The 72,089-nt window shown below is 42.8% G+C and overlaps 1 protein-coding gene across 4 annotated transcripts; it reads right to left on the reverse strand.

Moving 5' to 3' along the window:
• Positions 1-1,962: 1,962 nt before the first annotated feature.
• NR2F1 (nuclear receptor subfamily 2 group F member 1) lies at positions 1,963-12,849 on the reverse strand. Of its 4 annotated transcripts, none has more exons than XM_079331453.1 (4): positions 11,936-12,770; positions 8,281-8,808; positions 2,964-3,151; positions 1,963-2,879 (listed from the first exon to the last, which is right to left on the reverse strand). In XM_079331453.1, exons 1-4 carry the CDS (start codon positions 12,384-12,386, stop codon positions 2,871-2,873), a joined length of 1,176 nt encoding a protein of 391 aa, XP_079187579.1. In that variant the 5' UTR covers positions 12,387-12,770; the 3' UTR covers positions 1,963-2,870. The 4 variants fall into 4 exon arrangements, with proteins under 4 accessions (XP_079187579.1, XP_079187580.1, XP_079187578.1 ...); XM_079331454.1 differs by adding an exon at positions 9,668-9,733 and having other exon boundaries at positions 1,963-3,151; positions 11,936-11,988; XM_079331452.1 differs by having other exon boundaries at positions 1,963-3,151; positions 11,936-12,849.
• Between the last annotated feature and the right edge of the window lie 59,240 nt (positions 12,850-72,089).

Below are 72,089 nucleotides of genomic sequence, written 5' to 3' on the forward strand. Positions count from 1 at the left end.
TTTTTTTGGGGGGGGAGGGTGGTTTTTTTTGTTTTGTTGGCTTGTTTCTATTGTTATTTTTGGGGGGGAGGGAGTTGTTTGTTTGTTTTGGTGGGTTTGGGGTTTTGGGGTTCGGGTTTTGTTGGTTTTTGTTTGTTTGTTTGTTTTATTTTGTTAGTTTGTTTGAGTTTTAAACTGCTGATTCATCTGGGTTCCAAATCACCCATCCCACCACAAATTAGTGGTGAAAATGCTGCTTTCAGCACCTCCCATGTCTTAGCATTCCCGCTCACTCCCTGTTGAGTGCCCGGAGGGGCTGCTGGACCCCCTCTCTCCAGGGGGAAGGGGCAGGAACAAAGCTCTCACTCATCCAGTGTCCAAGCGAGTGACAAAAGGGAGGATGTCTGTCTGTCTGTCTCTCTGCCTAACTCCCTAATTCCTGTTCTTGTGTGCTCAGGTCTGGAATTATCCAAGTATCCCCACTCCCAGCACCTTTGAATACAGGCCGTTTCTCCATCCCGAATGAGGTGATACCCCATAGAGGGTCTGCCCGTAACGTTGATTATTCAGCTATAACTGTCTACTGTATAGAGCTGCTCTCACCTCAGACCTGCTGCGCCTAGAATACTAAAAACCCCAAGCGAGTTGAATTGAAGAATCTTGTTAAAGAAAAAAAAAAATAAAAGGAGAAAAAGAAATAGAGAAAAAAAAAAAAAAAAAAAAAGATGGGAGATTGAGAGAGAGAGAGAGAGAGGAAGGGAAGGAGGGAAGGAAAGCAAGAGAGGAGAGTATGGAGAACAGCAAATTAAAAATAAAACACTGCCCATGTCTTCACAAACTGAAAAGTCTACCTCATCTAGGCTTGTTTGGAGGGCACAGGAGGTGTCTGTGTGAGTGGGACAATGTTATTTTTAAAGATCCAGCTTTATTAATACATTAAGAAAGAGCTCCCTTGGTAGTATGTGTTCTTACAGCTCCGTCTCAGATCCTATAAAACATTAATGCACTGAAAGCTGTTACAGAGATCTGCACCACCAGCTAGAAGCCTTTACCTTCAAAGCAGCTCCATTACAAAAACGATTTTTAATTTTCTGGGGGGAAAAAAAAGACAAGCTGAAATGAAAAGGGGTTTTTGGCACAGAGCTCAGGCCCTGGCAGTGGGTGGGCCATGGTGTGGGATGTCACAGCCTGTGTTTTTTTGCCTGGCCATGGCACATAAGCATACATGAAATGCACTAGCTCACCACCCAATGAGCGAGCATCCAGCTGGATTTCTATATTAATGGAGTGGGAATACCCTCCACACACAGCAACGAGAGTTGGGGAAAAAAGCAAGAGATCTGTTCTGGCTGACAGTAAGCACAAGGCATGCACACTGGAGCATTCATTGGGGTTTGTGAGCCCTTGGAGTGGAAAAGAAGGCAAAACCAAAAACCCCACAACCCCACACCTAGCCCCCAGAAGCCAAAAGCCAACATGCCTGGAATAAACAGGACCCATGGCTAGAGTATGCCTCCTGCTGCACGGGCAGAGATGATGGCATGTGGTGACTTCAACCCATGCCCACAGTGTCTGAGAGTAAAAAGCAATGTGTGAACTCAGAAGAAAATCCAGGTAATGGGAAAAGGTGTTTCAAAAAGGGATAGGTCAGCCTGATAGGCCATCAGCCTTGGTGGAGAGTCTGTGGTGCAGTCCCAGTGAGGTGAGGTCACCTAAGGCATCACACTGCAACTCCTGCTCCCTTTTTCTAGGCCTTGACAGCTCAGCCCTAAGCTTATATGTCAAGTCCATTTTGGAGTATCCCATAGTTTACACGACTTTGTTACCCCTCCCAAGTATTTTTTAAGTTCTCCTTTTTAGCACCAGTACAGGAGTTAAAAATGTGGGGAAATTTTTTTGTTGTTGTTTATGGTTTTTTCTTTTCTTTTTATCTTTTTCCCTTTTTTTTTTTTCCTTTTCTTTTTTTTTTTTTAAATTTTTTTCTGTGAATTGTTGGCATGTTTCAAGCAACAAGACTCATGGGTTGTGGGGTGATAAGTTGGGGGTTTTTTGCTAAATTCTTTTATTTTTTTTAAATTCTCACTTCAATTTTAATTCTTGAAGAACAGCTTTGACAACATATATCGCACTCATTATAAGAAGCAAAGGGTTATATCAAAAATTATTAGTATAGAATCACAGGAAACCTGGTTTGGAACCAGAAAAAAATACAAAACAGATATAGATACATAGACACAGGACAATTCTTTTATAATTATTTGGAAAATGTTATTTTCCCCTAATTCTCCTTTTTTTTTTTTTCCTTTATGCGCATATGATGTTTTAACTTTTACCAAAAATGAAAATAAAGACTAATATATTACAAAATGAGTAACAATGTTCATGGTAAGTGTTTGCGCATGGAAATTTTGTTGTTTGCTTGGTTTTGGGCGGGTTTTTTTTCATTCTACACAAGGTTCAGTTCAGTTTCAATGCTTTTTTGTTTTGTTGGTTTACTGTACAGCATATATCAACAACAGTCCACAATAAATCCTGGAAGATCCAGTATCCCCTTCAGGTTTGGTTAATATCCCCTCAATACTCATTTTTTTTTTGTCTCTTTTATTAATATTATTTATTTCTTTTTTCCTCCTCTCCGAAAGAAAAAAAAAAAAAAAAAAACCAAAACCAAAATAGGCCAAAAAAAAAAAAAAAAAAAGGCGAAACATCACAACCTCCACGGACGACAGGTCCGTCCTTCTCCCTTCCACGGCCCCAGTCTGCTCCCACTCGCCCTTTCTTTTGTTCAGTGTCCACCTCCCGGGACCCCCCCGCACCCCGACTGCCCCTCGGTGCGAGCGCTCCCCTCTCCGCCGCTCCGCCGCCTCTCCGCCGGGGATGCGGGATGGGCTCTAGGAGCACTGGATGGACATGTAAGGCCAGTTGAAGCTGCTCCCCGACAGTAGCATATCCCTGATGAGGGTTTCGATGGGGGTTTTACCTACCAAGCGGACGAAGAAGAGCTGCTCGATGACGGAGGAGGACACGGTGCGCAGGGAGGGCAGCCGCAGCAGCAGCTTCCCGAAGCGGCTGGGCTGGTTGGGGTACTGGCTCCGCACGTACTCCTCCAGCGCGCACTGCGATTTCTCCTGGAGGCTCTCGATGTGCGCAGCATCCGACAGGCCGCAGGCGTCTGCCCACCGCACCGCACCCGCGGAGGCAGCGCCGAGCGGCGGCGGGCGGGGGGAGAGTGCAGGGAGGAGGTGGAGGAGGAGGAGGAGGAGGAGGAGGAGGAGGAGGAGGAGGAGGAAGCGGGGGGGAGATGGTTAGTGGCTGGGAACCACACGGGGAAACGCCGCGAGGATGGGGGGCAGCGCAAAGGTGCTCCCCCATCCCATCCCGTCCTATCCACCCCACCCCATTCCAGCCCGCGCACCGCTGCCGGATAAATAAAAATAACGCGAACCTCGCCGCGCCTCGTCGCCGCTGTGGGTATCGTCACCCGGAATACGATGGGGTGCCAACACCCCGCTCGTCCCAGCCTCACACGCACACAAACCCCCCACACTTCCTTCCCACATCCCCCCCACCGACACTCCGCGCTGCCGAGCGTGGTTGCTGCTCCAGGGAGCCCCATCCACCGGGATGCTGGAAACCTGGACCAGCCCCCTTAAATAACGCCGAGAGGAAGAAAAATAAGGTATTGGGGAGAATAAATGAATGAATGAATGAATGAATAAATAAATAAATAAATAAAAACAACAATAATAATTATAGAAACAGCAATAATAATAATAAGGCAAGCAGAGCGGCACACAGGCAGAGTGAGACACAAGGAGTTTGTTGACATGGCTGCACATCACACAGAGGCAGCGACTGGGACCTGCAGCGACTGGCAGGCAGCCGGCTGGGGGATGCCGTGGGGCAGAGGAGTCTCCTCTGCTCCTGCCTCGCTGCCAGCGATCGCAAATTCGCCACGTCTTTGCGGGCTGTGTGATAAATCCGGTCGCAAACGGCTAGGTTAGTCCCAGCTTGCGCTCAGCAGGCGTCTCTAGCTCTCAGACACAAAGCTGGGGAGAGCTGCAGCGGCTAAGCCTTGCCTAAATGAAACCAGAGAGACTCCTTCCTTACAGGTCCTTCTGGCACCCAAACTGTCAGAAACATTCGCCTTGCACCTTGCAGAACTATGTGACCTGGGCAAGCTGTACTAATCCAAAAGCAGAAACCCTTCACATCCACGCATTTGGATCTATACACGTTATTCTGTGTATATAGATACAAGCAGAGAGGTATGGATGCATCTGTGCATTTGCACACATAGAAAGACACTTACAACACATATCCTATCTCTGAGAACACATAACCCAAACCAGAGGATAACTGTGCACCAGCTGCTTGTGGAAGGACTTGCCCAGGAAAGAACAGTCATGGAAAAGTGGTGGGTAAGCCCAGGTGGTTGAAACCATCCACATTGTTTCAAAGATTCAGAGTAGATGTTTAAAACCCCAAACCAAAATAATAACCAAAAATCCTAACAAAGTCCTCCAACCAACAAAACAAAAAAATCCTCCAGCCATAAAGATCAGTACAAGGTGGTCAGCTAGCAGTGCAGTTTAACAGATCAAAGAGCCAGACTTTGATAATATATAGATCCATATATGAACGAGTTAATGGCCCCCAAAAAGACATTATAAAAATGTGAATGAAGAATTGTGACCCTGGAAAGACACAACAAATTAAAAAAATTATTCAAAGCTAAATATAAAATAAAATAAAATAAAATAAAATAAAATAAAATAAAATAAAATAAAATAAAATAAAATAAAATAAAATAAAATAAAATAAAATAAAATAAAATAAAATAAAATAAAATAAAATAAAATAAAATAAAATCTATTGTACTGGCATTTTTGAAGCTAAAGTCTTTCCTTACCAAGAACTGACTTTACAAAGATTTCGGATCACCTTCGTCTACAATACTATGGCCTCAAGCAAAAATACAAATAAAACAAGCCATAATTTAGAACTTCAGAGAAGTAGAACCTCTGACCCGAGCTGCGGACTTGGCATCCCTCAGACACACAATTATCTGAGCCAGGCTGCTCTGCTAATCCATACTCTACCTTTAATGCAATGATATTTTGCAACATCTAAAGCACCAGGTTGCAACATATATATCTATCAAAAGCTGGGGCCTGTTCTTGTTTGCAATACATATCAAAACCACAGACCTGTTCATATGTTGATTGCCACAAATCAGATTCCATATTTACATATATCTTGCTATTTTACATGCATTATCTGCCCATTATGCATTAGGATCCTATTCAACTTCCAAACAATGCAATATGAAAGGGTCTTACTGACACCCTGGCAGGGCTTTTTTCTTTATGCCCCATATGTCATACCCTTAAGGTTAGTAAAATATTTATCAGACATTTACGATAAGTGCACCTATAAGTGTAGGTCACTGGACAATGTGGATGGGGAACTTGCTCTCTAAAAGGGCATCAGCCTGATTCATGTGCGTGTTCAAAAAATTGGCCACGGGTTTTGCCTTAGACCTCCAAAAACTCAGAATTTTCTCATGCCGATAGTATCTGTTGGGCTTCAGTTATTTTAAAAGGTCTGGCATATGCCTTCACTTGGGTTTTATTCCACAGCCTTAAGTGGGGGTAGGAAGTCTCAATTCTCTCTTCAGAATGAGATTAAAAATAATAATAATTAAGGGATCCACATCTCGAGTATATTATGCAGCCCAGAGAGGTGCAATCCATGGGAGAAATAATGCAATCCGTGTTTACTGAAGGTGAATTATTATTCCATCTCAGAAAGTGGGCTAATGTGAAAATCCTGTGTGTGCCTTGCTTTTTTATATGGCAGTGTGTCAATAAGGGAAAGCTCTATATTTTTTCTTGCAGTCTATGGAAAAGAAATTATGTAAATAAATAACCATTACTGTTCAACACACTCCAGCCTTCCCCTTTGTAGTGGCGGCAATGTATTTCATGTTACATGTTCAGAAGAGTTTAGTGTTCAGAAAATATAGACGTGATCAGCTGGCATCTAACTAGAAATCAAAAGTTCTGATTGCACTGCAAATAGATTTATTTGATTTACGTTATCTGTCTCTGTCTGTTCTTGGAAACATATATTTATGACGATGAAAAGGTAGATGTGGGAATTAATATTGCTAAGTTTGGCAGCGGGGAGAAGGAGATGAGGGCAAGGAGGAGGGTATGGGAGAGAAGGGGAGAGGAGGCAAGAAAGCAGCTGGTTTTGGGTTACTACACAGCTTTTGGATGATGTCCAGAATTTTACAGATTAAATACATGATCTCTGGAGCCCAAATGTAAAAACCACAACAGGAGAAATCCATGCCAGTTTTAGATATTAAGTCCTTAGTGAAGGACTTTGGACAATATGTCTAAAAATGTCTTTTCTGTCACTTAAAGTTTGTTTAAAGTTGGATGACTTTGAGAAAGGCTTCTCGTGAATTCCCCTCTGAATATGCAATGAAAACAATTTTAGTGAAAAGTGGAAATGTGTGGATGGGGTAAGAGGTAGTAGATTACTCCTGACAGCAATATTTCCATTTTCTGAGATGCCCCATGTGATCCTGCCCTGAAATAATATTATTGTTCCCTTCCTTCGTTCTCCACTTCACTGTGGGAAGGGGCTTCTCCCCTCACAAATGTTAAGTTACTATATTTGTTTTTATTATATGTAAATGAAAGGCTTCTCTAAAGCCACTTGCCCTTTTTCTAGCCAAGGTCAATTGTTTTGGAAGAAAACGGGGAAGACTTGTGGGAACAGGGAGAGAAGAGAAAGAATTATAATTAAAATATTCCCTTAACCATGTCCCCATCAGGGGCAACTTCCTTCACAGGGCCTTTGGCATGTGGAAGGGCTGAGGGACAGGCCAGACATATCCCCAGATCTGCTTGGGAAGAATCTCTCCAAGTTGGGTCTGGGTTAAAAAGGGTTCTCCTCAACTGTCCCTGTGTATTGATGAGCTCCCTGAAATGAATGGGAAAGTCTGGCAGTCTGCAAGCAGGCTGTGGAGTTAAATCACCCTGATAAATGCAGGCAGGTCTCTTTGTCACTCTTGAAAAACATGTTTCCATCAAGAAGACTTATTATGATAAAATACATTAAAATGTCGAGTTGGCTATTCAGTAAATCTTCCATTTGTTTTAAGATTTGCACATTATCCTTTGCAAAGAAATATTCCCTCCAACACTGCGAGACTGCATTTGCACTGGAAATAAAAGGGGGCAGTCACAGTACATGTCTCCGACCACCCTGCATACAAATTAGATATCCTGTCTAAATAAATTATCTGATGTTCAAATCGATATTAATACTACATTTGCTGCATTACAATATAGTGCAAATTTAGGAGTCATTTTAATACAATGTAAATACTATCTTTCCTGCTTGAAAGGCAACAAATATTGATGGATTATAAACTGCTCAGTGTTAAACAAGGCCTTTGAACGATTTGCCATCTTTGTTCAGGAATGCTTTTAATTTTGCCTTGGCCTGGTTTTAAGTCACATTTATCAGAACTGTTTAGTTATTGCTAATCGGGAAAAGAGGGGAGAGGCTTGTACAAGAGAGGAGCTAGGGGACGGGGAGAGGGTGTACAAAAAGGAAAAAATGAAAAAGAAAAAAGAAAAAGAAAAACAAGTAGGAAAGGTGGCAATTAGCCACATCGTGATGATAATTAGAATAATAATTTTAAAATTACGCTGCCCAGACTCTTATCTTGCCTTGTTTCCATTTCCTATATTTCCTTCACATAACTCCCCTTTGATGTTTATAAATTCTCCCTTGCAGGTTACAATAATAGTATACGTATTATATTCTTATAGGCTATGACCAGAGCACTTCAAAGGCAATGCTAATGCAACTTTCCTGCTAGTTAATTCAAACCATCTATCACAGGGAAAAATTGTTAACATGCATGTTTCCACCGCCTACACTTAATTTGATTTTTTTTTTTTGTTTTTTTTTTTTTTTTGTGTTTTTTTTTTTTTTTTTGGTTTTTTTTTTTTTTTTTTTTTTTTTTTTTTGGAGGGCCTGTGTGTTAAAGAGCCACTATCTGTGGTGATGAGGGAGAGGATGATCCCTGGACGGGAGTGTACCCCCATCAGGTGCTATGTTTCCTCGGCCTCCAGTCCCTTTCCTTTAAAAAGAATTCTATTTAATTTTCCCCCCTTATTTTCCCGCAGGGGTTGGTTGGGTTTTTCTGCCTTTTTTTTTTTTTTTTTCTTTTCTTTTCTCCAGACTTCTCACATCCCCAACCCGTCCCCTCACCTGAGGTGAAGAGGACGATGGCTTTCAGACAGCTGTACTCAGCCGAATCGACGTGCAGCGCCTTCAGCTTCTCCACCTGTTCCTGGAAGATGCGGATGTGGTCCATGAAGGCGACAACGCGGTCGGCCGACATGGGGGAGGCGTGGAGGCCGGCGGCGGCCAGGAGCGGGGCCACATGGAGGGGCATGGAGCACTGGGCAGCGTTGAGGACGAAGAGCTCGCTCCAGGTGAGCCGCAGCAAGGCCACCTGGTCGGTGATCTGCAGGTCGGGGAAGAAGGGGATGTTGCGGGCCCACTCGACGGCGCTGAAGAGCAGACGGGCGGCCAGCTCGCAGATGTTCTCGATGCCCATGATGTTGTTGGGCTGCATGCACTGGCTGCCGTAGCGGGAGGTGGGGTAGGGCTCGGCCCGCAGCAGGAGGGAGATGTATCCCGAGAGATAGCAGTGCCCGTTCAGGGGGTCGCCGTTGGTCAGCGCGTACTGGCCGGGGTTGGGCTGGGTGGGCGGCATTCTTCCTCGCTGAACCGCTGACAAAAAGAAGGAGAGAAGGAGAGGAAATGTGCATCCAGGAGGCTTCGCAGGCATCGCCCCGGCGGCGCTGCCAACCAGCCGGAGACAATGCCGGGGCTTCTTCCCCCCTCCCCGCCAGCGCCTCGCCCCCGGCACACGCACAGGCACGGACAGACAGAGGCATGCGGAGCCGGGCAGCTGCCGCCGACCCGCATCGCGCCCCCCGCCCGGCCCCTGCTCCGGCCCCGGCCCCGGCCCCGACCCCTGCTCCGGCAGCCTCAGCCAAGCGCGTTCCGCTCCCCCCACCCCGGCCACAATGCAGACAGGCTTCACAAAATAAACAGATTAAAGAGAAAAGAAAAAAAAAAAAAAAAAAAAAAGCCAAGGCAAACAAGACAAATCCGCACACAACCCCCCCCCCTTCCCCCCTCCCCTCTCGTAACAAAAGAAAGACCCGCACGAAAAAAAAAAAAAAAAAAAATTCAAAGAAATCCTCCGGATGGTGAGAAAGTAGAGTTAAAAATCACAGCCAACTGTAAAAAAGAGCCAAGCTCTGTTGTGAATCCCAGCCTATTGCCCTGATACCACTGAAATTTACGAATAAACTGATGTGTCGCTTTTTAGAATAAAACATTAAATAAAGCAATTCATAAAACCAAATGCGTCCATATTCTTCAAAAATACCTCGTCGTTACCCTTCAAGCTGGAACAGGTCGCAGCGTTCCAGCTCCCCACTGCTAACTTTATTACACAGAACCAGCTTTCCATAGAGTCCCCCCCTCCCCCTCCCAGCAAAGTTTTCCCTGCTAAAAGGAAGAGAAAGGTTAAATATTATCAAGGGGAAGGGGGAAATAAAACAAAAATGTCCGAACTTACAATAGCCAAACATTCGTGGAAAAAAAAAGGAACGGTGTAATTAATATCTTTGGTGAGCTGCTGCCACTGCAGAAGCCTGCAGTCAGCGTTGCACAGTGAATGCACAAGCTTGCAACTGCAAAAACACTGGATTCATTAACCATCTCCACACAGAGCGTAAGCATGCCTCGAGTCCCGAAAGCTGACCAAAGTTGGTGGTTTTTTTTTTTTTTTTTTTTTTTTTTTTTTGTGTGTGTGTGCGTGTGTTTTACTCCATCAGTGCCAGCGTTTGCAGCCGCTTGTCATGTAAACAAACGTAACTTCAGGGGAAGATACGGCTACTCAGGCTTGCTTGTACCCTGCACACGCAGACACACACCCGCACAACCGCACACGCTTGCTGGCACACACCCGCACACGCAGTCACGCATGTTTCCGGCGTGCCACATTTTTCTCAACTTTCTCTTTTCTTCCCCAACGAGCCCTCCTCGCCACCCGGGCCAGACCTCTGCCCTGCTGCTCTCCCAGCCTACCTGTCCCTCTTCAATCTACTTGCAAACTTGGCAGATATTTTTCATTTAACTGCGTGCACAGTTCTCACTTTTTTTGTTTGTTTATTTTTTCTCCTCCTTCCTTTTAAATTTTTTTTTTTTTGCTTGCCTCCACTCTCCCAGGTGCCTACCAACAGCCACTGCAGCTATCAAGGAAGCCGTCATATTTGTGAGTTCTTTCATATCTGAAGCAACCTAATTCAATTTCTTTTCTTGTGGCATATAAAATAGAGTTTTAAAATCCCTGCTCCGCAAAACAATCTATTTCGCTGACGTGACATCTTTAGAACATCTTTAACGACAGTCAGAGGGTAAAGTTTAAACCGAGAGAACATGCTTCGAGGAGAAAGGAGGGCAGGAAATCTCCCTACCCCAGAATGAGTCTGAACTCAGGGAGAACCATAGGCAACTTTTGGAAAGGAGGAGAAAAAAAAAATAGCACAGCAGTTGGAAATGGTGGGGATCCCGCTGCCAGATGCAGGCTGCGGATGCTGCTAAAATGAGAAGAACCGAGGTTATAAATCGAGATTAGTATGAAGACTTTAAGGAGAGGGTGGAGTTTGATGAAGAAATAAAATGAGCAGTGCACTAAGGAAAAAAAATGGAAAAAAAAAAAAGAAAAAAAAAAGAAATGACAGAAGTACAGAAACACGGTTCAGCCACAAACTTTCCTTTGAACGCATGGAATGAAAACAAGGCCAAATCTCGCACAGAAGCACACTCCGGGGCACCGGGAAGCATAGGGAAACGGAGATAGGCTAGTACATTTACTCCCTTTTTCTTTCCTTATTTTCTTTTATTTTCTTTTCTTTCTTTTTCTTTTTTTTTTTTTTTTTTTTTTTTTTTTTTTTTTTTTTTTTCCTCCCCTTTACTGCCTTCCATCTTTTTCATACCCTTTCCTCTTTCTCTAATTACACGTCTTTCATCTTTGGGAAAAAAACGAGCCTGAGAGGTGAATCTACCGAGAAGTATCGCAGGTTTAAAAAGAAATGATGGGGTGGAAAGGGGGTGGGGAGGGGGTGAGGGGGAAGGAAGCTGAATGGAACCACATCTCGTACGGGAGAAAGATGTATCTCCCCCCACCCTCCGGTCTCATGCCAACAATAGACAAAACCACATCTAAAACACGCACACACGCATACACGCGCGCGCAGGGGGAAGTGGGGATAGCGGCTAAATGATAAATATTTAGCAAGCGATTGTAATAATAGTAGTAATAATAATAATAATAATAATAACAATAATAAATTCTATGCACAATTATAGGGAAAGGGGAGAGTGTGGCAGTGCCGGAGAAGGGGGTGGGGAAGAGCGGGAGGGAGGGCAGGAGGCACAAACCGAAAAGCAAAAGAAAACACCACCAACCACCATCGACAATAACAACAGAACCTGGTGCAAAGCTGCCAGATGGAGTGCAGGCAGAGGAAGAGATTGACGTGTGCATGGAAATATATAGAGTCCCGGATTGCTACGAAGAGCAGTAAATATATATATATATATACACATATATATGTGTGTGTGTGTGTGTATTTATTGTAATATATTTATATTTAAATGCGTGTGTGTTTGCACGCCGTGCGTGTGCGCGTGTGTGTGTATATATATGTATATGCATATAGGTGCGCGTGTGTGCGCGTACGGACAGGAAGACACAGACAGACGGAGAGCCCTCGCACACGCACGCTTGCACAGCCACGGGGAGAGGGGAGCGATAGCATAGTAGGGAAGAAATATTCACCTTCCCGCCTCATGCCCACTTTGAGGCACTTCTTGAGGCGGCAGTACTGGCACTGGTTGCGGTGGTGCTGGTCGATGGGACAGTTCCTGTTGGCGCGGCATGTGTAAGTTAAGTTCCTGCGGACGCTCCTCTTGAAGAAACTTTTGCAGCCCTCGCAGGTGAACTGGCCGTAGTGCTTGCCGCTGGACTTGTCCCCGCACACCACACACTCGATGTGCTGCTGGCTCTGCCCCGAGCCCTGCTGGCCCGCTCCCTTGTCTCCGGCCGTGCCCGGCGTGGAGGGGGGTCCCGGCTGGCTGGGGGTCTGCGGGGTGTGTGGGGTGGCCGAACTCCCTTGCTGCTGGGGCTGCTGCTCCCGGCCCGGCTGCGTCGCGGCAGGGTTGGGGCCGCTCGGAGTGCCCCCGGCCACGTCTTCCTGCGGATCTCGCCAGCTGCTAACTACCATTGCCATATCTCGGGCCCAAAAAAGTGCTGGGGAGCGGCGCGTCTCGCTGCGGGCTGCCGGGGAGTGAGGCGGGGGGCGGGGGGCTGGCGGCCGCCCGGGCGCCGGGGGCGAGCGGAGAGCGAGGGGACCCTTGCTGCCGCCTGCCTCCGCCTCGGCTGCCGCCGCCGCTGCCCTGCTGCCGCCGCCGCTGCTGCCGGCTGGAGCCGCTCCTGCCGTTTTCTTTATTTTATTTATTTTTCGCCGCCTCGAGCCCCCCTCCTCTCGCTCGCGCTCTTGCTAATTTTTTTTTTTTTTTTTCAGAGAGGGGGAGGGGGCGACGGAGGATTTTCTCCCTCTCTCTTTCCCCCCCCCTTCCCTTTCCTTTTCCTTCCTTCCTTTTCCTTTCCTTCCCTTCCCTGCCCTTTCCAGCGCTACCCCCCCTCTTTAAAATACCCCCGCCTGACCGCTTCCCCCCCTCTGCTCCCGCTCTCACTGCCTGCTCTCGCCCTCCCCCCCCCCCCCCCCCCCCGCCGCCACTTCAAGTTGCAAAATCAGAAACGGCAAACAAGGCTGTCGGGAGAGGCATTCAGGAGAGTAACACGCCGGACACGCACACGCAGGCAGACACGCGCGAACACTCGGCTCCCCACTCGCACACACGCACGGGCACAGGCACACGCGGTCCGGGCGCTACGAGCGCGGAGGATGTGCAGGCATAGAGGAAGCCGCGGCGCCGCCGAGGAGGAGGAGGAGGAAAAGGAGGAGGAGGTGGAGGAGGAGGAGGGGAAGGAAGAGGAGGAGGAGGAGGTCGCCGCTCGCCGCTCGCCGCCGCCGGGGCTCGGCCGCCGCCGCTCCCGCGGAGGCTGCTGTCGCTGTCGCCGCCGCTGTCGCCGGTGTGGGCTCTCGGGGAGGCGGGAGGTCGAGAGAGGAGCCGCTCGCCGGCGATCAGAGTACGGAGGTGTCCGGGGGCCAGGTCCAGGGCAGGGCGCCGTCAGCCATTCAGGGCGGTGGAGCCGGGGAGCGCGGCGGAGGCGGGCGGGGAGCTGAGGCAGTTTGATCTCCTGTCGCGGCGGCGGGGAAGGAGGAGGAGGAGGAGGTTGCCGGTCGCTGCTCTTTCTCTCCCGAGCTGCTCTCTCTCGCTCTCTGTCTCTCTTGCTCGCTCGCGCTCTCTCTCGCCTTTAAAAAAAAAAAAAAAAAAAAAAAAAAATCGCAGAAAAAAATCGGATGTGACTAAATTCGCAGAGGAGACGAATTCACGGCGAAGTGTAAAAATAGAGAACGGGAATAATAATGACACTTGCAGGAAAAAGAGAGATCCAAAGTAGGTCGGTAAATAAATCCTCTTCTTTTCCTCTTTCTTGCCTTTTCCGTCTTCTTCTCCTGTGAGAGCGCACGATACTGGTTGCGAGGGGAAAAAAAAGAAGAAAATCGGTGGAAATCGCCCCAAAAAGACTCTTTTTTTTTGTTTGTTTAGTTGCCTAAAAAAAGTATTTCGTGTAAAAACTCATCACCCAGAAGAGAAGCCCTCCCCCAAAATTAAAAAAAAAAAAAAAAAAAAAGGCAAGAATGGTCAAAATAATAACGGTATTAAGATGTGAACGCGTTCTTTCTCTCTCTCTCTCTCCGGACTTTCCCCCTCCCCCCTGTTTCTCTCTCTCTCCTTTCCCCCTTTTTTCTTTCTTTCTTTCCGAGTTTTTTTTTTTTTTTTTTTTTTTTTTTAGTTTCACCTCTCTCCTCTTCTCCTGCAGGAATGAAGCGAAAGACACAAGGAGGAAGGGTGGAAAAAAGAAGAAAAGGAAGGAGAAGAGGGAGATGAAGGGGGGGGCACACAACTAATAGAATATGCAAGAAAGGGAAGGGGGGGAGAGAGGGAGAGAGGGGGAGAGAGGGAGAGAGAGGGAGAGAGAGAGACCCAAAAAATGAATGCGTTTAAACGGGAAGCCTAGCAGAGCAATGTTTCCGAAAGGGGGATCTGCGCGAATGTCTGTATATAGTGAACTTTGACACTACTATTGAAACTGACACGTTTCTATGGAGATCGCTGCCTTATATGGAGCTCGTGTCAAGGAGCCAAGAGAAGGGCTGCTGGCAACTGATAATCAAAGGCGACTGACTGGTCAGAGCCCTGAACTGGGGGGAGAGAAAATGGGAGGCTAAGGTTAGCCAAGCCTCCTTCACTCCATTGGTTACCCCCCCAACTTCCTCCCCCCCCCCGCGCTTTCCCCCCCCCCTTCTCTCTTTTTTCCTTTTTTTTTTTTTTTTTTTTTTTTTCCCTTTTTTAATTAAAAAAAATCTCCGCTACCTACTGACTGGGATGGGGAAGGGAGGGGAGAAGGCAGGGGGGAGGAAGGGAGGGAGGGGAAAAGGGAGGGAGGAAGGGTAGAGAGAGGGAGAGAAGATTCTTCTGACAAGCACAATTTACATTGAGATCCCCCTGTGCTGCTATTTACTTTGAGACCTGATTAGTACGGGTCGTCTACGGCCCCTCTACCCCCCCAGCCCATCACACACATGGCCAGAGGAGGATGCATTGCGATAGGCAGAAAGGTGCAATTAAAAGGACACGATGTGGGCTCCCTGTGAAAAGTTGGTGTGGGGTTTTTGTTTTTTTTTCCCGTGCAGATCTGAAATAGGGATTTGTCTCCCGCTTTCCCGTTGCAAAAGCCACTCCGTGTGGCTTTTTTAATGATGGAGAAGGAAACACTCGCGCTGCGCGGAGGAGCAGGCGTCCGTGTATGCGCACCCTTGTACACACACGCACTGGAGTCCACACAAGTATTCAAATCCCCATATGTTCCCATCCCACTTCGGGCTATTTTTGCAGCCTGTCCCTCGTCCCTCACCCCTCATTACTCACCGAACATGTCCATCCGCAGCCCCGCAGGGCTCCACGCTTCTCGCGGCGGTTTCACCCCTGCCTTTTAATTTTATTTTGGCGGGGGGGTGGGGGTGGGGGGTGTGGGCACTCAGAACAACCCCAAACGCCCTGCACGCAATGCTCTCCCCCTCGCTCCCCTCCCCGCGGATCCCCGATCTCCCGAAGGGAGCTGCTCCACGCGGGTAGGGGTGCACGGGGGGTGCCGGGGTGCCGCTCCCCTCCTTCCCCCGCGCTCCCCCGCGCTCTCCTGCGCTCCCCTGCGCGGCCCCGGCCCCGGCGAGCAGGAATCGCTGGCTCCGGCTGCCATCTAGTGGGCACGGAGCCGTGGGCCCGGGGGAGCCGGGGACAGGGGGGATCCGCGCCAGCCTCCGGCCTTCCACCCCACTCCCCATTTTTATTAAAAAATGTATTCCCCCCCCCTTTTAAAATTTTATTTTATTTTAGATAGAAAACTCCACTGAAGAGAAAACCCTCTTCCTTTCAATTTCTGTCCCTCTCACAAGCCCGCCTTATCGGCAGCTTCCCTTTTGTCAGCGGTCTGAAATTTTCCTTGGTTCGAAAGACTGTGTGTGACAAAGAGGAAACAGACTGTAAAAGCTGAACACCTCCCCCCCGCAACAAAAATCCCATCAAAACTAACACCCCAGGCCCCTCTACTCGTCACCATACCCTTATCTCAGCTCCCATTAAAGTTTATAATCTGATTAGAAGGTGGATGGAAAACCTGCAGAAAGAAAGGGAATAAAAAGGTGACAGAAGTTTTATTGTAATTATTTATTTTTGTAAAGTGATGTTCCTTTAATTAAAAGTAAAGAGAAAAAAAAGTCCGTCAACTTTGATGTTTAGTGATCACGATATTTTTTTTCTTTCCCTGTCAACTCTAAAATCTGAGGCTGGGAGCCGCCTGAAGAAAAGATTCCTTTATCAATCCTAAGATCAGAATAAACGCTTGATTTTGTTCCGAAATAATGAAGAGATTTTCAATGAGCCCCTTGGCCAAGCCGTCTCTGTTGTATATTGCATTGATAAAAAGGATGTTATTGACTATGCAACAGTAGGCTTCTTTCCTCTCTCTCGCTCTTTCCAAATAAAATCTCCGTCCTGTTTCTTGGTCAGTGAAAAGGTGAAACGAATAAGATTAAATAGGACAAAAAAAGCAAGCTCCGTATGTATATCATCTAGATTTTACTCCCCAGACTGTGAAGAGACAGGGAGTAAAAGAGGGAGAGCAAGGCACGGAGAGGCGGGGGGGGGGGGGGGGGGGAGAGAGAGAGAGAGAGAGAGAGAGAGAGAGGGAGAGAGAGAGAGAGAGACAGAGACACAGACACAGACAGAGGCAGAAAGCCTGAGAGAAGGTGGACGGACCCAGCAGCCGCAGCCCGGCTCCTCCCGGACCGGGCACCCTGCCGGCGGCCCCGACTCCCCGGGCGACCTCAGGCAAGTCGCCGCTTCCTTCCTCGTGGTCTCGGGGCAGAGGGAGGGGAGTGAGGCCGCGACACTTGGCAGGGAGACCTTCCCCAATCCTACCCCCCCTCCCCCCCCTCCCCGGGGCCACCTCCTCCCCTGGCGTCATTGTATTTGGGCATCCCGGTATTTGGGAGGAGTGAGAGGCGCCTAGTCCTCACTCTGTCCGAGATTTTTTTCTCCGTCCTCCCTTCTGTTCCCCTTTTCCCCTATGGAAACACGTGTGGGAATTTGCACCGCTCACCTCCCAGAGGTGACCCCCGGGGACAGCGGGCACCGACCTCGTGTCCCAGGGCCAGCTGCAGCGGCAAGGCGCCGGGCTGGGGACGTGCGAGCATTCCAGCGCTCTTCTCTTTCACCTGCTTTGTTTGTTATTTGATCACCTAATGAAAAGATCGATGGCAGCTTGTTTATCTGGGTGATAGTGTCAACAGATTACAGGGCCAGTAATCAGATGTTTCCCAGCCGGGCTGGGCACAACTGTAATACATAGGGAGCCTTAACAGGCTCCAACTGCGCTGGTCTGGGCAGCGGGGATTGTGCGGCGGAGAGAAATTTTTTTTTGCTCTGGCTGGAAACGCTTGGTGGTTTTCATTAGCCCCGTGCTGAGGGAAAGTAGTTTTAAAAGGCGGTTTGCAGAAATAGCCGATGGGTGACGGGCTGGTGAAGTTTGCGGGAGTCCCGAGGAAAAACCCTCTCCGACGTCCTCTGGCTGTGCAGTAGCCTGTTGGGGGCGGGGGGTGGGGGGGAGACGGGACTCTGGGCATCCATCAATAAAAGTCTCATGCCTGCGTTGATCAGGTTAAAGCACAGTTCAGTCGACGAGAGGCATTTCTTCTCCTCGACAAATTACAGGGACACATTAAAACGGTCACAATTCACATTTAATTGGGAAATGAGCTTTGATTACTTTTTTAACCTCTGTATATCTGGAATGTGTAAAAGAGACAGAGCTGGGAACTTGGAGATTTAATTTTCCCTCTGTTGCACTAGATGCTACTTTCCCCAGGCCAAGGTCCAGCCTGAGATCTGAAGGTGGAAGAGTTTTGGGAAGCTTTAGAGGATGGTTTTGACTGTTTTTGTTTGTTTGGTCCCCCCCCACCCTTCTGTGTCTCTCTCTTCTCTACCCTGTCTCCTCCCTCGTGTAACCCAATCCTGAACGGCACTGGTTCCCCTCTCATGCCCTGCAGAAAGGAAAAGTTCCTCTGGAGATTAGTGGTGCCAACTTTTACAGGCTCTTTCTGGCTGGGGGGGGGGGGGTGGGGGAGGCGGGTTGAGGGTAATAATACCAGTTGATGGTATTATTATTTTGTGAGCAGCCAGGCTGCATGTAATTGGGGAGCTCGGATACACAGCCTGTGTTTTCCTAAAAAAATAAGTGCCTTTTTCACCTGCCAAGCTCCACAATGTACTACACACACACACATATATATATATATATATATATATACACACACACATAAAAAAAAATGTACTCACAGGCGCAGGGACATACATACATATATACACATTATATATGCACACGTCTAAGGAGTGGGGTAGATGGGAGACAGTATGTATGTGCCCACTTAGACAGGGTGCAATGAAGAGCTTTGGCCTGCAAAAAACCCTGTCATTCTTGCTTTCAATTTTTAGTGCATTTATCGACCTCAGTTCTGACCTGTGGACACCTACAAGCTGTAAAACCCGATCGTTGTACTGGGGTTTCTCCCAGCCCCACCTTCTTCCCTCGGCTGGAGCTTTTTGGGAGACTGCTCTCCTGGACCGGGCCTGTTGCAAGGCAGATGTGAACGGTCACAGCTGGACCCCCTCAGTCTTAACTCTGTGTCCCAGCCCTGCTGCTGCCCAGTCCCCACCCAGCCAGGCTGGGGGTGGCAGTGCTGTTCCAGGCCTCCACAGCTGGTGCTAACCAGCCAGGCCTCATTTCCGAATGCTGGGGCCTTTCCTCACAGGCCTTTTTATCAATTAGTCTTTTTTTCCCCCTTTCTTTTTTTCCTCCCTTTTCCTGCCTCCACCCTAGCCAGACCTGAAGGGTAACTAAGTTTCTTGAGGAACGCACGGCACGGTGTGTGTGCGGGAGGTGGTGCTTCTGGAGGAGATGCGGTCACCCCCTGCCCTGGGCGGGTGTGTCCGGTGAGTGCAGTCACCCTGGGGGACGGAAAGAAGCCGGGCTGGCTCCTGCTGTCTGTGCTGCTCGTCCTCTGCCTCCTGCAGCCTCCACCCGCAGCTGTCCCGAGGGACGCGCTCTGGGACGCTTTGTGCCGACCCTGGTCACTGTCTGAAGGTTTGGGTTTGCCCACCCCACCACGGACATTCCGGGTGGATGTCTCTCTCCCGCCTCCTAGTATCCCTGTCACAGTCACCCAGCCCATCGCCCAGGACTTTTCAGTACATCCCACCGAAGGCGACTGGCCTTGGGAAACAAAGTCCTCCACCTTTCCCTGCTCGGTTCCCCCTCTGCCCATCTGCCGCACCTGCCCTGGGCCACGCCATCACGCATAAACTGCTTTATTTATTATTAAAAAACCCCAAACAGAACCCCCATTCTTTGGAGTCGACTCTTTCCCGCCGTCTCCTCTGCGAAACATCGTATTGGGATCACGGCCGACATCCCTGCGATATCCAGAGCTGCTGCTCATCCTAGCGGGTCTCGTAACCCGCGGGGTATTTATTGTATGTCCCACCCGGTCGAGATGTGCCCGCTCTTCCTCGCCTTCCGCGTGTGTTTAACCCAGAGAGGCGCGACCGCCCTTCTCTTCCGCGCACACCGCCTGCTTCCCCGGAATTTTTTTAGACGGGATTGGCAAAAAAGCAGTGTGACAGCGGCCCTCGCAACTCCCCCCGCCACGCCCTCGAGAAGGCAATCTGCCGCTCCCGCAGCCTCCGCGGCAGCGGGTCCGCGCCGAGCCGGGGTTTGTCATTTGTTAGCACTCAAAAGTACCGGGCTCCAGTGCCAACCAGAAAGCAGGCGCTCGTCATCCCTACAGACTGAAACGCCTGAGCACCCGACAATCAGCCTCTTTTCCCCAATTAAAAAAAGAAAAAAACAGAAAAAAAAAAAAGAGTAAGATCTGTGCCTGGAAGTAAAAACCAAACCAAAAGCAAAACTAAAAAAACCCAAACCCAACCAACTACCGCACAACAAAATAACGTTGTCTGTGTGAGGACGGGAGAGAAGGCACCCAAAGTGAAGGCCACTTTTCTAACAGCACATATAAGCATAGCAATTCCCTAGTAGAGCTTCAGGAACAGAAATTGATGACCTTTGGATGCAAATCAAACCTTCCTGTGTAAGGAAAATCTGGGAATAATTTTCAACACACTCGTGAATCCAGGACCAAATATTTACATTCGGCACAAATAAAGCTGCAGTGATCTGAGCGCTGAAGCCAAGAGAAACAAAATTTTAAGAAAGCCACTAGCATGACGCTTTGCACTGTACAGCTCTGGCTGTATTTTCAGCTTTCGGCTTCTGTTAGGGCCGAATTTGGTGGTTTTAAGATTCCGTATTGGGCTGGAGATTTTGATGAAGAGCTGACGTTTGGAAACGAGTTTGTAAGTCGTGAGATTGTCCTGACAACGCCATCGACGGCAGTATATAATAATTTCCCTAATAGTTACCTGTCAGAGATCCCATTTCTTTTACTGGGAGGATTAGTCTGTCAGGAGTAGATTTGAGCTGGACTTTCTGCAGACCAGAGACCGGCTCCAAGATGTTAGAGTATTTAATGTCACTTTCTCCGCTGCATCCGAGACAAAACTGTGCAAAAGTATGATTGTTGGGAAAAACTCGGCAATGCTAGAGCAGTAGCGATATAATCATATTTATTCATCAGAAATTGATCTGAGTAATAAACCTTAGCAATTCCATTGAAACTGTCAGGAGCAAGATATGTTTATTACGGCGTACTCTGTCTGCGTGGGGAGGACGGGGGTGCGCTTTAGATAAAGTTTAAACGAAACAGAATAAACACAGCAGATCGCTCCAGCCCAGCGCAAAAGCTATAAATGACTGCAATGTATTTTACCACGCAAAGGTTTTTTTATTTTTTGTTTTTAATATAATTATTCACACGTTTCTAAGGGTTAAGCCCAGACATACCCAACGGTGTCGTTAATAAGTTACACAAAATTGCCTGATCCTATCAAACGGGTCTGGAGTTATATGTTTTATTGTTAACCCCTTCCACCGAATCTTCTGAAGCTGAAAGGGAAAGGGAAAGGGCTTTTGTCCGAGTTGATCCTTGGCTATTCTGGGGCTCAGGTTGGTGTGAAAGGGACGAGGAGGTCGCTTGAAATCTCCTTTTATCTACTCCTATTTTCTCTCTGGATCAGCAACTTTGAATAGACACCATCTAATCGCTCGTAATGGAAAATGAAAAGAAAAAAACCCCACCACCCAACAAAAAACAACTGTGTGTGTGCTTTGGGAGCTGCGAAAATGCTTTAGCGCAGGGCTGCCTGCCCGAATGGGTGCGTGCCCTCGAGTGCGCCAGACAAGGAGCAGCCTGAGCATCCCCCCGCAGTCGGAGCCTGCTCCGCTGCGCGCACCCTGCGCCTCCGCGGAGACAGCCGTGCCCTGCCTCTCCTCCCTTCCCCCTGCCACAGGGTATTCCCTGTCTGGGGCCGGGTGGTCTGGGAGCAACCAGCACCCCAGAGACCCCTTCTCGGTGCCCCGGGCTGTAAGGACCTTTTTTTGAGGGGTGATGCTCGGAGTAGTAACACGGAGAGTCGAGCCGATATTATTTTCTCTCTCACCCTCAGACTCCCAGATTTTCGTAATTTGCACTTGTTGCGGGTACCTGGACTGGGAGACAGTCCCGGCCGCCGGGAGTGGGTTGATCCAAAGAACAGCTGCTCTGTAGTAGGCAACCAACTCCGCACACCGGCCGGGCACCGGCGGAGGTGTCCGCAGGTTTCTGGGGATCATCTTGCCAAGGCTGCTGTTTATTTGTTGTTGTTGTTTTTTAATGGGTAAGAAAGAAAAAAGAAGAAGAAGAAAAAAAGTGGTGGGCAAACTTGGGGTCCTCTGTCAAATAGAAAAAGCTTTGTTCTAGAGGCTCAGTCCAGGACACTATCTCTTCCTTCCTAGCAGCTAAGAAATTGGCGTTTCTTTCTCAGTCTGGGATGCTTTTGCTGTAAATTCCTTCATGTGACTACTTTGTTGCTAAGGCTACAAGTTCCCATCCCGACACACAAATCTTTTCCACTCCAGGAGCAGCTCAAGTCCTGGGCAGAAGTCATGACTTAAGAGACTTACTTCAAACTCCTTGGAGTGCCTCCCGGCTAAATACCTGCTTAAGTCTGGAGGTTCAAATGAAGTCCTCCCCCCGCCATCGTGTGTCACCCCCCTCCTTCTTTCCCGAGGTACGTTGTGCTGGGACTTCTGGTAAATAGATGATGAGAAGAAACACAGTCCAATAAGGATTAAATTAAGTAGAAGAAATCCAGGCGGTGTATATTTTGAAGCTCCGATGGGGCGTCAAACTGATGTTTAACACATTTTTTCCACTCACTGTGCACAAGTCCTCAGCCCCCATCGCCTTGTTTAATTTTTTCACCCCCGAGGAGGCGGCAGTTGTGGGAGGTGGACAGAAAAAGGCTCCCTCGACCCACATATCTTTCCTTCCCTATCCTCAAATGCCATGGGAAAGGGCAGGGAGACACCGTGTCCCCAGGCACGGTTGGGGACACACACACACACACACACACACACACACAGGGGGTCCTCCAGCACCGAAGAACCTGCTAAGTGGAGTACTGCATAGTCATCCAGACTGTCCCTAAATGCAGAGCTCAGATGGAAGTGCTTTTTTTGTTATTTATTTATTTATTTATTTAATTATTTCCCGCTTCTTAGCAGAATTACCCATCTCCTTCCTCCTCATTGCCCTTGCCTCTCTCTTGGTCGCATCGGTCGGGAAAACACAGTTTTATCTCCTCGGCTCAGCAGAGTGAACGCGTGCTTGTGCACGACTGAGCCCTCCAGCACCGCTGGCAGTGGCTCTCCTGGATGCAAAAGGAGAAAAAAACCTCAACAAAACCCCCTCAACCTCACTCCCCTATCCCGCCCCTCCAACCCCCAGTAAGCCCCAGAGATGCTCTTCTCCTGGAAAAGTTAAGCGTGACTTAGTAAACAGTTGTAAATGCAAATAGAAATTAATAAATAAACCTCAAACCAGGTAGTTTGGGTGTAATAGTTTAGCAGGACTAATTGCAGACAATGAAGCTGAAATGACTTCTCCAATTAGCTGCTGGTTGGAGTTTATTTGGAGGAACTGTCAGCTCCAGCGATGGATAATTGCTTTATTGCTCACAAAACTATCATCTATTTAGAACATATGTGCTAATTACTCTGGATGGGCGTCGGAAAAGAGACCATAAATCTATTAGCTCTTTAAAAAGTCTAAGATACTCGTGAACGACCAAACTCCTTTCCTTGGAGCTTAAGGGCAAGATTCTTGCCTGGATGATAGTCTTTCCATAAAAATAAAAATAAAATAAAATAAAATAAAATAAAATAAAATAAAATAAAATAAAATAAAATAAAATAAAATAAAATAAAATAAAATAAAATAAAATAAAATAAAATAAAATAAAATAAAATAAATTTAGCCATATATACAGGTATATTTTCCAGCATATATTTGCGACTTCACAGTGGGAGGGAAAACGGTGGTCATCTTCAATAAAGGAAAGCATCTTTCTGTAGACCAAACTGGTGCAATAAATCACTGTCATAAAACCGATTTTCCTCTTTAGCCTTGCACTATTTTTTTTCTCCAAAAAGATTAGTTTAAAAATCTTTTAATTGGATTACTCTGGAAAATTAATCTCCTTTGGGCTCGCTAAGTTTGTGTACCAAATATCTGGAATTAATTCAGTGCCACAAAACGCATCTGCGATGCCTTTTGTTCGAGCTAGCTAAAAAAGGGACAGGTAGGGAAGGTGGCATTTTGCCGTACGCATTCATATCCCCTCGCAGTTCTCTATGCATATTCATCGCTGTATGTGTCGCATTGTAACGCACAAAATTGCTGTTGTGAAGGACATAAACAGAACTGCTTGCTGGACTGTGCCGTGGGTCAAGACATCAGTGGGGGGTGAGGAGTTTAGGGGGAAAAATAGAAGAAGGAAAAAGCTTTGGCAGCCCTAGTAGGAGTCGCACCGAGGGTCAGACCCCGGCCGAAGCGGCTCTCCGCCGCCAGCCGCGGGTGCGCGCTCTCTCCGCGGGTGCGCGCTCTCTCCGCGGGTGCGCGCTCTCTCCGCGGGTGCGCGCTCCCTCCGCGCCGCTCGCAGCCACCCCGCCCTCCCGCCCCCGCTTCCGCGGCTGGCCCCGGACCTGCGGCGCTTTTGGGCCGTCTGAGGGGAGCTCCCCATCCCGGGCACCCGCTGGGGTTCAGTGGGATCCCTTAGTTTTTTCAATTTGAGTGTGAGCAGCACCCTGGTGGGGTGTGGTTAATTGCTGGGGCGGTGGGAGGTTAGAGGCGTAATGACTTGTCAGGGGGGTGACTCTGTAAAGCACCGTCTTCTTTTCCCCCGCCTTTTACAAGCAGAGGCTGTCTCGCTGCTAAAAGAGCAATAAAGCTGGGCTCATTTGTATATTTTTTCTTGTTTGTTTTCCCGGAAGCAAACGAACCTGCCGCTTGTTCCCCGTGGTTTATATGCAGATTGACACTACTCGGAGTCTTGGGGACGAAGGGGCAGGGAGGGATTCCTCAGGGTTGTGGTGCGGGGGGTGAGATGGTGAGAGGGAAAGTTCCTCCTAGGTGGAGCAGGAGGCAGATATCGCTTGTGCGAGTGTCCGTGTGTGTGAGCTGAGATTCAGGCTGAGCAGGTGAGGGGGCAGCACGGGGTGGGCACGAAGCCGGCTGGAGGATGAGGTTGAGGAGTATGAAGGTGAATATGAGGGTGAAGGTAGGTATTGACCTCTTGAGCACTGGTCTAGCTCAACGTCCTACGGAATAATCTCTCTGCCCAGACCCAAATCCCAGCCACTCTTGCACGCTTGTCGCACTTTGTAAGTTGTGTGTGGCATTTCCAAGTTAGCATTAAATTTTCAGTGTCAGCCGCTGGTGAACTGTGAACCGTCGAGTGGGATTGTCTGCGTTTAATAATACGTGACACAAACACGTGGAGGGAAAACACTCAGAGCAAGGTGAACATCCCATGCTACAAGCTGACGCTGGGCATATCACACGAGCCCAAGCCCCGAAATCCTGCAGACAGGTGGGACACCAGTGCTCACATGCAGCCAAACAGCTTCCACCACAACATGAGATCCTTGTGTGGACGTGCACAGGCAGGTCGCTCTTTGCGAACAGAGTTTACATACTTGCTAAAGAGCCCTGTGGTCTGCAGTGAATTAACTACTGCACCTCCATTCCCGGCTGACCTTGCACCTCCTTCGTGTTTCTTCCCAACGTGCGCAGGTGAAAGTTTTGCAGTCCCGTGCTGTAGCTAAACAGATTAATAAACATTGACAGAATCTTTATCCCTAATCACATGATGTTAAATTAATCTTAAAGTCCCTTCTGAGACAAACGAAGAATTTTCTCTCTCTCTCTCTTTCTTTCTCTCTCTCTCCCGTCTCCCTGTCCATCTGCCTGCACTATGGATGTGCCTTGTGGAAAATGTTCACAGTTTGGAGGACTCTAACCTTGATTTTCCAGCTTTGTGCTCCCTCTGGAAGCGGTAAGAGCAATTACTCCATATCACTGTACATATTCCACTGCCATGGTGGATCGCAGGTGTTGCGGGCGCTATTGTTTGCATCCCATCCCTTCCGCAGCCCCGCGGCCAGAGCCCAGAGGTTGCACCGCCCCGTACGCTGCCGAGCACACCCTCAGAGCCCGGGGCTCCCCCCTTGCTGGGTAGACACGGAGGTGGAGAGAGGCAAATTGACGTCCTCACCCACCCCCGCTTCCCGCCGAGCCCCGGCCGCCCGCTGGAATCTCCCGCCTGCCCTCGGCACGGAGATTCTTACGAGATTCTGACTTTGTTCCGCGGAGGGAATAGATAGCTCCCGTGTGAACAGGCATCTTTCACGGCTTAAAGTCTAATGCAAGGCAGAAGGCAAAGGGAGCTGGGACTGCCCTTTAGCCCCAGGCTGGGAGTGGAGGGGCGGTGAAGGCAGTCACTGCACCGAAGGATCCGAGGCGAAAGCTAGACAGAGACGACAGGCAAAACAGCTTCTAAACAGGAAAATACCTAGAAACCCCGAGCTGTGCACATTTGACCAGAAAGAGTCTGGGACGCTGGCTTTTAGTTTAGGCTGTGCAATGATCCTTTGGAGACGATGTAAAGGGTGCATTTATAACGAGCTACAAAAGTGAGGGGTGGAAGCAGGATGCTGTGCTATGCCGGAGCATCCCCGAATAGCATTAAACTGTGTCATGAATCAGTGTCATGGTGACGTATGACACACCACAAGGGATCATGATGAGTGACTGGCATAATAGACATAGATAGTGGACCAAAATCTCCTTGACAATTCTTAGTCATATGTCTTGGGGGGATAGTTTTACATTCATGATCCGTTTATTTGGAGCCAATACAGGGAGAGAGACACATGAAGCACACAGCCGAATCTGACTAAGTAAGATGAAGACGGGTTTAAATGGCACAAAACGTTGCCGGGGGGAATCTGAGGAGGTCGCAGGTTTAGAAGCAAAACACTTGGCTGAAACCCACCTGCTATTAGGCTCTACCTAGTTAAGCAGGACGCCCCTGGTTTCTCCTGCCAGCCCAGGAAAGGGCTGGCTCGCCCCTCTCATCCCCGCTCCTCCGTCATTCAGCTGCAGAGCCTCTGAGGCGCCACGCATCCCCCGTGCCGCGGGCTGACAACCTCCTGTCCCTTCGCAAACTGCGGGACGCCGCTCGTGTCCTTCTCGGGCTTTGTTGCGGGCTGCGAAGCGCCGAGACCCCCGTGCTAGCAGGGGCAGATGGAGAAGAATCCTCCCTTCGGGTCTGCCGAACAGACAGAAAAACCTCTAATAAACGCTCAATCCGAGAAACGCACCCAAAATGCCCCTCACTACGCGCTGGACAGCCCGAGTTGCTGGAGCTGCGGATTTTCTTTTGTTTACCAACTTCCCGAGCTCCCAGAGGGAAATGTCTTTACTTTTTTTCCTTCCCCTCTCCCCCAGACTTAAGTCCCCTGTTGGCGGTGTCTCCAGAAGGGCAAGAGGGCCCCAGTGACCCTTTGAAGGCGGTGAGCACACCAAAATCCTCCTCGGCTGGTTGGGAATGCTTCCCATCCCAGCGGAGATCACTGACAGGCTTCTTCCCGGGAGACTAGGTTCCCGAGGCTCCCTCTTCACACAGACTCTTCAAGGGCATTTATAACCTCTAGAAATCTCCATAGGAGGCATTACAATGAGCAGAATGAGTGACATATGCTCGGAAAATAAGAGTACGAGAGGGGAACCCTCTTCAGCCTGAACGACACCCCTACTCCCCACCTCCAACCTCCCACACCACCCCCCAAAAAAAGTAAAAAAAAGTCTGATGGTCCAGATGCTAAGAAGTTCTCTAAATGTGTGAGTATCTAATGAAGGGAATAGCGACATTGTTAACAGAAAGCATCTAGTTAACAATGACTTAATTTGATTCCGAGGTTGAAAAAGCCTGTTTAAATCAGTCCAGATTTACTGGCCTAAACGCAGCCAATTTTTGAATGTGGAGGTTGTAACGAGTCTCCCTTCTTTCAAGAAGTCATCTGAAAGGTAATAGCATAGGTGAAGTGATGTAGTTACACTGTGCAAACTTTTGTAGTCCCTTTCTTGGCAATTTAATTCGGTGCTTCTTCACTTTATTAGAAGCAGACTGACTCCATCAACGGCGATCTCCATGTTTAGACGCATGACTGCTTGAAGCAATTAGGTTCACCAATTTGCATGTTTCTCCCGACCTCAGCAGCATCACTTGATCCTTACGTTATCAACCTTTTTAAAGTAGGGGAAAGTCGGAATAAAACATGACTCCTCAGTGTGTAGGGTAGCGAAGCCGATATGGAAGCGGGCTGTCAAAATTACCTTTTTTTGCCCTTCGGATGGGAGGAGTGAAAAATTAAAATAAAGAATCACGCCTCCTGAGAGCGCCCAGGTTTCGGCAGTTTAGCCATTTCACGAGTTTCCCGCTGATTTCCAGCGTGTTTCCCAGCTCCCACTCGTTCCCCACCGCTTTCGGGGGTTCGCCCTGAGGGATGAGTGATGCTCCCGGTTCTGTCCCACTTCCGAAACATGAGTCATGTCCACACGGGGAGAGAAAAACAGCGAGCGAGGGTGCGGGAGCCGGACGGCGCAGGCACCGCCGCCCCTACACGTGTGGTTTTGTTTTTGTTTTATTGGGGCGGCGCCCGTGACCGGGAGCGGCTGTCGCTCCCAGCAAGCCCCCCTCCCTCGGAGGGGAGGGGTCGGTATCATTTGGATACCACCAAGTGATTTTTAAGCACCGGCCGACGGTATCAAATCCGTACCGTGGGTTTCCCTAAAAGGAGGCTCGCAAAGGTGTGCGAGGATGGAGGGGGAGAGTGGATCGAATGCTGCCCAGCCTCCCTACCCTCATAACCGGCGAGAAATGGCGATAAATGGCGATTCGGATAGTGGGCTCCTCCTTGCTCTCAACCTCCCCTCCGACGCTGCCCCCCATGCATCCCATGGAGCTGAAAACGCGGGTGAGGATCCGAGCCCCTGGTGCCTGAGGAGCCCGATCCTGCAAAGCCTGGAGGACCTTCAGAGACCCTCCTCTTCAAAAGTCAGTCACTCAGCCACTTGCCCATCATGGGCAAAAAGATTCATTTCCTGCAAGTCCACGGAGGGGATCAGGGGAGCTAGTGCTCAGCAGGTAGAGCCATCCACCCAGAGCTTTGCAGCAGCACGAAGAAAAATCTCTATAAAACTAAACAGGCAATCAGCTGAAATCTATCCTCTTTAAATAAACTGATTCCTTAGTATTTTTCCAGTATTGTTGTAAGTTGTTGTCTGTGATGTCCCCCAGGGCTCTTTCCTCTTCTCTCTGATTTGGTGTATAAAAGCACCTCTGAGTGATGGATTACTGTGTCATTGCAGCCTGCGAAGGATTAATTTGTTTCATTGATTTCTCTTTAGGCAGATTGCCAGAATTCTCTGCTTCCCACCTTTCTCCAAGACTTCCAGCAGTAATAGACAGTAACAGCCTAAGACAAATCAGCCCATTCTTGTAAAAATAGAAACACAAAATCCTGAAGTCCCAGGGAAGCTGTAAATAAGTTTTTTCCTTATGCTGTAGACCCATTGATTCTTAAAGTGACTCCATCTTCTTTCACCACTTCCCTTTTACAAAAAAGGTTACCATGTCCTGGTGGGAGTTGCTTAGTCTCAAGAGCAATTTTAACAAGCAGTTGGATGTGAGCAGTGGGCATTTGATGGTCACAGAGAGATGTTTTGTTCATGTTAAACAGCAGGGGTAGGAATTACAGGAAGATTGCATAAACTTCTAGGTTCATTCTTTCTTAAAACCACCAGACCACCTACAGCTAATCAGTTTTCTATCCATCTACCTATCTGGGATATTGAGATAAAATGCAGTTTATGTCAGGTCCTGAAGTTGCTGGGATGATGTGTATAGGGGTGGATGGGACTGGGATCTCCCAGATCAATTTGTCTGCATGTTTTCAGGATAATCTGATAAGAAGTTAGGCCTTGTAGTATTGGGCTGTGGCTAAAAAAGGGAGCTGGGCAATCCTTTCAGTGCAAATTGTGGAGGGGAGAAAACAAGATCTACTGCTGCTATTCTGATCAAACACTGCTCTTTCTGGACCTGCTTTTTCTGCAGCAGAGACAGGACAGCTGTGCTCTTCTGTTTGTTTCCTCAGTGCAGCACTAAATACTGTATTGATTGAGTCTTCACAAGTTAAACTTTGGGTGTACCTAGGGCTATGCATAGACTACTGCCTTTACAGCTTGGACTTGTGGAAAGCTGTGCCATGCAAAACCAGCATTTTAGATATCACGAAGAGCAGAGAAATATTTATTTTATCTCTGTATTTGCCTTGTGATGAGTGTAGCTCAATAGCTACTTTCAAAGAGATAGTAAGTTTATTGTACTGGATAGTACAGATCCACTGAATAACAAACCTAGGAAATTTTGAAGTTAACAGTCCTACTATTTTTTCCCCATAGTCTCTTAGTGGATGTTAGGCTACTATTTTCTTTTATTAATTTTTTGAAATTTTGGGTGTAATCCAAACACCAGTACTGGGGTCACAGCATGATTTCCTTGTTATCCCACAAGAAAATATACCTTGCCCTGCCTGAGTAACATCCTTGTGTTGTCTTGCATGAGATCCCTCTGTGGTCTGTCGAGTCTAACTTTCCCTTCTCTACCTGGCAGGTTTTGAAGGAACTTTAAAAGTAGTCATAAAGAGTTCATTGTTGTTTTCACTCCTGGGAATCCCTTGAAATCCCTATTTTGTCTGGGGAAACCCTGCAGTGTGAGTTAACCTGAAGAAGGACAAGGCATGGCAGCCTGGAAAACGCTGTTATCCAGGGGAATGCTGCACACTTTCCTTCAAAGGTTTCTTCAGTGTAACAGGGACCCCCACATTTCTGGCTTAACACAGACCTCTATTCCCACTCCTGATAGTTTTTCACTGTCAAGTAACTTTGAAAATAAAGGCACAAAATGCAACAGCTCACATTTTTCCTGCTTGGATAGTCAAGCCCCAGGGAGGCTTGGCTCTCAGGGCAGAGTTTGTCTTTCTTGGAAGCAAATGTTCTCATCTGCCCTGCCCCTTCCTCCTTGCCAACCCTTTTCAGAAGGATTCAGGGGAATCCTTCTGCTCCTCTGCTAGGCAATAAGGAAAGTTATGCTCTTGATTAATAATGATAACAATATTATTGGCTTGGAAACTCTGAGTTAGGAGCGAAGACAGATTTCCATCCTTATCCCTCCAGTTTGCAATAAAACAGGCAGAATCCATCACAGACCAAATTTAAAGCGCTTAAGTGAAGCTCACATCCTTTCATCTCTTCAGGACTGGAAAGAAACAGGGTCTGTTAGATTAGCAAACATTAACCTCTCGCATAGTTCTGAATGTAGGATTAATGCCTACTGAAGGGACAGCTGTATGACCCTCACACACACTAACTATACATTAGGGCTGCCACTGTATTGATTGAGAGGAGTTTGTGTGAAGAAGCACTCCCCACCAGGGAAAAAAAAACAGACTGGAGTGGGAAAAAGCCATTTGTACTCTGCTAAGATGCACTTTTAAAAATCTCAGTTCCCATTTCTGGCATCCACAGTGCAGATGAGCTGAAATCCGCATGCTTCACTCTGTAGTTCTGGTGTACACAGACCACACACAGTTTTCAGCTGTGACCCTGGGAGTGGCTCATCTTTGGACAAAACAGACCTATGCCAATCCTTTATTTGCACCTAAGTAGAGTTTTTCTTGGACTCTGCCCACATGGGGTTTTGTGTCCTTGTGGGATTCTGACTTTAGCATATCTCTTCCTATGTAGCTAATTTGGAAGAGACTGGTCTCCAAGACTTTTCTCCCTTGCTCCATAAACTAATGAATAGAAGTACTGATGAGTAATATGTTTGTCAACTTTCTTTCCATTAAAGTATGAAATCTTCATCCTATGAAAACACAAATTGATTATTTCCTTGGCTTTGCTGGGTTAAACACAAACACTGGATTTGACTTTGGTAACATCCAATTCTTGTGTTAGTCTAAATCTTCCTATAACACTGAAGTTCACAGAAGTAACCTCAGTGCATTTCTGAAAAAATACATTTTAAGGGCCCATCAAAGCACTTTGTTAGAGCAATTCTGAAGTCTCCTCTGTCACTTAAAATTCCTATTTATAAGGGACTCATAACAAAGGTGAGACCAGATATTTCAGAATTTAATCTTTCAGTCAAAGTAGGTTTTGACTGCATTAAGTGTGCTGGCTGGCAAGCTGTCAGGATATTGGACTTGCTCTTAGAAATGCTGAAACACTGCAGTTCTGGAAGATGCAAACATTGGTCAGCCTGAATCATCAGGTATGAGGAAAAACAAACCTGCAAGGAAAACAAACAAAGCTGTCTCCTCTGATGGACACAATGGGAATTTGTGCCTCGCTAAGACAGGTCCAAGTATTTTATAGAAGGCAATTTCTAGACCCTGGGCCCAGCTTTTGGAAAATAAAACAGAAGAGATCCTGACTGAAAAGGTGAACATTTAGTCAGAGCTCTGATACAGTTTTTTTCCGCTGCAGCAGGGACTAACTTTTTTTTTTTCCTTTGTTTTTTTTTTCCCTGTAGCAGCAGGGAGTAACATTTTTGCCCCCTGAATTATTTGAAGCCACACATTTGTAGCTGTATGTGTAGGTAGGCAGGGAACTGCTGGATATATGAAAGCAGGAAGTCAGGTGCTAGAGGGCATCAGTCCTGTTGCTCTCAGCTCATCTCTAAGTCATTTAGCTCAAAAAGCCAGGTGAAGGTTGGAAAAAAATACCATGGTACAGCAAGGCACCCAAAAACTGGACACCATCATTTCTCTGGAAACGTTTCTCTGGAAATGTTCGCCCAGCAAGTAATTAGAATTTTTCCTCCATTAAATTTGTTTGTTTTTAATTCACCTAGAAATTTGAAATTGTTTAATGTATGAGATGGCATACAAGTGGACAACACTCATGCACTTCTCAACAGTATTTGGAAAGGAACTAGATCTCTTGCCTACCCATTTACCTCTGCTGTTATGAAGCTTTAAACTGGCACTAGTAAAATTCACCTCTCTGCATTAGGTGTTGCTATCTTGCAGGCCAAAGTTTTGCAGTTTGCAGAACCATGGAAAGAATACTATAATTTAATCTGTTTGGTTAGAACTCAGCGTTCAGTGAATAAGTTTTTGCTTTTCCACAAAAAGTGTGAATTAAAACTCTGAATGAATAAGAGCGCATTGCTTCATATTTTACAGCCATTGTTGTATTGATAGTTCATTTTTTTCCAAGTGAGTAAAAAATATGTGGCTCATCACACTAGTGTCTCGTTACTAAGATCACAGGCAACATATTGAAAATTGTGGGATGCTAGATAGTTCCAGTGCTTTATGCAGCCATTAAAATTAGATGCACCAGAACTTCTTTCAGCTTACACCATGTTGAAGGAAGTTAAGGAAATGCAGTTCTGGGTCTAATCAGCTTTTCAGCTGTGCTGTATTCCAGTATGTCAAGAAGACCATCACTAGTAAACCATGTTTGTATATTGGTAGAGATCATGGCTCTAGAAGGGGAGGATGGTTGTCTCATTCCAAAATCCACTGATTATTAATATGACAACCATTGCACATGTTCATGAGCTTGTGACTTGAAGATTATCCCTGTCAGACGTTTTTTTGAGGACCTCAACATGAACTTTCTTGACTTACTGCTATGGGACTCCTTCAGCTAGAAACACTGACAGTGACATCAGCTGGAAAAAATGCATAGGTTTAGTCCACACTGCACTAACAATACATTTTGACCTTCTGCACTCAATTGTCTGTGGATTTAAAGTAATGTTTGAAATAATTTTAGCAGTCAGAAAGGTATTATAATCACTGATGATACTTCTTTATCACAACTGTGTTTTACCTTCTGAGTTATATTTTTGTATAAGGTTATAGGTTCTCCCCTAGCATTTGAATAGCAAAGATAAAACTACCCCAGATTTTATAGTGCATTTTCCTCATTTTTCTCAGTTTTTCTAACTGAGGCAAAATTATCTTGTCAATGTTGCCATTTTGGTTTTCAAATTTCTTTTTTCATCCACTGTCAAAATGGCACCCTGTCTGATATGTGAGCATTTCCACAGACTTCTGTTCAGAATGTTTTGTTTTCACTGAAAATAAACAAATGCCCCAAAACAGGAGTTTTGCTCATGGTTTCACTTCAGTTGTAGTTTACATTTGATTTGATGTTAGAAATCACAACAGCTTTAGAGAAGGTTTAAAAGGCATGTAGTGATCCCTTGCAATCATTATAAAATAGCATGGGAATGCCTACAACAGTAGTAACAACACCCTGGCTATAATCCAGTTTGGCTAATTACATCCTATTTTTCTAAATTCAAGTTTATTTTTAAGCTTGATCCAAAGCTTCCAGAAATAACAGTTTTCCCATTACCACTTTTTGGACTTGGACAGGTTGTATTTCATTACTAGGTGAAGCCATCTTTATGGTCTGTGCTTTTAAATATTTTAATTTATTTTATTTTTGGTTGTTTTCAGTTGTTTTTTTTTTTTTTGTTTTTGTTTGTTTGCTTGCTTGTTTGCTTGTTTTAAAATAAGAAATGACCTTTGAGTTATAGGGAGGTGCAAGTCTCTCATCTGGATGATCAATAAAGTAAATTCCTTAAAATCCTTCTGGCTAAAATAACAGCAAAGTATATAATAAATTTAATTTTATCACTTAACAATTCGTTCTTTGTCACACAGACCTTCACCATGAAAAAAAAAAAAAAAATCAGTACAAATATAAAAGAAGCAATTGTCTGTCAATGGACTTGCTTTGTAGGTAGGGGAAGATGTCAAAAATAAAGCATCTCACAGCATGGATGCACTAATCAGTTAAAAATTGCCTGATTCAGTTGTCAGGATATCAAAAACATATTTTTAGAAATGCATGAGATAGCAATGAATAGTATAGCAAACAATGAGGTAAAATGTCTATATTAGAGAAACTGCAATTAAGGGACTTCCTAAGTAATGCTAGCTGCATGGCTCAGAAGTTTTCTTTTGCAGCAAAAGCCTGGAAAAGGAACTAAGTATTGAAAATCTGCACTTCTGAATATGATTAACACACATTAAACTACATCTTCAGCACAGTTTCACATTTGAGGTGTTTGTGTCTTGTTTCCACCTCAGTCTACAACCATCTATCTGACTGTGCTGGGCTACAGTAAAAGCACAGATTTGGAAGTCCTTCTTTATTAAATAATCATACAGTGTAAAGATGCTTCTCAGCTACAGAAAGAGGGTAAAGCCGTTTCTCTTTAACAAATGCCACACTATATGAATTATGTAATTTTCATGGTTATAAAACAATTTGAGAAATTGTACTGTACCAATATGATATATGCTAGGATTGATTACTCCAAAAGTCCATTCAAGAGGAAAAATTATGGGGGGGATAAGAAAGGGAAAGCCTTTCTTTTCTGTTCAAGCTTTACTTCCTAAAGATTCAGCTTCTGTGGAGAAAAACCTCACATTCAGTTGTTACGTTGAGTGGTCACTCAATTTGTTTATTCATTATATGCATTAAATAGTCAAGTATATTCTTTTCAGTATATATGAACAGTTCAATTTATTCTGTTGAAAGAGAGATAACTATCAGAAATAGCAATAGAAGTCACATAATGAGATAGGAATACTAGAAAATCAGAGGATTTTAGTACAGTCCATTATTCATTCAATTCCTGGCAGCCTTTATGATTACAAATCACTTGATTGACTAACTAGACATTCTCAAAGTGAATTATGAATCAGGTTCATTTTTCGTGGTTGAGAGTCGGTACATGTTGTAACTCTTCCACTCTGTGATATATCAAGCTCTTGTAACAGTAATAAGAGATATAATCAACTCTTTATTTCAGGACAAATAAATTGGCTTTTCAAAAATGAAATGTGGTTGCTAACATTTTAACAGTAATGTAATTCCTTCCTGCTATTCTCAGAGTGCAATCTGCTGTGATGACACAGCTTTTGAGTATTTGACTTTACTGAAATTCTTTTAGGAGCCTCACACCCTCAGTCCAGGCATACTGGTCTCAGCAGAAATTTGGTGCTGGGTCTAAGAGCAGTGAGTGGTTCCTTTACTTGTTGAAAACAAGCCTCAGACACTGAAAATCTGGGCCACAATTTGCCCTTTTGTGCCTAACTCTGATCTCAGCTTGGGAATACTGAACAGTTTTAAAGCTGTTTAAGTTTACTTTGAAACACAAAAAAGGAAAAAAAAAAGAAGAATCTCTTCTAAAGTGTGCTTGACCCTCAAGTCCTCTTTCATGAAAAAGTCCCTCAGGCTTTTGTGGAAATTATGCAGAGGGAATGACTGGCAGGCTAGGGTAGGACTCATCTGTAGAACAAATGCACAATCAGATCACAAATCCCCCTGGAAAAGGTTTAGTGAGAGGTGCATTTCACCTTCAAATGACGACAGGGAAAACAAAATTAAAAACGAAGACTTCTCAAAAATCTGTGTGAGTGAATGTCCAAGCAGAAAATCATTTTGAAGATCATTTTTGACTAAGATCTTCACGGCAGATGTAGCCCACAGTGCAGGTTTGTCTTTCTGGGGTGTGGTGGTCCCTGGGTGCTCATGTCCCTTTGAGCAGAGCCACTCCCAAGTGTGTTATAGGGGCTGGAGTACATGATACAGTGCTGGGTCTGAGGGACAGGGTACATCACATCCTCTGGTACATGTGCTGAAACAACACATCTGCCCACATGGGGTCCTGTGCAGCAACACCACCACAGGTCACAGTTTTGGGGAGGAGGAGAGGATTTTTCTGCTGGTTAGGGAGGTTAGCCTAGTGCTTGTATACTTATTTTAGTTCTAGTAAAAGGACAGGCTGATACTTGGTGGGTTGACATTACTTAGAGAACAATTTCAAAGACTTCAATCCCCTCTGGTTCCCTTCTGAAACACAAAACACATCTCTAAAGCAAGACCTTTTGGGAGAAAAGATGTGTTACCACTGTGGTTTTGGAAGGCTATAATGTGGTCATTCATTTTAGAAACAATGGTTATAGACTTTAGATTTCTTTATTCATCTTTCTATCTAATTTCTGGTCTTCTAATAACCATAATTAAATGCTGAGTAGTTTAGAATATTATTAAATAGCTTTCATAGGATTTTAAAAATTTCTGATTACATCATGAGTACAGATTATTAAATATTCCATTCATTTTAAAATTATGATTAAGAGGATAATACAAAAAAAGATGTTTGCAACTATTTTAACTAAGCTGTGTTAATTGAGTTAGGGGATAAGAAATGAGCTTTAAAGGGTGAGAAATGACTGAAATCAAAGCCTGCATGGTTTTAAAATCAAGTGGATTGAGAAAATGGTCAGAATGGCAGAATGGACAAAGTGGGGGTGGTCAAAAACTGAACGAAGGGTTTGAATAGAAAATTCACTTACTTTTAGGCCATTGTATTGTCTTTCACAGAAATGGTTTGCAATGGCACCTGATATCTTGTGGGTAAACATGAAAGGTAAAAAAATTCCTGCTAGTTACCAACAGGATACATGCTGCTAATTGTCAGGCAAGGTATGCAGCAAGAATGGACACAGAAAAATCTGCTCAATAGTTGCCACACCTGGCAGTTCTGTATCCACTAATGTGCATAAGCACAGCAGATCAACCTGGAGCATCCCTGGGTCACACTGGTTGGGATTACTGCCCAAAGTGGTGCATGGAATGGTGATGGTTTTGTTGCCTTTTGTTTAATATCTCAGGTGTGCCACTGTTCTGATATGACATTTGTTTTAACTACCATTTGTCAGCACTGCATGAATTTTTGTTTGGCTGTTTTACTAATTGCTCTGAAATGATGGTTGGGAGTTAAATGCCATTTTTCTTGTCACCCTTTTCTTCTTGGTGGCCCTCTCTCAGATCCTCACCATTCACAGGGCTTTACATGGGATGCTCCCACCTCACCATTTGTAGCAAGGCCATAGCTCCAACCTATCTGGAACAGAGGCAAGATTTTTTTAATTGTGTCCCATAAAGGTTAACCAGAGAGTAAATGAGTAGCCAGAGATGCTCACACGCTGGAAGAACTTCTGGAATCATCAGTTTATGAAAATTACAGCACTCTTTGCAGTTTCCTTCTGGGGATGTGAGAGGAAACCAATACTTGTGAAACAGAATGGGGAGGAGAACCACGGGAAAGCAAATGAAAAGCAGGGTGCACAACTTAAGGTACCAGTAAGGGATGATGGAGGAGCTGTGCCTTTGTCTGGAAGATGGACACAGGCAGCCTGTTAAGGACAGGCTAGCTCACATGACAAACATCAGGCTGGCTATCACAGGTGTATTGCACATGGATTTTTTACACTCGGTACTTGCTGCCTCTTTCTTCGGAATGTATGCTGGTTTCAGAATTTTTGTACTGATTCAGGGCAAAAAGAGAAATCTAAAGCATCATACATCCCAATGAAGCTGGGGAAAAGCTGCCTGCAAAAACTCAGCTCTCTAACCCCAAAGAGAAAAGCATAAAATGAATCTGAATTTATTTTGAACCAAGAATAATAAAATACTGTAATTACTGATAGAGACATTAGCATTGCAGGCTTAGTTATTTAGGTTGGGATTTAATATGTACCTCTTTCTTTCAACCTTAACAGCTTTAATTATTTTTACAAATAAACAAACAAACAAATGAACAAACAAACAAACTCAGTGCATCCTTAAACAGTACTAATAAAAAAATCAAGTCATCATTGATATTTGAAAACAGAAATCAGAAAGAACATATTGCATTCATACCAACTACATACCAAGCAGAATGTTAATAACATTAACCTTTACTCTATCAGATATTTTCGAGAAATACCACTATATTTTTTGCAACGGCTCATATCTGTCATTTAACTGACATGTGAACTTTTCTAAGTTTGCCAAATCACTGAGGCCTGAATACCATTCAGCAATGTTAATTTTGTTTTCCTATTCCAGCTTTTACACAATTATTCTCATGGCAATCATTCTAGCCTTGAGTATAAATAATACTTCAAGTGGTTTGTTGATATCCAAAAAATGATGTGTATCTACATTAAGAGATTCTAGAATCTAATGGGAAAACCATGCATATTATTAAGCTGAAATGCCTATTTCTTTCCTCCCAGATGGGAAGTAGTACAAGGTAGTGCCATGGCATATGCATTAATTTTATTCCTTCCATAAATTTTAGCACATATTATTTTTGCAGATTTTGAATCTTTGCCTCCTACCCAGTGTACAGGAGAGTTAAAAAGGAATTTGCTGCATCTCAGTCTTAACAAGGACCCTGGATAACTCTTAGGTGAGCTGAGGAAGAAGAGCAAGGGAACAGTTCTGCTTTGGAGAAGAGTAAGAGGAAAAAATGAGAGTTTGGTAGGAGGAAATCTTGAGGAGGATTAACAGGAGCAAAAAGAGAGACAGACAATACATCACTTACCTGGCCCCCATATTTCAATTCTACAGACTGGGTATGCTGGATCTGAAGGTTCTAGCAATAAATAAAGAGCACATTTAAAATGAGGAGGATTGTAACGAAAAAATAATGAAAAACAAAAACCCCAATATCTGTTAACCAGTGTTGCTACTCAAATAAACTTAGTCTGTAACAGATTTCTTCCTAGTCTATGGATTTCTTGCACATTATTTCACACAGTTTTATTCCATATTACTTGCCTTGCCACATTCCAGGCCTTTTCTTAATTCTTTCTTTTCAGTCCAACAGAGATTTTTGTTTCCTCAGAAAGGAAGTGGAAGGAGCACCCTATATTACAAGCTGAATGTTTGTGTGGGAATGGGCTGTGTGGGAGCATTTTACACAGCACTTTATAGATACTCAAAAGAATGTGTTTAAAATTGGGATAGTTGATGTTTGCACACGTGCAAACATAGTGTGGCATCATCTCCAAAGGCTGATGGTCTAAGGAGAGGTAGGACAGAACAAAATGAGGGTTGACTTATTGGATCAGTGTTTTTCTCTTTATTGCTTTATTCTCTGGGTTCATATAAGTTGGTCTTTTGTCTGGACTTCACAACTTGTGCCTACCACTTACAGGGAGTTTTAGGTTAACATCAGTTAATAGCTGCAGAATCTAGAGTGGGTGTTCAGTCTTGAGGGAAGGCCTGGCTAAACTGGCTCAGAAGAATGGTGTAGGTTCAAAACAGAATTGTCCTCTCACTCTGGCTCAGCCAAAGGCTGTGATAAGGCATCTACTGTATTTAGGTGAAGGTGGAGTTACTCCTTTAATTCCGTAGAGGAAAATGAATATCTACAGGTAATCATGGGGATGGAGAAAAGGCATGTGTTGTGTTCTACAACCCACCACCCAAAGCAGCTCCTGGGAGAAGCCCAGCCTGTCACACATGCACAAAGCAAGCTGGCTGCCTGTGCCTCAGAACTGCAGTGAGGGCCACGGTCCTCTCCACTGAATAAAGACTTTCTGAATAGAGAAAACACCTGTCTCCAGGGCAAGAGAGGTACTATGGCAGACAGGCACACACTGCTTTGATTTGAGCATCATTTAAGTGCCCAGCCAAGTCAGTGCCAGCTACATAACCTATTCTAAAAACACAGATCTTGTAGCCAAGCACAACAGTGCATACCTAGCTGCAAATCTACATAAAAATTGATATTTTTAGTATCTGCTTAATGTATCTTAGTTTTAATTTGACAAACCTACTGTTATGAAATATCTTGGTCCTCTCTCTCTCTCCGTTGAGCAGCTATGGTCAAAGCACCTCTACTTGAAACATCTCATTTAACTGCTACCACTAGATGGGAAGAAGTCAGCCTTTACTTCTGTAGTCCTTTTTTTTTTTTTTTAATTTTTTTTTTATTTTAAGTCTTCTGATCAGCATAGATGCAGTTTTCATGAGGATAACTTCTGCTGTATTTGAATTCCTCTTTGTGTGGCTCCCAGCATTTCAGAAGCACAGCACTGCAGTATCACACCCCTCTCTGGAATGCTATTCCCTCAAGACTCCCATGGCAAAGAGAGATGGGTAATGTTTTCTGAGCTTCTTCCTCTATTTTTATTCTTCCTCTATTCCTCATTTTCTATAGAGGATCAAAATGGATTATTTTCATCTTGACATGCAAATGCCTAGGCTGTGCCCTTGGCTGAGATCTCAGCATTGACTACATAAGTGAAAGATATGGGAGCAGTAGCGTTTTAATATCGTATATGGAAGCAGCAGTTTTATTTCTTAAGAAAAAAAAAAAAGATAAAGTTACTGTAGTCCTTCGTGCCATGAAAAATTAAAAAAAAAGCCTAATAAAAACACATCCTCATGCACTACTGAATACTATATTCACATGCAATCATTTCCCTGCACAGAGGCAAACAAACATTGTGTGCAGCTTGATATCTTATTGTTGTACTCTGATCTGCCCATTTGCCATGCCAAAAGTATCAATGGGAGTAAAAGACACATGAATAATTTTACCAAGTCAGATTATGCCTCCACATACGAACATTTAATAAGTGATGGAATTATAAAAGAAATAGGAAGGATTTCTAAGGCTGTTTGAGAAACGCTTACAGAGATAAAAAGGTCAAACTCTTCACCAATTTTCACTCTGCACAAGAGCAGTTAAGTAAATGAAATAACATGACCTGCAAATCTGTGCAGGATACAACTCCCAGAATACATTGATACACCACAAAACTCATCATACAGTGTCATGCTAACCACATGATTTCATGAAATAAATGGTCTCTGACCTCAAAAGCATGCACACTGGCTCACTGTTTCTAATTATTGTAATACTCTTTTTCTGAGACAACAGCAGCAGCAAAACACTATCAAGAAATTGCCTCCTGGCTAACATTCTTGGCAAACCCTCATGGCTATTTACTCAAATGAGGAGCACAACAAGTAAGTTGTTAGCCTAAATGAAAATTATAGCAGATAAAAAATTGTCAGCTTGGGTCCTGAACTAGCATGGAAAAGAATTGCATGAAGCTGATGGCACAGTTTTGAATCTTGTGAAGAATAAAGGAAAGCACAGCTACTGGAATTAACCCATGAGACTGAGGTAAAGAGGAAAACCCACATCCATTGTTACATCACACGTGGCTGACGAGTACAAGACTCTCAGCAGGGATGGCTCAACCATACTTTAACACACTAAAACTCCAGACTGTTTATGGTAGGCAGTGAATTAAGTGTGGAGTGACAATGTCAATTCTCCTGTCTTTTCACTTTCCTGCAGGAAAAGTGACTAGATGGGGGTAAGACCACCTGGATGCATTTTTCAAAGCATTCCAGAGGAGTAAACAAAGTGTTTGTAGGAGGCTGGGGAAGCACTCTGGCACAAGGTCCAGAGCTGGCTGGAGGGGAAAGGTGATAAGCCACACTGGGCTTGTTCTGCAGTGTCCCTGGCTGCTGTTCAGACTAAGGTCTTGGACACAGTCCACTGACAGGCCTTCTGCCAGGAGATTTGTTACTACAAGAGTTTTGCTTAGGCAGGGTTTTATTACAAAAATTGTCTCAATCCTCCTTTTACAAAAGTCTATCCCACCTTTCTTTTCTACCCCAGGAGGAGGAATATTTTGTGTATATATATATATATATATATATATATATCTGGGAGAAACACACAAACAAATTCATTTCCCATGGATAATATATTCAGAGTGATTTGCTTTTCGGAGTCAGAAGCTCAAAATCATGAATTTATTATGCAAAGTAATAATTGCAAATTATATTGGCAAACTCCATTCCAGAAAAAAAAAAAAAGGAGTATTAATATAACTAAAATGATTAGAAAAATTCTGGCTCTTAACTTGGGGCTACTGCAGATATTTTAGGAGGTTATATATCTCTGTTCCACCTAAACCACCAGAGGCAGTAGCTTTCATTTTAAAGGTCTAGAGAGATACTGCAATTAATGGGCCCACCTAACAGCGTATGTTGTGCTTGTATTGAGTAGTAAGACATGGAAAGAAAATGAAAGAAATGCTTAGTGCCATAAAAATTTGCATCTCTTTCTAGTTCATTTTTTAGTGCAAAGAAATGAAATATATCAGAGTCAGAACATGAAAGGATTTGACTCCAGTTTTTGGGTCAAGCTAGGCTATGCCTTTAGTGGGATAACTGGACAGAATATTTTGACTTTGTGGGTCTTAAAGAATCTGAAATGCCTCATTAACAATCCCTTAGAGACATATAACAGTTCCCAAGGATGACTGGAGCAGCCCAGCTTCTCCATGTGAAACTAGGGGCAGGTGGTTATCCCTTCTTCAAGAGCCCCACAGGTTCCCTGCCTGGCTTGGTCCTTGGGGGTCATCAGCAGAAAGGGGCACTGACAGCTGCCAGAGCCAGGATCTTTAATGCAGTGCTTGTCAGCTACACGAGATTTATTTGTTCTGCTGGATTGGTCTGTGATGTCAGGGGTACTCACAGGATTAATTTGCAATCATGGTCTTCCTCACAAAAGCCCCACGACTCTCTGCTGCTATGGGACCATTCTTCTTTCTAGCACATGTTCCACTGGAAAACATTATGTAGTAGATTATGTTATCCAGGCTAGTTGACATGTGTGGGTAATTAGAACAAAAATAAAGATAATGTGTTTGTAAACTTTTAAAGTAATATTCACCGTACTTAGGGTGTAATTCACGTATGTGGCAGCACCAGAAAGTAATGAACCTCTTTAAACTAAAACTTCAGTGATATATTTAGCATTTCATAAAAGCATTATGACCTGAGTGCAAGGATGGGATTCAAGTGCTCTATGAGTTACGTTTCTGTCTCTGTCACACGTGCTGGCTGTGCTCTTGAGAGATAAATCACTCTCCTCCCCATAATGGAGATGCTTGAGAATCACTTGCTGCTATCAGCCCAGTAGGAACGTATTCAGATTGTGGTGGGAGAGCCTCCTTGTATCTAGGCTTCCAGGCCTTACATGAGGCATTTAAAACTTTTCCTGATTGTAATTAAAGCCTTAAGGGACATGCCTTTGTGGGGTGGAAACATGAGTGATAGTTGCTTAGCATTTGCAAGGGACTTTGAAGACTTAGGAGCTGTAGGAGTTTACAACCCACAGCAAGCAGAGAACAAACTGTCTAACCCTTATTACCTGATATCTTTTCTCACATGTGTCTTATTGATAGTGATTACTGTAAAAGAGGTTCCACTTTGCTGATAAAGGTCATTAAAAAAAAAAAAAGTAACTGAGATTTTTAGCATGTAAACACTGAATTTGTTAACATCCTCCTTCACTGAGCAAAAAAAAAAAAAAAAAAAAAAAAAAAGTCTTATTTTGTTTTTCATAACGACTCTTTTTTTTTGCTTTCCTTGCAGAGAAGAGAGATCATGATTCACAGATTGTTCACACAAATCCCAAGACCAACACGCCTTAGGATGGAAAAAGAGGAGTCTGCAGCCTCCAGCCTTGCTCAACTGTGTTATCAATATCACTTACAAAGGTAAACTTGCTCCTCAGGTGTCACAATGCAGTTCTTCCAAATGGAACTACACTGTAGTATGGTCTTGGTCTTCCCCATTAGGTGAGGACACAGACTAATTAACTCCTTTAACCATGCAGTAAATCAAACTAAAAACACAGTTAAAAGCAGAAAAGGGAATTGGAGTCCAGCAAAACTCAACAAAGCTGAATAACTACTCGACTAAATCCAATTATCTTGGTATTTGTAGTGCTATTCTTGTGAGAAGCTGTTTTGGGAACTACTTTGGGTCATCCAAATCATGCTTGATGTGGCAGTGTTTTGATATGGTTTGGGAAGTTTCTGTCACTTTTTCGTGTTCTCAGTGAAATTGCTATCATGACTCATGACCTCAGCAGCAAAGAATGAGGTGTTCTGTATCTCTCCATCCATTGTTCCAAAGAAACTTTGTCCTCAAGCTTAGCAATAAGTCTTGAAGTAACCATCAGTTACAACTGACCTCTGCATGCCAAATAAACAATCATCATTCTAAAGTGCAATATTGTTAGGCAAAGCTAACAACAGATGTTCTAATAGGAGCTGAAGATGCTCAGGTTTAAAAACCATGTTGGTGGCTCCCAAATTGCATCATAAAAATAATGTGAAAGTGGAAAGTCAGGTCTGTATTTCCTTGCTAGGCTCTCAAATCTGATTTTGAAGCTTCAGTTGGCCCTACTGCCTTGAAAATTGCAGAATGGTTGGATTTTACACTATTTTAACCTTCAAAATGTTTGGCAGTCTGAACTCCTTTTTCTGCTGGTGAAGAGGACAGATCAGCCCACCATTGTGTGAGAGAGGCAGGCTCTGGGACACTGACTTCTGAAGACACCAAGGTGATCCTGGACTGAAGTGCCTCCAGAGCTGGTACCATGCAGGTGGCTCCAGCATGCAATCCACAAATGCTGAATAAGCAGTTAGCTTACCTTTCCCACCCTGCACCTCAAAACAGCAGACAGAAGCATCTATTCACTCAGTAGGCAAACAACTTCATGAGTGTAACACTGTTTTCTGCTAAAATACTTTGGGAAGAGGACATAGAAAGTGATAGTGCCTGCCCTCTTCTTGTAGTGTAATAGCCCTATTGTCAGAGCTGTCACAGAGGAAGAGGGACACGTGGGTCCCATTTCCCCTTCTGCCTTGGGCTGCTCAGACCCTTGTTTCCTGCCCTTTAGAGAAAAGGCTCTAGTCAACGGGAGGATTCAGTATTCACCGACGAGCCAGAGAGAGAAGATGAAAGGGAGCTCGTGGCTTCAGGGGTCAGGGAATCCTTTCATTTGCACTCTCTGCTCCCAGGATCATTTCTGTTTATTTAAAGACTCCTTCATGTAAGCATACACAGTCTTAGGATGACACAGTGACATGGTTTCACCGTTTTCTGCTGACCCACATGACATGGACCGTGCCTGGCAAAAGACGTATGGAACGCATATGTTTTTGTTGATTAGAAATTGAAGAGATTGGGACTACTCAATCGACAGAAATGAGTAAGAAGGAATATAAAATAGGACTATTTGAGATAAGGAATTGTACTGAGAAGGTAAAACAGGTTCTTTGTTTATCCAATCAAGAAAATAGTGAAGTCGAGAGGAGGAAAACATGTAACCAAAGGAAGCTTTTTTTCACTTTTCTCTCTCTCTCTTTTTTTTTCCCCCAAACAAAAGCTGCAATTAACCTGTTGAACTAATTACTACTAGATATAACTTAGACCAAGAGATTAGTAGATCCTAAAAGAATTCCACATGTATATGCATAATGAAAATATCCATAAGCTACAATAGGTAGAATATTATCTCAAACCCTTTTATAGAATAGCTTACCTCCTAATTCCAAGTGAATCCTATGTACCTCTGTCTAGGCAAAGACCTTGTGAAGCACTTCTCTTTTTATTCAGGGCCTGTACTTATCTTCCTTACTGAAAAAAAAAAAAAGACAATAAAGGAAGTCAGCTAAAATATAATACACTCCTCTGCATTATTTCTGTTCCAGGGGAGCAGCTGTTTTATTGCTTAGATGGAACACTGATTTTATAAGTTAGTTGATACTTATATTAGCATTTTTTACCCTATGTTAAAATTCAACCCTGGTAAATAGAGGGAGAAGCATAATCTGACCACCCAACTAGGAATGAAATGTTGGAGCCATTTCCATAAGAGGAAATCCACAACAGTGAGGATGTCATTTTCCATTATAAGTGTACTCTTACTTTCAACAGGAGTGAGCTGACAACAAAGGTCCTTGCAGGATAGCTTTATACCAATAATGCAGTGGTAGAGATGGACAGCTATCAAATTCTCTATGTGTCATTTCATGCAGGCTGAGGATAAACTTTTGCCATGCATTCTGTTATTAGGTGCACAATAATGCTTGGAAAATCAGAGAGCATTTCAAGGATGGGCTCTTCTTCCTTCTCTTTCTGGACTTAGTTATTTAGAAATTAATAAGTACAGGCAGATCTTAAAATAACTGTCAAGGTTTTATAATTGGTTTTAGTGTCTGGGAGGCTGTGGAAGTTAAGGGAAGACTAACTCTCACGTTATATTAAGTCAATAGTTATTTACTGTCAGTAGTAAATGTCAAATCAGAATTTCATTTGAATTTATATAGTCTTTTCCTCTCTGATCTTTTTTTTGCTGGTCTCTTGGGCCATCTAAATTTTCCAATTCCTGAGGAAAACTGCCCTTCTAGCCTCTTAATGTGACCCTAGGGGTGAGAAGACCTATGGGTTTTCTGTTTGCTGCTGAATATATTGTTTTACTGTTATGAAAACATAGAAGGGTCTTGCCTTGCTACCAGACCCAAAATTCAGAGAAACAATCACCCTGTAGATATATCCACCACAAGGAGTTGATAATTGAACAGTGGATTCCTGAGTGTCCTTGTGGCCTCAGGTACTACTGAAGTTTTTGCAGTCTGAAGGTGTTCACTGCCTTAAGTGTCCAAAATTAAAGAAAGCTCTCTCTACCAATATAAATATATCAGCTAAATTCAGTTGTTAATGGCATTTAATAATACCAGAGTCCCTTTACTCTTGTTTCATAATTTGTCACATTATTACTGTTTGCAAAAGTAACAAAAGATATTGCAACAAGGATTAATTTGGGCAAATTTAACCTGCAGAGGGGTTTCAAATGCAGGCATTTGTCCTCTGGGATTAGACATCAGCAGCCTGTGGAATTATTTCTGACATTTCATCCATCATACAATCAGAATAACGAAACAAGCTGGTGATGATCTCTTCCTGCTCAAAGAACAACTTTCACAGAACCTTCCCAACCTATTAGCATCAGGAAATTGTGTTTGGAAAGTTCAGAGGAAAAAGAAAATTCTTCTGCAAATGAAAGGCAGAGATGTTATCGTGTGTCAATAACATTCATTGGGAGGTCTGTTCATAAACAGATCTTTAGCTGGCGTAAATCAGAATGACAAAACTGGTGTATGTATGTTGATTTAGTTCAGTCCTGGAATTTTCACACAGAAGTGTCTAGATATTCAGCTTGAGAATCTGGACCTGATCTTCTAAAAGTAAACCGTGAAATTTGTGTTAGGTGGAATGTAAGGTGGACTGCTTCTTTTCCTCTTCTTTGTTTGAAAAAAAAAATAAATTCTGAAGCATACAAGTTTCCAGCATAACCTCTTGCACTCTGCAATTTTCAGTCTTCTCTTGAATTTCTGAGCACATATTTTGGTGGCCTAAGGTTTTATTTCAACCAGCTTATTCCAGGCCAAACGTGGTCAAACTGTATTATGTAAATACCATAACATCAGTGAAAAAAAATGATGGGCTGCCTCATAATTAGATGATAATAACCATTTAAACTATATTAGTTTGTATTTCCTAATACACTCAAAAGGTTTCCCATTCTGGGCAGAATGTCAAGGACTTTTTCAACTCCTCACTTTGCCTCCTCTCCTCCCCTGCTTTAAAAATGAATATAAAGTGTTTTGATGTAACATGGTCTCACACTGAAATGTACAATCATACACCTAAACTAACAGAAAAGGTAATATCACCAAAAGAAAGATTTTATAAACAGAATGCATAATCAGATAAATGAGAACAAAGTTTTGAAAAGCATTGCAGAGGAGTAATATAAGATATTGCTGGTGTGCTTCTTATTTCATTATTGTTTTCCTTCAGTGAAAGTTCTATCAGCTGGGGAGAATTACTCACGTGTTTGAAGCTGGTTCTAGTTTCTCTGAAATCAGATTCCTTACTCCCAAGACCCCACTCCACACTGCCAGCACAAACATACATCAACAGCTGCACAGCACTTTAAAGAGTTAGCAAGGACCTACCAAGCAATTGCTCAATTTCTGATCTTGGTCTGTTATTTTCCCTGAGCAAGTCTGAAGTTGGGGGGAATCAAAGCCAGAGAAAGCAAACAAGTGTTTTGAAAGTCTGAGCAATTCATCTAAGGAGTGCAACTCACCTACTACTTAACCTTGTAGATAAGAAGTGCTGTTGTGAAGAGTGATCCCTTTCCCACAAATAAAGCTTTAAAAAGTACTTGGATCTTCACTGATGAATATAGTGAGTGCTGGTGCACTGAGCTGGTGTCAGCCTTACTTCTGTCAGGGGCAAGCACAGTTCTGGTTGCTTCTGCACTTGGAAAACTGTGGATTTCGCCTCTGGTGGAATCCCTTTAAAGTTAGTAGGGCTGTGCTGTGGATGGGTAGAATGAAGCGAATTAAGAAAGGAAGTTTGAAATTCTCAGATTACTTCCAAAATTAACTCATTTCTGTTGTAGTTGTTGTTACTGAGCCTAGATTTGTGCTGTGTTTTAGTGTGTGAAATACAAGCTATTGCAGACAGACCTTTTCTGCACAAACAAGTGCCCACTTATCCTGTGGCCTGAACTTGACAAACAAACGCATTAAAAAATTGCTCATAAAATAAGAAATAGTGTAATCATGAGCCATCTTTGCTTTAAAGATGTTAGTGTGACTGGGCTGTCCCTTGTTTGACACCAGCAAAGCAAAAAGCCAACACAACAAAAAGGCAGCAAAATCTCAAGCAGATCTCTGCAAGCGTATGAGAAAAGACAGGCTTTGCTGTTTACCCACAAGTCATCTTTTGGCTTGTGTGGTATTAGTTAATGCCAACAGAAGTGCTGCACTGAATAGTCTGAGAAAATATGGAAGAAAAAAACCCCATACAGATATAATTTGTCACAACGAAGAAGTCAGAAAGTTTCAGGACAACATCCTGATGTTATATAGTTTTCTATGATTTTAGCTACTTAAGCTCCACCTTCTCTTGCATTTTCTTATATGAATATTAAAAAAAACCAACGGTCTGAAATGAAAGAGAGAGAGCTTATATATAGCCTGATATGTCTTTGCTGTGGATTTTTAAAATTTTGATAGAACACTTCTGACATTTTCCCACAGCTGTCACCTAAAGGAAAACTGTAGGACTGTGGATAAAGAATCTATACCCTTTTCTTCCTTTCCTCCACCCTCAAAGCAGTGAGATTCACCTTAGGTGAGCATTCAGGGGGAATCTCCCTACCTGTCTCCCACCAGCAGAGATGGTCAATGTTACTGTGAGATAGATCACTTGAGCTCTTCCACTGATTTTCAGCCTGGCTCTTCAATGATCCTCTTTCATTAATGTATGTATAAGTGTACACAACCATTTAGATGTCTCCAGTACAGTAAATTATGCCTCAGTAGGAATAAATACTTTTCCACCAGTGCAATTTGTTAATTTTGCTGTGGGTGTAAGACTTGAGCAGGCCCATGAGCAGTTCTGGGACCCAAGCTCATAATCATCGTTACATATGTCTTTTCCACCATTGTCCTGGACCTGTTTAATTTCTCTGAGAGCATATTTTTTTGAGCTGAGACAGAAAGTAAGGGAAGAACAAAGCTGGGTGAGATGGCTTGGGAATGCCAATGCCAGGCTTTGCATAAAGTGTTATTTCAGACATTCACCCAAAACATCAGAGGATCAGCCCTAATCCCTGAGTCACTAATGAAACTTCATCAGTGCAGGAGACAGCACTGAACATTTTTGGAGAGATGGGGTTGGATGTCAGCATGAGGGAGACATGTATAGATCTGAATTGCTGCAGAACAGAGAGAGGCATCATCTCAGGGCCAGGGATTTCCCAAGATGCTTTAAAAGTAGGTTACCTTATTTATTTTTTATCCCTCTAGACTTTTTTTGAAAATCGGGTTCTGTTTCTGAAACATTCAAAAGCAAAGAATTATGGAAGAAATCTGTAACTGAGAACTTTGTAGAAGACAGCTTTTTAAATGAATGACTTACTTAGAATTTCTTTTCTGTCTAGAAAAAGTGAAATTGTTTTTTCAATCTTGATATTGGAGCCATAGAATCTAATGTCTGGCCCTTGTGTGGTGGCAACAACTTTTTTGATTTACGCAAGCAGACACAACTATTCTGGAATAAAGAAATCTTGAATAACAGATAAAAATTGGTCACTTTGATTTTCAAAGTGATTCTGAAGATAATGAGAGAATACAGCAATAAAGTAGTAGTCCAGTTCCCATACTGATCACATAGTTAGGATGTGAACCTGCATGCCAGATTTAATATCTCATACAAGGATAGAAACTCAAAAAGAATCTGTGCTTCATGGTGACTCTTGAAGCCCCCTCTCCTACATGAAGCAAAATAAAGCATAGAAGTTAGACCTTCACTCATCTTACATTTCTCAAATTGCTCTCTAGTTCTAAACGGTTTGCAACTGTGAACTTTGAAAAACAAATTAAGGAGAGAAGGCAAGACACCTACAACACACTGCAATTGTCCTGCTCAGCATGAGAAATCTCTTTAAGAGGAGTTAGTTGGGTACCCAAGCTGAAATGAAGACACCAGCTGTGATGTACTGTTCTTTATCTCCTGACCTTTAATATCCATGAAGGTAAATAAATACTTCTATATGAAAGGAACTACATTTTATACAATCAAATTTGGCTTTTGAGTTGAATCCCAAAAATAGCTAGATATTTTGATGAAGAGTATAAAACTGAAGACCCTGTCAAATAAAGATAAGTTTTATAACATTTTATAAAATGTATAAGTGTACATAACTGATTAGATCTCTCCAGTACTAAAATTTCAGTAGTATCTGGTAGTACCCATGCATTTCCCAAAAGACATGAAAAGTTTTAAAAGTCTGTGATGTCATTTCATGTATGACAGTAGGTGACAGCACAAGGCCTAGGCTGCAGATAGAATCTTCATCCTGCATTTCTGAATAGCCTCAAAAATTTACTGCCAAAGAACTAGACTAGGTGTACCAAAAACTCTAAGGAGAGCTACTAGGCTGGGCTTGGCATACTAAGATTTGTCTCAAGAGAGTTATTATACTCACTAGGATTCTTTCCAGGTTCTTCTGTGTTTCTGGTTTGTCGTCAAAGGTTAATAAATGTATCTTCAAATTAAATTTTACCACAGGCACGTGCATTATGGAGTGCAAACCTGACTATTTCTACATATCAAGTTATACAATGCTGCAAGAGTTAAATATGGGAAAACCAGGCAAAATTGTGGCCCTGTTGTTGAGAAGTGCAGATTTGACTTGATGCAAGCTGGGGAAGATTTCCAAGTAAAATTTGCAAATTTCTCCATTGGACGTAATGAAGATGACATTGTCTCAAGCTTCTAAAGCCATAAATACCTCAAAACAATATGCTACCAAAAGGCATATGGAAAGGTAACTACACAAGCTATGTTGCTAAAACTGTGTTTTTCTTACAGGAAAGGTTAGCTCTGACCTGAAGGATGGTTGTGTGATACAATCACAAAGACCAATTGATCACTCCAACAAGCAGCACCATACATAGAATTTGGAGTAAACTTCTCATCTTTAACCTGTCCTGAGATTGCAACCCTGGGATATGCAGTCCCACATCTGTTGACATCAACAAGGCTGATAGAAAAGTATGTCAGGGATTGGAACTTTTGCTTTGATTAAATTGATTGTATAATTTGTCTTTTTGAATGGGAAAAAGGACTATATCATTAACATCTTTTGAAAGAACTGTATCTTAATCAAGCATAAATATTTTTCTAGATTAAACCCTTACAACCTCTTCCTATACTAGCAAATATCTTAGCTCAAATTTAGTATCAGTAAAAAGGTATTAAAGTATTGACCTAACATATGTTGTCCTAGGGCTTGTTTGTGTGTTCTGCATTCTGGAAAGTACTGTGCCTCCTCTGTCAGCTAAAACAAATGTTACACATCACAAAGTACTGAGCTCCTGAGTACCCTAGCATTCTAAGACAATAAAGTACCACTAGTAACTCACTGAATATTTAGAGAGAGTTGCAAACAACACACAAATATCCAACTTTTTTTTTTTTTTAAATTTTGCTTTTGAACAGACAAAAAGACAGCAAAAAAAATTTAAGATAACATCAAATTATATCTAAATACATCCTAAGAACTGAGTGGTCTTGCTTTATTCTTATCTGTGCATAATTGTATCCTTTCTTATTATGGGCATAAGACTATGCTATTTACACTGATTTTTATGTACAACAGATTCCAGCTCTATCTCATACCACAGTGACTATTCATTTCCTGCTGGTAACCACCCCCTCATTCTATGGCTGCAAAGAGAAACACAGAGAATGACCACAAGACTCTCTGATAATAAGGTAAAATTTACATATTCTCACATTCTAATATTGAAGGAGAAACATTGTAATGTCAAATTACTTTGCCATTTGCTTGGTGAAAATCTTAAAAATTAATTGGAGATCAGTATTATTTCTTGAGATAGTGTCCACTTTTGCCAAGGTAATTTTTGCAGACCCTCCAATGCCAAATATCAGGCACATAAAATACATAGAGATATGTGCAGACAACTTGTTGGCAAAGTATTTAAAGTGATATTCTCAAAGAACTCTGAGTACTTTTTTTATCATGAGCATTTTCAATTGCTGGTGCACATACTTCATATTCAGGCTCTTAGGACATTTTCATTTATTAGGATATAGCTCTGCCATACATTTCAGTCCACTGCTTTTCCACACTCTAAAAGATCTGGTCTCTAGCCTTGGCTGCAATGCAAGAGTTTAATTAGAAATTTGCAGATGTTTTCCAGAGACTATGTAGAGTGGGATTTCTATTTCATCAATGAATGTACATTGGCTCTTATTAGAATATATATACATGTGCACCTCAAATACATGGGCAATTAATAGATCCTCAAAAACAAACCCAAACCACTCAAGGTACACACTTTCTATAGCACCAAGAAACAAGATATTGACATTAGGGCTATCACTTTTGCAGTATATGCAGAGATAGGGCGGGAATTTATAATATAAACACAGAGAAAATTATTGTTTTCTATTCCAGTTTAATGATTGTTCACCCACATACTGAAAACAGGGATGCATCCTCTCTCCACCTGAAATTAGCTACCTGAAAGATTGGCAGCTGCCTGCAGAACAGGCACACCTTGCACTTAGTACCAGGTGAGCAAAGTTTTAATCATGGCTGTGATGATAAAAAAAGCTGTGAGGGCATGCAGTTCATTCACTGACCTAGACAAACACAACACCACACAACACCTTTGCTGCAACCCAAGCTAGTTCTCTGATTCACCTTTCCCTACACACAGAATCACAGTATGTTGGAAGGGACCACAGTGGGGCAGCTGGTCCAACCTCCCGACTAGAGCAGAGCCCTCCTGGAACAAATGGCACAGGATTGTGTCCAGATGGTTCTGGAGTATCTCCAGTGAGGGAGACTCCACATCCTCTCTGGGCAATCTCTTCCAGTGTGTGGTCACCTGCATAGCAAAGGATCTCTTCCTCATGTTTAGGTGGAAGTTTGTGTGCATCAGTTTCTGACTATTGCTTCTTGTTTTATTGGTTTGCACCACTGAGAAGAGCCCGGATTCATCCTCCTGATACCCTTACTTTAGATATCTATACACATCTATGACATCGTCTCTCAGTCACCTCTTCTCAAAGTCAGCTCCCTCAGTCTTTTGTCATACAAAAGTCACACAACCTGGAGAGATTCTCCAGATCCTTGACCAGCTTACTAGCTCTCTGCTAGACCCTCGCCAGGAGCTCCATGTCCCTGTGCTGCTGAGGGGCCCAGAACTGCTGGGGCCTCACCAGGGCTGGACAGAGGGGCAGGATCACCTCCCTGGACCTGTTGATGGTGCATTTCCTGATATATTCCAGCTTTCCTTTGGCCTTCTTGGCCACAAGGTCACACTGCTGGCTCAGGAACACCAGGATCCCCAGGTTCTCCTCAGAGCTGCTTCTCTGCAGGTCAGCCTGTGCTGCTGCCTGGGGTTATCCCTGCTCCGACGCAGGAGCCTGCATTTGCCCTTTTTCAGTTTCAGAAGGTTCTCTGCACATCTGCCCAACCTGTGAAGGTCCCTCTGAAGGAACTGGGCACTGCCTGCAGCTCTGTGCCATCTGCAGAGCTGCCGAGGGGCCTCTGTGCCTGCACCCAGGCCATGGGTTAAACAGCACTGAATGCAACAGAGCCCTGAGCCATTCCTGCAGTGACAGTCCCCAGCTAAACCCTCTAACACTGACCACAGCCCCAGCTAAACCCTCTAACACTGACCACAGCCCCAGAGCTAAACCCTGTAACACTGACCACAGCCCCAGAGCTAAACCCTCTAACACTGACCACAGCCCCAGAGCTAAACCCTGTAACACTGACCACAGCCCCAGAGCTAAACCCTGTAACACTGACCACAGCCCCAGCTAAACCCTCTAACACTGACCACAGCCCCAGCTAAACCCTCTAACACTGACCACAGCCCCCAGCTAAACTCTGCACCACTGATCACAGCCCTCTGGAATCTGGTACTCAGCCAGGCTAGCATCCATTCATCCACCTGCACTTCTTCAGTTTTCTAACGAGGATGAAATGAGAGACAGCCTTATGAAAGTCAGGGCAGACAATAGCCATTGCTCTCGCCTCAGCCAGTGGGGTAGTTTTTCATTGCAGCAGACAATCAGGTTGATCAAGCATGATTTACCTTTAGTGAATCCTTGCTGACTCCTTGTGATCACATTTATGTCTTCCATGTTGGTAGACATAGCGTCCAGAATAAAGCCCTCCATTTTCTTTCCAGGGATTGAAGTGAGGCTGACTGGATGGTAGTTCCCTTTGTCCTCTTTCTTGTTCTTTCTGAAGACTGGAGTGATACTGGCTTACTTCCAGTCCTCAGGTGCCTCTTCTGATCTCCATGACTTCTCAAAGAAGCGAGGCCTATTGATGATGTCTGGCACTCATGGGTGCATCCTGTCTGTGGATCATGGCCTGTGGACTTGTAGATGTGAAATTCATTTAGGTGCTCTCTGACACAATCCTCCTTCATTGGAGGAAAGTCTTCCTCCTGACATACCCCCTGGTCTCCAGGCTTAGAGATCCCTGGGGCCTGATGTTATTGGTGAAATGCAAAGCTGCAAAGAAGACATTCAATAACTCTGCCTTCTTTGTGTCCTCTGTTAGCAGAGTGCACTCCATTTATTAATGGATCCACATTATCCTTTGTTTTCCTTTTGTTACTTATGTATTTGAAAAAGCCCTTTTTATCAACCTTGACATCCTTAGCTGGATTTAATTCTAGATGGACTTTGGACTAATTTAATTTCTACTTATCCTGACCACCCCTCTATATTCACTCCAAGTGGCCTGACCTCACTTCCATCTCCTGGGAACCCTTTTGCTTTCAGCTAACAATTGGCTTTATTCATCCATGGAGTTTTCTTGTGCCCTTGGCCTAACCTGGTCCTCAGCAGATGCATTGTTCTTGAGCCTAAAAGAGGACAGCCTTAAGAATTGACCAACTCCTGGGTACCTCTCTTCCCTGTAGCAGGTCCCTGCACATTTTCCTTTCCACATATTCCACAAATATAACTTGTTTACATGCTCCTGTGTTCTTGATATCTTGCTGAGTTTGGCAGTTTAGAAACCTTGGGTTCATGCTTCCCCATCATCACAGCAAACTCCTACTTTGGGTTTACTTAAAAACAGGAAAAAAAAATTAATTTTGAAATCCCTCTTAATAATTGTCACAAGAGGACAAAAAGTTGTCCTCTTGAGTCCTGAAAACTGGTGTAAAATGTCAAAGCTAGAGCTCTTCTCCAGTAAGTTATTCTCAGTGAATTTTGTCTGTTTGTTGCACACATACATATATATACACATCTTTATATATGCTTTCTCCTTGTGAAAAGCATTCTGGCTACTTAGCAGGCATGTGGGATCCTGCATAAATTATGTTGATTCTATATGATTCAAACTACAAAATACAAAATTACATCCCATTTTCAGCATGTGAATACACAAACTGTGTAGAATGTGAAAGATCAAATTCGAAATTCTTCATTCTCATTTATGAGGATTTTTTTTATCCACAGTTCCATTGGTTTTAACTGGGCTGAGTAAGGTCTCACATGAGACCACATTCTGGCCTTGTTTTAAAAGCACATCAAGTCTCCAATCTTGCAATCTGATCTGTGCAAAGACAGTCACATTATGCCAGTGGGGTGTTTTCCTGACGTGGGAAGACATTTCATGGATCAGGGCCATAACAGTAAACTACCCAAGCAAAAACATGACAATGCTTCACTGCAGCATTTTATCTGATGTTTTTGAGGTTATATTAACTTTTAACTTCAGAGATGCGTAGTGTTTCTCTACCAAAAAAGTGTAATATTCTTGAAGTATTCTTACAATTTTAAGATGAAAAACATCACACAAATGTTGGAGAATGGCAGTGTAGTCACTTCTGTAAAACTGAAGTGGACTACAGCAGGAAAATGGCAATGCTTATTGAAAAGCTGATCCTTTCAAGACACCCATTCCTCCTCTTGGATTCTTGCATGATTGTTTTCCCACTGTCTGATGCCGAAGTTTCCAATTTTCTTGTGAGCAACATGGGTATGAAATCTCAGTTGGCCACCCAAAAGGTTTAACAGATCACTAGATCTAGATGCTATTTCTATGACAGTGAAACAGAGGTACTTACGTATTTTAGATAGTTTTACAGTGCCCATCTTCTTTCAATTCTATCTATTTTAACCTTAACTGTGATCAGAAATATGAGTTCTCTCTACAGGGTACTTTTCATAAACTTTCACTGGATTCTGGCTGGCACACATCTCTGCAGCAGTTCAGTGTGTTCTTTTTTTACAGATATATCAGACATTTCACTCCTTTATGGCATACAGATAGATGGATGCACCCACATGGACAATGTTGCACCAGCAGGCAGCCATGTGTGCATTACAAGTAGAAAAACATGACATGAATAAAAGCATCCTATCATATTGTACATGAATTGATCTTTAAAGGCTTCATCTGACCGTTTTTTTTTTTTTTTTTTTTTTTTTTTTTTTGGCATAAACACTACTGTAAGATTTGTTGGTTACCAACAGTTAAGCCCATATCATGAAGTTCCTATGCACCCATAGTTTCAGTTTTAAAATATATATTCCCTTAGTTAAAGAAGAAATGGTCAAGGACCCAGAAGAAAAACTTTGCCTTTGGGCTTCAGTCTCTTAGCTTGTAAAACAACTCTGGTGGGCTACATGTCTACAGCTGCTTGTCTATGTTAGAGCAGGACTGGAATGTCTCACATCTATGAAAAGCTGAATTCTTTCTGCATCTTTTTAGCTCATGAAAAGTCATGCTGCTGCCCACAACAGTGCAAAGTTTGAATAAAATTTCATTTTAGACTATGTGAATCCAGTCCATCACCAGATTTTGAATTGCCATTTTGATAATTACCTGGAGCTGCATAATGGTTTAGGGCATGCTGATAGGATTTCTCCTTGCTGGAGAGGAGAGCTACAGAGGTTAATCAAAACAGGTACAGCTCTCCTTACCTGTTACTCTTTCTGCAGATCTCCCATTCAGCATCTGTCTAATCTGTGTCTGTTCAGTACAGTATTCCCTGTCTATGCACTCAGAATGATCTGAATACAGCCGTCAACATCTCCATCAAGGCACAGTTCTAATTGGGTTTCTCTGTCATAGCAGAAGGAAACATACTTGGAAAGTTGCTCCATACCATATTTCAACTACCAACAGTAGCTGTTTTTGATGAAACTTCTGTTATGTTTAAAACAAGGATATATTTCTAGTTAACTTCATGCTTTCACTTAGGAAAGACTTTTGGAGCAAAGGTGAAGACCAAAAGGCTTAGCCCAAAATGTAAAGGCATGAAACTAAAAGTGAGAAAAATTTGAATACTTAAATATAGGAACTTAAAATGGAAACCGGTGCACCTCTTTAGCATAGTTACTTTTTGTACTAATCTACCTGTCTCTATGAAACATGCAAAGGCAGACACATTATCAGTTTTGACTTATTTTTGCAGTCAGAGAAGGGTATGTCTTTAACAAAATAATTATTTAAATAATGACGATAATAATAATAATAATAATACTAATAATAATAATGCTAGAAAAATTAATGCCACTGAGTACAAAAAATATGCAAAACAAATAGAGATCAGGGTCAGTGTGCTGGTTCCACATGGAAGGGTGGGGAGTGGAGCTGCCGGGGGGAGCGGAGGGGCTGTCCCGTCTCTGGGAGCTTCCCCTGTGGATTCGGGCAACAGTTGGAGGCTGGTTTGGTGGTTGGCATCCCAGGTGGCCAAGGAGAGAGTTGTTTCCTTTTCATAAATCACATTGGTGGAGGGTGGGCCGCTCTCTTTTGGTTTATGGCCTCCCTGGAGGTGAGGTGGCTCTGGCTGGGACCCTGGGCCGGCTCTGGGCTCGGCCTCAGCCCCAGCCCCAGCTGGGCTCAGCTTGGCTGGGCTGGGTTTGGCTGGGCTTGGCTTAGCTCAGTTCCCCTCTCCACGTGGCTGAGCAGGGGATGGGGCAGCCACCAAAGGCTCTCTCTTTCCCCCGGCCCATTTTGAGAAGAGAGGTCCCAGATGATGCACGTGGCTCAGAGTTTTTCCAGCAATGGCCTGGCCTTGCTTCTTCACATTCTGGATGCAATTTTAACTCCTTTAATGCCTGGATAAATTCTCAATCTCCTGAGCTCCCCTGAATGAGAAGGAATAAAGCATGGAGACTACAGAGGTCAGCAGAATGAAGATAAAGTTCCTGATGGGAAGAGATTGAAAAGATGCAACTGATGAGTAGCTGAAAACCCTTTTGTGGGCTAAGGGGACTGTGACTACACTAAAATTTCTTTAAACTGTGAAATACACTTAGGGAGGTTTAAGTGCTTGAAAAAAAGACCTTTTAGCTTTGAGGAAATGGAGCTCTCTGTTTTGGGACTGGAAATACAGTCAGAGACATTTAATAGAAAAAGAGATGCAGAGAATTTTGTCTTTCAGCAGCCTGCCTTTAAGAGTGGTACCCCAAGTGTGTAACATAACCCATAGCACAGCTCTGGAAGGACTGTGGAGATGAGAGTCATAATCTGCAATATTTTCTCGGGTGGATGTAGATCGTGAAAGTGAGACACCCCCTAAGCCTAAACCAAAAAAGGGACTTTTCTCTCTAGAACAAACTGAAATGATTATTTAAGTAGATAACTGACTGAAGTGTTTTCTGCATGTTGTTGTTAAGAAATGTGGAATGAAGGGAGGGGGAGGAAGGAATAATCTAGAAATCTTATTCTGAATTCTTTTTGTTTTATTAATAAATTTCTTCTTATACCCTTTTAAGTTTTAAACCTGCCTTGCCTCTGCTCCTGAATCCTGTCTCTAAAGGGATATATTAAAATTGGCAAACCCAAATCACACAGTGACAGTCAGGAACACTAGAATATGAATATTCAATTAACAATAACAGAAATGATGTGGGGCATGGTATAAAAATGATAGGTGCTTAGGGCCAAAAATTCTCAATAGCAAGCCAGTAACATATTAAAAACACCCCACATGTCTAATTTGTCAGCTCATGAGGAAATCCATGTTGAAAATAGTTGCTGTTCTAACAGCAAAACCAAACATGTTCCATAATGCAAGCATTAAGAGGATATATAAAACCTGCACAGTATTCACAGCTAGGAAAATGATAAGTAGGAGAGATACTTGAGGAGAAAAACTTGCTAACCAGAGGTTTTTAAATGGACCACAGCACTCCATGTCCCACATACTGATTTCGCAAGAAAACCTGTTGCCAAGAGAAATATTTTCATGAACTGTAAAATTCATAGGATGTGCTTGGCTTGCATCAAGAACACAGCAGTTTATTCCCCACACAAACAGCTCTATCTAGTTAGGCTGGATATAAACAGAAAAACTGCTTCACTAATTATTTATACAAAGAGAACTGCATTATAGGAACTGGAAGTTGGTATATTTTTGATTCTTACTGTTCTTTTGGCTTTCAGGGCAGTCAGACTATCGAAAACCATCTGGACCTTCATCCACAGAAAAGTAATCCACAAGTGATTTGTTTTTTTCCCCTGAGAGTCTGATACAGCTTATTTAGTAATAATAATCATAAAGTATTTATATAAAGTGCAATCTTTACTTCGACAATGAATTTGTCTTCCAACCTGTCCCACTGGCTTTTGAGACTCCTTGTGTGAGTAAGGATTACACCACAACTACCAGCATCAACTTGCTGCAGATGTTTGCACTGTGATAAGAATATTCTTGCGTGTCCAGAAATGCATTACACTTCTGTGTCCCAGCAAACAGTGGCTTTTTCAAATCTAAATTACTACTTTTATGAGTCAACTGGAACTTCTTCACATTTTCACATTCATGTCAACTGATTTTTATGCACCTCCTTCTTTGTCCTTTTCTACCTGCTTGTAGACCAAGCAGTTGAAATACTGAAACAAGCTTAGCAAGGGGAGTAAGAGTAAAAAAAATTCATGGTGCTTCACATACTATCATCTACATCTCACTTGTTCATGAAATGTAGCCACAGTAGGGAATATAGGAAATAAACACCCAGCAGTTTAAAGCAAGGCTTCAGTGAAAGGGGGTGAGAGAAGAAAGAATAGTACAGCCAGTGGAAAAAGAACTGCCATTTTGGACAGGCAGAATATTGTGGCTCTGCAGTCACCTAGGACCATAAACTGAATCTCACTCTATTTTAAGAACATTTAAAGGGTTTGTGGGATTGGATCTCAGTCTAGGCTTTGAGATTAGCATTCCACTTGTGCAAACTACCATGGAATTTTAATGAATACAAGTAGTTAGACTTTCTGCTCTCTCCCAGAGATCTGTTTATTTGCTAATTTAGACACACTTTTTACATCTGACTTCAGTGGTACATTTGTACCAGCATCATACTGAGGCAATGGCAAAAAAAATCTAATGCTGAGAAAAGTGGTATCTGTGGATCTTATGTAGTCCTAGATACACACATAAATGTTTTTCCATACCTGAGAAAATGAGATATCAAAATACTGAAATGGACACAAAGTCCACTTTGCTGTTGTGAGGGGTTTCTGGATTTAAAATAATGGGAAAACAAATCCAGTTATTATTTAAATTTTTGTTCTAAATTCATGACTATTTTTCCATAGGAAATGAGTCTCTAGAATATGATTATCTCAGCTTTTTTCAAACAAGGTTACTATATTGAAATAACACTTCAGGCCCTTTATGCTGTGTCCTCAAGGGGAGTTGGGTATTTAACTCAACTTGGTAAAACCAAACAGACATTTATCAAGGTCTCTATCTTAGCTACTTCTTGTCTTTATTGCAGGTTTTCTGAATTGTTTTTCCCCTTTAAAATTTTTATTCAGAGTTGCAGGGAACCACCAGCAGCTAAAAATGAGAGAAGCTGGGTAAGGAACTTCTTGGTCTCATAATGACCATCCAAAAACCTTAATCTAGCCTGAGAATCAAGATGCTTGACCCAAATCTAAAATTTTGTGTAAGTGGTTTATATGCCTTTAAGAAGCCTGTTCAAGAAATTTGTTTTTAGCCTCAAGATAAAGCATTGTGAGATGTGTAGTAGATGCTTTGGGACAAAGTTTTAAGCCTTTCATTGACATTTGCTTTGGCAAAAAATTAGGTAGCTGTCTGTATAAAATCTGGTCACACAATCCTGAAAATCTGGCTGTATTCTTTTTGTTAATCAAAACCAGACAATAGTGTGCAATGCAGTTCTTTTTATTTCAATAGCATGAAATATTTTGGATATTAGCTGCTTCTTAAAATGACTATAAATTTCAACAAATACCAAGAAAGTCAACAGTTTCAAACAAAAGTGGAAATACCTCACCCAAATCTTCCCAGAGTATTTAATATAACATTTCTGGAGCTTAATTGCACTCTCTAGTGCAGTTTCTGGAGCTACAAAAATCTGTTTATTGTCACTTAATGCCACAGGTTATAGTAAATGATTATATGCTGAATTTTAATATTTGTGTTTTTGTTGTAACTTAAGAGTCAGTTAAAAATTGCTATAAACTTCTGGAGCACAGTCAAGTTTTGGCAAAATCTAGCTAGATGACATATTTTCTTCATGATATATTTAGCAGAGTAAATAATCATAGCTGAAGATGTGTTCCCTGAAACATGAAATTTACAACACACAAGAGATTATGTTCTTAAGCGGCATATATGAAACAAATTTTTAAAAACAGCTATATGTGAGGTTAATGACTCAAATATGACTCCAGCAAATGGAGCACTTAGCTGCCCAGGGTGTGCACACCCATCACTAGAAGCAGCTTCTGGGTCTTGAACAAGATAAAGGAAGAGGCTCTCAAGATGAAATCTTGGGAGGTGACATAGTGATTTTTGATATGTCAGTGTCCTCCCTTACATAATGGCTCTGGCCTGAAAACTCCCTTCTGGGAGAGTACGGGAAGTTCAAAGTAGCCTGAAGGTATTCACGCCTTTTGATGGACTGTAGTGGACCCAGCTGTGCTGAGGAGAGGCAGCTGCAATGTCTTAAACAATGAAAGACTCCCAAAGTGCTACATAATCCACATTGCATCATTCCCATCCTGAGGAGGTACCTGGGCATTCCCACCTGACCATAAGTGAACACAAACCCACTGGATTCTGATGTTTCGTGGGATTTCCACACTTCTGACAGATCAAGTCAGTGACCATCACTTTGACTAACAGGCATCAAAATTGCAAACATAAAGTCTCCTTTCAGCATACAACAGGTAGTGACTCTATACCTTTCTCATTTCTATTTCCTATTTCTATTTCTACCTCACATTTTATTGTTAAATAAAAATCCATCCTATTGGCTTTGGCATATGGTCTTGTTTGCAATAACCACATCTTAACACAATATAATAGCCTTTTAAGTGAATTACTCTGCTGTTTCTCCTCATGACTCTATTCTCCCCAAACAGTATCAGCTAGGTTTTTTCATTATTACTTCCCAAATAAGAAAAAAAAAAAAAAAAATCAAGAGCAAAGTTCACACACAAAGATTATAATCTTCTGCAGAGTTCTCTGTATGTGAGCATATCCAAGACAGCATTCTTATTGATGTAAGGTCTGCCACTTTTAATGGTGCTGTCTTAGTGAAGTCAGTTGCTGTAAAGCCTTGGACTAGGTAGCAAGAAGTCAGTTGCACATTTGAATCCTTAATTTTGTGGCTATAAACAACCACATCACATTTCCAGGAAAAACAATGGGATTGTCTTCAGCATTGCTCTACCAAGGAGGCATGTTTTTTATTTTCTTCTTGAATATACAATTAATATAACTCTGCCCTGCATTCACTTCTGAAACAAGAGCATGAGGTATGTCAAAAAAAGTGAAAACCTTGCCCTTCCTTGGGCTGAATAATGAAATAAAAGCCTAGAAGTGTGGCATTACTGACCAGACTTCTATTAAAATTTTGAATTAACCAACTAATTACTAATACTTGCCCCAGTGTGCAATAAATAAGGAGATGTCTTGTCATAACCAGTCTCTTTTCCTTATGGGTGGACAGGATGGAAGTCTTGTCCTAGTTTTGGCCAGGACCTGGAGGTTATTCTATTCCACCTCACAGAGTTGCTGGGGGGAAGTGACTCTCTGGCTTCCAAGAGGGGCATAGCTTCTGACTGGAAAGAAGTGGTGCCATGGTCCACCATTGTTCACTTCCTTGGAGTCCTTGGTGAGAATTCTTGCACGTGAATCTCCCTCTCTTTTACAAACTTTTGTTGTTAATATTGTTGCTCTTACTGTCCATTTTCTTATCTCATTCGTGTTTGCAGTAAGCTGTTCTTATCTCAACCAGTGATCTTCACCTTTTGAAGTGACTCCAACTCTCAACTCCATCCTGGAGTAGGAGTGAGCTAGTGAGATGTGGCTTGGGAGAGTCTTGGTGGGGACAGGAGCACCATTTCTAAACCATGACAACCTTTTATCAGGCAAGTGATAAGGAATGGCATGCGTGGAGTACAGACAGGCAGGTTCTCTTCTTGCTGTAGAGGATTTCCACAGTGCCTGTGTTCTTGTTGAGTAATAATGAGATACCATAATGAAACAGTAGAAGATGTATGTCAGATGGTTCTCAAATAACATTAGAAAAAAAAGCAGCTGATGTATGGGATATTGAAGGCAGATTAAGTTGTTAATGTATATTAGTATATTCTTAATTTCCTTTTAATTGAAAAAGACATATTGACTTTAATTAAAACCATTTCACAGGAACTGTCAATTAGCACATGTCAAACTAGTTAATTCAGAGCAGAATTCTTTTAATTAGGGTCTGCTTTCCTTTAACTCTGGGGCCAATGAAATCAGCCTTTCCTTATCAAGAATTTAAATGTCTCAAAGAAATACAATAAAAATCTCTAAAAACTCTTATCTATTATTAGAAGCCCATATGGATAACATTAAAATGATGGTGCTGGCATTGTTCATGCCACAGACATCAGAGTTTCCTTTATGACTGTTTAGAAAAAAAAAAAAGAAAAAGATGGCTTTGAAGAAAGACGATTTTAAAGACACAGATTTATCCTACATTAAATAGACTACAAAATTTATGACATGGATGCTCACATTTAAATTATTTAATATGTCTGCTTAAATAAATGGGCCTATTCAAATGTGTTGTGTGTTCTATCACCCAAAGACACATAAAACATTTTCAAATTGCAGCATGCAATTCTTCCCTTAAATGAACTATAATCAAAAGGAGAAAAGAGACTAAATTTTTTTTTTTTTGGACAGTAGCAGCATTGTTAACTTTCATTGCATGTGAAGATTTAGTGATTGCTAATCCAGTGGCTGTGAACATCAGTGTGCTAATGTCATCTCAGTTATCAAATAGTATATAGTTCCTGTCTTGACTTTCACATACTTTATGAATATATCTCTGGCTTGCTGATGGGTTTCTGCCTCTTGGCTGATGCACTACTGTAAAGACCTTCTCCATGGTTTTTGGGAACCACCATGTGTGACATCTGTAATGCTGGTTGCATCCCTTCAGAGTAAAAACAGCTGAGAAAAATATAACAAATCATAAAAAGAATAATTGCAAAACCCAGTCTTAGTCTAATCATACAGGGTTTAGCCACTGTTTTACTGACCCCTGTCAACATAGGATTACAGAGATCAGTGAAAGGAATACTTAATAACTGAACTGTGGATTCCAAAGAGGATTATCTGGTAAGATATTTCATGTATCCTGATGGTTTGTTGAATATATTAGGAACCTGATTATGGGCCTGACTAACTCAACAATAAAAGAAGAATCCTTCCCCAAAATTAAGTATAACTGGTATGCATTAAAATTTAATGTGTCCTAGAATTACACTTTACCTAGGATCCTACGTACCAATTTTACTCCCAGGGCAATTCTCTGGTAGGTGGTGGGTACTAGGAATGCCATGTGTTAAAATCTTTGTTAGGGTTTCTACAAAACCTCAAAAAGTGGATGAGCTTTAACTAGATGATCTGCAAAACTGAAATATTGTGCCCCAGGAGTTCTTCAGCTCAAGCAAGAGGCTGTGTAGAGATGTCACTTTACTGCCTGGTCTCCTGTGCAAAGTGTACCCCGAGTATAACTAATAACTGTAGTTCTACTTTTAAATGTGACTGTAGATTGGTAACATAAAACCCTAATATTTATTCATTAATCCCACTGTGGTCCGTGTTAAATCTGTGCTCATCAATTTAAATGCTTACCATAATTTAGAACTCATTCAGCTGATGTAAGTCATTTGGCCCTGAATTCTGTATTTCAACTTCTTTTATAACACAGCAGAAGCTGTGTTTTGCATTTTGATTATATTGCTCAATATATTGTTTATTTGAAAATGCCAATTAGGAATACCTTTTCCTTTAAAATCACTCCTATAGTGGCTGTGCTTGGGAAGTATGGTTATGTTCATCACAAGCTGAACATAGGTGACTGCCTGTTATACTGAACTTCGGATGGTAAAAATATTTGAAGAGTTTAAATGATGAGAAATTCTCAGATTATGGTGAAATTTTTAATCTTTACAGCATCCCAGCCAGGTGCTTAATTATTTATGTAGCTCATACATAATGGCAGGAGCAATGGAGAAACAGTTTTAGGAAGGGAAAGTAATATGCCAAATTCTCACACAGAGCCAGTTAGAAAAGAAATTAAAAGCAGAAGATCTTCCCTGAAAATATACCAGAGCACCTCTCAGCATAGCCTACTCTGTGCCATGCTGTCAAAGCAGAACAAAGTATGTTGTTTTTTTGTTTTTTTTTTTTTTTTTTCAATTAATACTAAGGTGACTTAGCAGCAGCCTTAATATTTACACACCTATGGATCTCATGACTTAGTAGCAAGCTTTGACTTCAATTAAACCTGTCAGTTTCTGATAGCAAGAAATCATTACAGAACTTCAAAAGCACTTGAACCGCAGCAAGATCTTTACAATTATCTATATAATATCTTTCTGCCTTTGTTGGCTCCTTGATCTTCTGTGGCAGCCCCAACCTCTCTGTCAACTTTGTTCTGTAAGAAGTTGGACCTTAAAGCATGCTATTAAAAAATATATATATGAAAATGCTGCAGTATACAATGGATTTCACTCAGTCTGACATTCTTTTGGCGATAAATGCTTTATAAAAGTTGCCCATGTGAATCATGTACTGTTCATGAATCAAATGAAGAACCATTTAAAAATTACTAGCATTACAGAAATGTAATAGCTTTTAAACAGATTATTTAAATGACTGTAGCTCTGATTTCCAATCATTTTATCCAAACAGCTATGGCAGAACTATCCCAGAAAAGGGAGTAACTTTCTGATTAAACTCTTTTGTTGTTGGATTTAAGAAATATTTTAGAAGCGAGAATTTCTCAATTATGTATTCGTCTTTCAGAGCACGGCCATAGAGACTATAAGAATACAATCACACAACCCCAGATGAAAGCACAAAGAGTTTGGAGGATTCATTCCATTCTTGCAATCACAGTGAAGAAAGCCTTTAAACACATGCAGAGCAGAAAATACAGTTAGTTCTGACTGGCCAGTGTGCAGATCACTTCCCCAGGAGCCTTTGGTCCCTGCAGCTTGCCTTGCCAGGTGCTTCCTCCTATTCCAAGGAGGACTTTGAGTCATGACAGCTGTGCCCATGTTAAACCATTACAGCAACTAGTTAGCAGCACCCAAAGATGGAGCCCTCACCCATTAATCTGTGAGAGTTCCTTGCTCAAAGTCTTCTGGACCAATGTCTTTTATTTGCTATTGTTTTAAAGCACAGCTCAGACCTTTTCAAAAACCATTGTCTTTTGGACAACTATGTCTTCTGCTGGCTATACAACAATTTTAGTGGAAAGCAATCTTTGTGTTAAGCAATGAAAACTACATAGTTGGAAAAATAATGCTAAGGCACCTAATACATGCCTAATTATTTGCAACGCTGTTTTTTAGCCTTAAACAAGGACAGTCAGATGGCTGTCCCCTCATCTGGAAAAAGGGATCTATGGGCCATCAGCAGTTCACTGATCACAGATGAGGAGATGCTGGTTTTCCTCCCACTGTGTCTGTGGGAATATTCATTCAGGTCATATTGCCTCACACTACAGCAATGTCATCTACCACTCCATAAAACAATTCTACAAGCATAACTAAAGCATTTGGGTTGTTAACATATATTTAAGAAGGTTTCAAATAAGTATGTTTTATTTTGCGGTGAAGTCATAAAAATATGCCAACATGTGGAAAATGCTGCATGCATGTGTCTGTTTCCTTATTATCCCATAAAATAACTGTGTATTTTTATTTATGTGAGTAATTTTAGAAACATTTTACCAAAACCCCATTCACTTAGGAAATATGCAAACACAATGAGTTTAATATAAGAAAGTGTTTTAAAATATATTTTAGTGAGTATAAAATTAAAAGAAATGATAAAAAAAAATGTCTTAAAGTACTTTTCTTTCTCCCTCATGATGAGAAAGAAATCTAGGTTATCATCTGGCATATAATTTGTGATGTGGCAGTGAAGTAAAATTTGTGCCTCACACCACATATTCTGTACAAGATGAAAAAGGAATATAATTTAATTTTTTTATTTGAAGGTTCTGTCTGGGCACATTGGCTACCAATTTTATTTTTATTGCAGTGCACAGATAGCTAAGTCACATATCCTTATGTTAATGCAGAGTACATAGGAAAGGAAAGGGAAACTATAATTTTTGTTTTTGCTTTTTTCATTTGAAATTTCCATAGTGTCCATGCACATTGGCTACCATTTCATTGTTACTGCATTGCACTGATAGCAATGTCAAATATAATTAAGACCAAGGTAGAAAAAAAAAAATAAAACCAAGAAAAACCAGATTTCCCCCCGTCTCTGCCATGACCATTGTTTGAAATTTTCGTATGGTGTGAATAGCATTTTTGGAGGGTGGGAAAAGATCTTATCTCACATTGTAAAAAAAATAGTATACATATTTGTATTGCTCCATATGACAGTGGATAGAAAATATAGTGCTATTCACACTTCTTATCAGTGGGATATAAGTTTGTTCAATATCTAGGAACAGTTAATGTAGAAAGAGCCATTTCCCAGGAAAATTGGAAAAATAACAGAATTTAATTTCCCCAAATCAGTATATTTTATTAAAGTGCTTATCTCATGTGCCCCAAAATAACTTTAGTGTCCACCTCACTGTCTTTTAGCTCCTGAGCAGAGAATGTGGCACTCTCTTTAGGATATGTAGGGTTACTCTGTAGTTGTGGTGGACACATTCTTCATCAAACATGACTTGTACCAACAACAGTCACACCATCCACATGGGGAGGATCAGACAGCTGTGTGACTCATCTCTTTTCCATGACACATCATTTTACAAGTTAGCACAAAGAGCAGGAAGGAGTATGGCCATTTAATCAATTTTGGAAAATTTGTGTCTTATTATGGTGGATATATTGTGAGCAATTCTCTCAGTTTTGGAAAGCAAAAGAGGTCAGCTTGTTCTATTTTAAAATTTATTATTAGAATTTACAAGGTCTTTATCCTTGACCTTTAGAGCAACTGTGTTTTGCTCCTGTAAATTGACTTTAATTTTTAAAGAGCAGCCCTTGGACGGACAGATACAGGGCTGCCAACAAGAGTTTCAAGCTCCAGTATGCTCCTTGGGTAGTTCTACTGGCCTGAGATAGATCTTATGCATTGCAGCTTGCACCCTGTTCTTTAGGCAGAACACCACAAGCTGGTCAACAGATCTACTGAAAAGACTGGAAGGCATGTTTTTGAAAGCAGCTGAGCACTTTGGGTTTATTTAGTTTGGAGAAGAGGGGGTGCTGAAGAGTTAGCTCATTGCTGTCTACAACTTTCTGAGAAAGGCAACTGGAGAGGGAGGTGATGATCTCTTCTCCCTGGGATCCAGCAGGACATGTGGGAATGGTTTAAACCTGTTTCAGGGAATGCTGAAGCTTGCCATTAGGAAGCATTTTTTTGTTGAAAGTGTGGCCAAACACCGGGTATAGAGGGACGACCCAAACCTATCAGTGCTTAAGAAGTGTTTAGGTTATGTGCTGAATAACAGGCTTTAACTTGATATTTAAATAAATAAAATACTTTAATTAGACTTGAAGTGGTGAGGCAGGTGGACTAGATAAGTGTTGTAGGTCCCTTTCAACTGAAATATTAGTCCTCTCCTCTCCTCTCCTCTCCTCTCCTCTCCTCTCCTCTCCTCTCCTCTCCTCTCCTCTCCTCTCCTCTCCTCTCCTCTCCTCTCCTCTCCTCTCCTCTCCTCTCCTCTCCTCTCCTCTCCTCTCCTCTCCTCTCCTCTCCTCCTCCTCTCCCTCTCCTCTCCTCTCCTCCTCCTCTCCTCTCCTCTCCTACTCCTCTCCTCTCCTCTCCTCTCCTCTCCTCTCCTCTCTCCTCTCCCTCTCCTCTCCCTCTCCTCTCCTTCTCCTCCCTCTCCTCTCCTCTCCTCTCCTCTCTCGCTCTCCTCTCCTCTCCTCTCCTCTCCTCTCCTCTCCTCTCCTCTCCTCTCCTCTCCTCTCCTCTCCTCTCCTCTCCTCTCCTCTCCTCTCCCTCTCCTCCTCCTCTCCTCTCCTCTCCTCTCCTCTCTCCCTCTCCTCTCCTCTCCTCTCCTCTCCTCTCCTCTCCTCTCCTCTCCTCTCCTCTCCTCTCCTCTCCTCTCCTCTCCTCTCCTCTCCTCATGCCACAGAGGATGGTCTTAGACAATTTATCCAGCATCAGCAATGTACCTTTCTTTTTTGTTGAACAATATTTTGAATGTGAACCTATTTGGAACATATGGCTTTGCTCCTGCATGGACAGACACAAAGCTGTCTCCAAGTTTGCTCACACACCTTTAAAGAGGCTGTTAATAAGGAAGGATAAAACAGATTCCAGGCTCTTCCACTCTTGCCAAAGGGTAGGACAGTAAAGGAACTAGTCTGAGATTTGTGGTCTACATGAACCAACCTGAATCTGGAAGGACAAGACAACCTTGGCCAACATATCTTTAACCCACAGCAACAGGTTATTAGTGTGCAAAAGCAGCAGACTTCCTTCAAAATATCATGTAACCTGAAAATCATAAAAGAAAGGCTGGACAGAGGAATCTCACAAGTCCTTTCATTCACACTGAATTTGAGGTCTCAGCTCCTGTACTTCTGCTGCTGCTGTTCCTTGCATGGTGTCTATGAAAACTGACATCCTCAACCATGTAACACAGGGCAGTGGGGATGGTTTGCTTTCCTAGAGTCATTTCCTGCATTGGGCACATCTTTGGGTGATGCTGGTGTCCTTTTCCCTCCTGTTACTCAAGTGAGACAGAACAAGTGTGAAATATTACATAGCAGGTGTTAGAGAAAGAGGGACAATGCAGCAGTTTTGGAAGAAGTACTGGATGGAAATAAACAACTTAAATCTTCATCTGGAGAGGAAACCCAGAACCATCCTTTCCTCAGGAGCTGCAGGAGAAACAGGGAGTGTGTATTGGGGGGTTATAGAAGGCAAATTTTAACTTGTTTGTAAAGATCTCCATATGTTTTTATTTGTTATTCTATTTTCCTTTTGGCTGTACTGGAACTTCTTTGTTTGATACTGGTACTTGCCTGAACATTTTTTAAATTATGAAAAACGTATTTATCTCAAGGATCCACAAATGGACAATGACTTTTTCCCTCTCTCTAGGTTTTTATTAAGCTCAGTGAGACTAATTCCCTATAGTTCTGCACCTTGTGTAGGTCTTATGTGTCAAATGGGTATGAAATGTTGGCTAAAACTACAGACATATCTTTGGCTGATCAATCTGGAAGTTTGGGATCACACACCAGAAATTTGTGTCCGAATCTTACATCTCCAGTGTGGGCTGAGCCTCTTCAAATGGCAGGTGGTAGCACAGGTATTAACAAGTCTCTTTATGTTCCACTACTATTTTAACAAAATGCTGGTTTAATTTCTAAAGCATATTTCATCACTCTATTCCCTGCTTTTTAAAATTGTTTTTAATTTTTTTTGACAGTCACCACAAACACTGGCAGGAGGCTGACAATGGAAAGTAATAGCAGGAAAAATGGATTTTTCTCAACATGTTGAATACACTGCCAAAATCCTTTTGCAATCCACCTGCAGTCTGCAGACTTGCTGTTACATATAAAAAAAGTTAGATAACCAATTATGGACTTCATATGCTAAAAATAAAACAGCCCAGAAGACAAAAAGCAGTTTTAAAATCATAATCAAACTTACAGTAATAGAAATGATTGAATACTTTCTATGATAAACTTTCTCCATGAAATATTATTCTTTCTCTGGAATAACTATAAATGGATAGTGATAGATGCTGCTACTCAAACTTATTTTTTTTTTTCTGCCAGAAACTTATTCTTAAGGCCTT

The sequence above is a fragment of the Erithacus rubecula genome, assembly GCF_903797595.1.
Source record: "Erithacus rubecula genome assembly, contig: SUPER_Z_unloc_3, whole genome shotgun sequence".
Classification (NCBI taxonomy): Eukaryota; Metazoa; Chordata; class Aves; order Passeriformes; family Muscicapidae; genus Erithacus; species Erithacus rubecula.

Coding starts and splice junctions, on each gene's coding strand:
- NR2F1 (XM_079331455.1), bottom strand. CDS start 12,386: ATGGCAATGGTAGTTAGCAGCTGGCGAGATCCGCAGGAAGACGTGGCC. Junction 8,809..11,893: donor GCTATCGCTCCCCTCTCCCC/GTGGCTGTGCAA, acceptor TCTTTTTGTCAG/CGGTTCAGCGAGGAAGAATG. Junction 3,152..8,280: donor CATCGTCCTCTTCACCTCAG/GTGAGGGGACGG, acceptor TGCGGTGGGCAG/ACGCCTGCGGCCTGTCGGAT.